The sequence below is a fragment of the Elgaria multicarinata genome, chromosome 7, assembly GCF_023053635.1.
Source record: "Elgaria multicarinata webbii isolate HBS135686 ecotype San Diego chromosome 7, rElgMul1.1.pri, whole genome shotgun sequence".
NCBI classification, from domain to species: domain Eukaryota; kingdom Metazoa; phylum Chordata; class Lepidosauria; order Squamata; family Anguidae; genus Elgaria; species Elgaria multicarinata.
Genome location: NC_086177.1, coordinates 82,524,664 through 82,590,667, shown reverse-complemented (window position 1 = coordinate 82,590,667; position 66,004 = coordinate 82,524,664). Strand labels below are relative to the sequence as shown.

The window sequence follows — 66,004 nt, the reverse complement described above, 5'->3', positions numbered from 1 at the left end:
AGCCTCCCCTCCTCTGCTCCAATGGGGGCCTTAAAGACCCCGATCGGAGGGGAAAGCGTGTCATTCCCCGCCCTGCCCCAGTGCTCCAATTGGGGGCTTTTCTATAATGTCCGAGAATGACACATTTCCCCCTTTAAGGCCCCCATTGGAGCAGTGAGGTGTGTGTGAATGACAAACCTCAAGAAAGCGTGTTATTCTCTCCACCACACTAATGGCAGCCTTAAAAGGGAAAGCATGTCATTTCAGAACATTATAGAATATTACAGAAAAAAATCCCCCGACACCCAGGATATAACAAAAACCAAGACAAATCCAGGAAAATCATGTGTTGGTCACATCTCTGTCATGTTTTTCCCTTACCCTCCTTTCTTCTAAGCTAGAAAACCCAGCTGTTGTAAATTTCCCTCATAGGGGAGATGCTCCAGCCCCTTGATTGTTTTCGTTGCCCTTTTCTGAAATGTTCCAGCTCTACAATATCTTTTTCTTTTTTCTAAGGTCTGAAGGCTGCTATTGACCATTGTGATACTCAGCAAGCAGATGTCTCAACAACTGCTAGCTTTATGATCACACCACCAGCAAGTAGGCAATAAAAGGGAAAATCAGGAGAACATTAAACTGCTGGAACCTCCCTCCTCAGCCCTACTGATACTCCAGGGACAACAGACAGACCTCCCCACAACCCTGGTGCAGTGCAGTGAGGTGGTGGAGGAATGTACACTGTACTCCCTCCCAAATGTTCATGTCCTGTTGTGAGGACAGCAGATGGGAAACACAAGGGTGGGAAGGAGACATAGACGACAAATGACCAGAATGGGCTGCCCAGTATTGATGGGCTACCTGCTTTTCTTTCTTGGCACACTTGCAATGTCTCCTGGTTGCATGCTACATACCAGCACAGGAGATGCTGTCTGAACATGCTCTTGGATTAATTTTCAAAATGGCAAGCAAAAGAAAGGAAGACTTACCAGGAGCGACTGATGAGATATCCTCCACAGTTAGAAGGCCTCCTCCTTGTTTAGAATGTGCTTGCTGCAGCCCAAGGACCAGAATGAAGCAAAGTACAATGCAGCCAGAGAAGCTGAGCAGGAAAACAGCTCCTGGCAAGTGTCCTGTGAGCAGCGGCTTAAGAAGTTAATGAGTGTAAGAGAACTATGAGGCAGTCAAAACAAAGAGGCCAGGGTCAAGGAATGAATGTGTGTTCCTAAAGTCAAAGAACAGCTGGAAGGAGCTTACTGGGCCTGGCGTAGCCATGGGGATGAGACACAGGCCCAGTAGGCCCTTTCCTCCGCCCCGGAATGTCTGCTGGTTATTTTCCCAGCAGTTTTTGCTATCCCTTCCCCCATTTCCACCATCTACCTCATGCATCCTAACTGCTGGTTTTGTAATCAAACCAGCCGTAACCAGGGACAGGAAGAGCAGGTCAAATGATTAATTCCCACAACTCACAATTCTCCCACTTCTCTTGCGGTGCTCCCGGATGAGGCTTTTATTATTTATTTCAGATTTTTTTAAACAACAACAACAACCCCAAAGCTATTCACAAGTTAAAATCCTGATAAAATGCCGTAAAACCAATCAATAAAACAGTAAAGAAACAATAAAATATCTTGTTAAACTAACCTGGGTTACCTGCCAATGCTAACAGTCAGAGAAACACCTAGGCAAATAGTTGTTCCTTAAGTTGTTAGTGGAAGCACTCCATGCTACCTGAGATCATGTGAGGAGATCATTCCACATGGTGGGTGCCACAATGGAAAAGACCCTTATCTGCAACACGATGAGGTGAACATCAGTAGGCTGCAGTACACTAAGTTAGATCTCCTCCTCTGAGTTTAGAGACTGGGGTGGCCTATGTGGAGGGAGGTGGTCTTTTCCTCATTCATGGAATTTCCTATGGGGTTCAGATGTCATTGTCTTCCATTGATAGCCCTCCCATGTTTTCCTACTTCTTCACACAGTGCATAGTTAAACTATGTAATTCACTACCACATGATGTAGTGATGGCCACCAATTCGGATGGCTTTAAAAGAGGATTGGATAAATTCCTCGATGGCTATGTGCTACTTCTAGTATCAGAAACAGTAAGCCTATATACACCAGTTGCTTGGGGAAATGGGTGGGAGGGTGCAGTTGCACCCATGCCCTGCTTGAGGGTCCCTTGTCAATAGCTGGTTGATTCAGCAGGGCTTTCATGTTCTTACTGCTTTCTTATTTTTTCTTAAGGGTCGTCCCTCCTTGATGTGCTTTCGGAGGCAGGCCTTTGGAGAATAATCTGGTCCTCCATCTATGTTAAGGACTTGTAAAATTGTTGTTTGTTTTAAACGATTAATGTTTAAATATTGTATTTTTTTAAAAAAATGTACATTTCTTTTCCTAGGTTTTAAAATGTATATGTTTTAAATTTTGTAAGGCTGCCTTGAGGCCCAGAATAATAATAACAACAACAACAACAACAACAACAACAACAATAATAATAATTTCAGAGGCCCTTATCTGGGTGCCCCCATAGAATGAGGTGAGATGGATGGCTACTATGGAGAGGGCCTCTTCAGTGGTATTTTCCATGCGTGATAACGAACATTTTATTGTTGCACAAATCTGCTTGGACCAAGTGCAACATAGTGTTCAGATTTGTATACACTTGGTAGAAAGACGACGGAGGCTTCTTGGGTTTCTCATTTTACTGAACTGCAGTTAAGGGTGAACACTGCCGCTCACACAGAAACAATGCCACACCCCTCAAACATGGAGGGGTTGTTTTGTTATCAACACCATCAGCTTACATTCATTGGTCCATGTGATTTACCATGTGGTTAGTAATGTTTATATGTGCTTGTTAGTACAATCAAACATTTATTGAGATAGTAAACACGCATGTGCAAAGGCAGCTTATGGGTTAAGTTGGTGAGGTTAGTACTCAGACTGGTCCATTTGATCACTTACGTACGCTTCTTTGTCTTCACACTATGTACTGATTTGTATCAGTACATCACACTATGTACTGATTTGTATCTCTTCTTCATGTGTGCATGCGTGTAACTCTTACATCCCCGTATGTGGAACCTCCCTCTGGGAGGACTTTCTGGGTGGTGTTATTAGTTAGTAGCTTTGATTTCTTGTAACAGTGGAAATCTGTATAACATTATTTTCCCAAGTTTTTTAGTTTTTCAGTTTTAAAAATAGTGTTAGTTCATTTTTAAATCTTTGCACTGCTACTGTCTTTTACACTGGTATTTACTTTGGCTTTACTCTGTTTTAAACTTAAGATTTTATGTTATATTTTGCCATTTGATGGTATTTGATAGTTATGTGGACTGCTCAGATAGCATTGGCTATTGGCAAGTATAGAAATCTAGTAAGTAAATTGATAAAAAATAAATAAATCTTACCACAGAAGACCCATTAAGGAATCACATGTGGAATAGCTGCACAATGCCATTCTCCTAGTATGTTCCATCAAAGTGTGAGGCGAGGGAATGCTCCAGCCTTGCCCCCACCCTGTATCTGTTAGCATGTACTTTTGGAGGGTGATGATCTGAAGAGAGGTCCATGTATCTGGGGAGGGTTTCCATATGATTAAGAACCCTGGAAAATCCATGTTCTGATTCATGTGGAGAGCTTCCATGGATACATCAACCTCTCTTCAGATACTGGGCAGGATCTACACTACTGCTTATAATGGTTTATAATGGTTATGACAACTGTTCAGGCCCAGGACACACTACATATACCGTTTTCATAATGTTTTTAAAGTGTTATATCCGGCTTGGTGTAGATCCTCTTCAGACAATCGCCCTGCACAAGTAGAGGGTGACGGACATGAGGAAGGAGAGGGGTGGTGCTGGAGTGCACCCTCTCCTCACATGTTTGCCCTATTCAGGCAGACATTGTTATCTTTTCGGCACCAGGTCAAGATTTTTCTCTTCTCCCAGGCATTTAGCAATATATAATTAGCCTGGATTTGTTTTTGTATGTTTTTGTGATTTAAAATTGTATGTTTTTGTGATTTAAAATTTTTGTATATTGTTTTTAAGTGTTTTTCTCCTATGTAAACCACCCAGAGAGCCTTAGCTATGGGGCAGTATACAAATATAACAACAACAACAAATAGGGCTTCTGTGTGCATGTGATCACTGTGTATCCAGCTCTTTTATCAAGCCCAGACTTACTAGCTTATGAGTCAAAGCAGAAATGGAGCAGAACATTTCAGGCTGTGGGCAGTATTCAACAGGGCTTTTATACCCTGCCAATTCTCTTGCGCCCCACAGATTCAATTGTGCAAGTGGCGAGGGCCCTAATTCTGTTTCACAAGCAGAACCCACTGCTTGTGCAACAGAGATTTAAAGCATCCCAGAAAAGCCCCCCAAATGAGTGGTGATGCTGGTTTCTGAAGCAACATCTGATGTTCCTTCACAGGGCAGTTCATGTCAGTTGGCCCTGGTGGGAACAGGGGTGAGGAAGTCCAACTAGAAGTGGGTCTTGATGCTCTCTTTGCTTGCTCTTGTCTTTCTTGCTCTTTCTTCCTTTCTACAGGGTAGTTGATGTCCGATAGCCCTAGTAGACACAATTCAACTGCTGCATAAGAACATAAGAAGAGTAACACTGGATCAGACCAAGGGTCCATCTAGTCCAGCACTCTGTTCATACCTAGTCATTGATTAGGTGACTAGGGATGAACTATGACTAGGGATGAACAAACAGGATATGGTGCAACAGCACCCTCCCACCCAATTTCCCGAGCAACTGGTGCACACAGGTTTACTGCTTCAAATACTGGAGATAGCACACAACCGTCAGGGCTAGTAGCCATTGATAGCCTTTGCCTCCAGGAATTTATCCAACCCCCTTTTAAAGCCATCCAAATTGGTGGCCATCACGACATCTTGTGGTAGTGAGTTCCATAATTTAACTATGCACTGTGTGAAGAAGTACTTCTTCTTATTTGTCCTGGATCTCCCACCAATCAGTTTCATGGGATGACCCCAGGTTCTAGTATTTTGAGAGACAGAGAAAAATATCTCCCTATCCACATTCTCCACACCCTGCATAATTTTGTACACCTCTATCATGTCTCCCCTCAGCCTCCTTTTTTCCAAGCTAAACAATCCCAGTTGATGTAACCTTCCCTCATGGGGGAGATGATCTTCCCTCATGGGGGAGATGCATTAGGTTCACTCATTTTAGTTGCCCTTTTCTGCACTTTCCCCAGCTCTATAATATCCTTTTTTAGGTGTGGTGACCAGAACTGTACACAGTATTCTAAATGTGGTGACACTATAGATTTGTATACAGTATGATAGTGGCAGTTTTATTCTCAATTCCTTTTCTTATAATGCCTAACATGGATTTTGCCTTCTTTACAGCATCCACACTCTGGGTGGACATTTTCATTGAGCTGTCCACCACAATCCCAAGATCTCTGTATGTTTATCACGGCTATCACCTTTTCTGTACAGCCTTTTATTCTAAATGTCCAGATCAGACGCTAATTCTGCTGGACTACAAGTTCAGCCACAAAATGACAAAATGTTCACACACGTAAAAAGGGTCAATACTGTTTGCTTTTTAAAAGCAATAGCAGAATAATCATTTGAGAGGGCTCATTGCTGGAATGCTATTTCCAGTTCCGAGAAATACTATTCCTCTTGAATCGCAGTAATAACTATGCTATTTTAAGTCAGCAATAAATGAGAGAATGAAGGAAGACCAAGTGTTGCTATGTAATTAGACCTGTTTCTGCTGGATAAACTGTGCAAGAGTTCAGTTTTGTCAGCTATTCTCACCCTATGCAACCCTGTGCACACAAAAGGTACTTTACTGGGAAGAGAAAGATATCTTGCATCCAGCACCCTGTGGATGCAGCACTTCTATTTTTCTTTTCTTTTTTTTTCTTTTTAATTTTTCATTATTTTATAGTTCTGGTTACATGGGTCAAATAATACACCACATATGTACATTCAGAGATTCGGAGTGTATACATATGCCTGGGTTTAAGTTGTTTAACATTAATTGATTTAATTTAATTCATTTTTATTCAATTCCATTCCATTTAAGGCACCCCAGAACTAAATCTCTTTACCTCTCCACCTATGTTTTCCATAGTTCTATATATGCCAATGGGGGTGGTCTCCCATCTTCTTCTTTATTCACATAGTCAATGAATTTCCTCCATACCCCCTCAAATTTATCTTCTTTGTTGTCTTCATACTTCTCTCAATTTTGCGTCCATTTTTCTAAGAGGGCAGTCTGCCAAACCCTTTGATACCAATCATCAATATGAAGTCCTTTGCCATCCATCCAATGTTTAGCTATCAGCCATCTAGCCGCCAATAATAGGTGGCTTATTCATTCCTTATTTAAGAGCTTAGATGCAGCACTTCTTACTGACTGGACTGGTGAAAGTGTGTGCACACGCACACACACTCAGCAGATAGGGTAGCCACTTACGAATTGCCAAAAAAGAGGAAGTACAACCTCCACCAAACTAAAAAAAAAAGGACAAAAGAAGGCAATTATTTGTATAAAATTTGCATGTCCTACTTTGGATGTCTAGATACAAATTTAGAAATTATTATTATAATTTAAATAAAAATACAGTACATCTCACCATTGTGCAGAAGAAAGTGACCTGTGTGCCCATCTGGTTAGCAGCTGTCCAGGTGCTCACTGCTGGCAGGCAACAGTTCTTATGGCTCTTTATCTTTGAAACAGAATTGGACAGGGCAGCCCTTGAAACAGAGGGTGTTTTCAAATAGAAGATGCCCCTCTGGAAGCCCTTGAAGTAGAGGACTGTCCTCTGGAAGAGAGGACAGGTGACCACTGTACTAACAGATGGTATTGACAGTTTTGTTTTGATTTGATTTGATTTGCTCCCACTCTTTTGGGTTGGGCAGGACGGGAGAGAGGGATCCCAGTTTGGTTTTGTTTATGCAAAGGATAATCAGCAGAGAAGCCAAAACCTGTATCCTACTGATGTCACAAGAGGCTGCAGACCTTTCCCTTCTAATGCTTGGTAATTATTGTACTGTATATCAGGCCTGCAATATTTCTGACTCACCAAGGGTCTGTCTATACGCATTCAAAGCCCTGCAGTGGCTGCAAATCTGCACTGTATACAGTGCAGATTTGCAGCCACTGCGGGGTTTTGAATGCGTATAGACAGACCCTTGGTGAGTCGCTTTTCTGTCCCACAATAGGGACAAGCAGCTTCCTGTTTCTTCACATAGGGAAGAGGAAGCAAACGACGACCATGTGGCCCATCCACTGGGTGTTTTTATCCCACTGCTTTTCCTGCACACAGCAGGGAGTGGCAGCACCTTTCACTACAGCTAAAAAAGTTGCATTTTCCAGGTCTTTTTCTGTGACAGGAAAACAAGCAAAAGGAGCGGGAGGCATGCAGGAGACAGACGGATCGTGAAAAGGACCCGTGAAAATCCGTGAGTCCCCACTAACGAGCGTGCTATAAAATGCTTGTCCAATGATGCTTATAATTAGGTTTGATCAATAAAATTAAAGCACAAAGAGTCTTCCTGTCACACAAGCACCACTGAGAACCTCATGAGTTGAGCCAAGGCAATAATTGTGGGCATAACTCAGCTCTAATCATGTGAAATATTTACTTTTCTGCTCCGGATGGTTTTCCTATGCAACACTTACTGGTTCCAGGAGCAAATGGGAGTTTGTTGTCTCCGCTATCTCACTGCGTCAGTTAATGCTTTTTGACATACGCAGTCATAAAACATTTCACTGCAGCTGATAAGACGTATTATAAATCATGTAGACACCATTTCCAGTATTTTATTGATAAAACTCATATCAGGCCGATTAACGCCAGTGTTGACAAAGGCAACCTGCAAAGATCTCCAGTTGGAAGTAACAGAGGAAACAGCTGCATATCAGATCAGACTATTTGTTCATTTAGCCCAGTATTGTCTGCTTTCTCATCTGCTCCCTGGTCCTTTTTAAACTGGAGATGCCTGGGACTGAACCTGTAGCCCTCTGCATGCGAAGCAGGTGCGCCTCCACTCTATTATCATCCCTCCCCAACTTGCAAATTGTCACAGAATACCAGGAATAGTGGCAGGTGACCACAAGAATCCCCAATGGATTGAAATGTACTGCTTTCAGATGAATCAACTCATTTCCAAACCAGTTTTAGTCCGTACAATTAGACAGAGAGGAATTACATCACAGCCTTTCCCTCCACAGCCCATTCTCTCCCTTAAGCTGTGGTGCTTGTCCCGGACAAGGCAAAGTATACCTAGCCAATTACTTACAAAAGCAGTGGCAAAAGGGTTACTAATTTCTGTTGCAGTTATTCAGAAACTCTGTACTATTTATGCATCTTTTTTTTTCGTACAATGATCCATACCACGTTCTTTCCACAAGGAGGAGCATTTCACTGAGAGAGGGATGCATGACATATCAGCTTTCTTGTGTTCCATTTTTTTAAAAAAAGAAAAGCTCTTCTTTCAAAGGTAAACAGAGTCTTACAGCAATGGAATGGAATTCAACCAGACTCCATTAATATTCTCATAAACAAACCAGGAATCGGAATATAGCTGTTAATGGAGTTTATATTCCTGTTCCATTAACTTTGCTTCATTTCTTCTCAATTTCTTCTAATTTGAAATGTTTGGTTGTTAATTTGAAGTTTTTGTGTGTGTTTTAACTGATTTGATTTAGAATTTGTATGAAAGTGCAATTGTTACAACTTATCCACTTTCTTCAGCAAGACCATTAAGGCTGCAATCCTGTACCCACTTACCTAAGAAAAGTAGACATGCATATGGTAGCACTGTGGATGCCAGCCTATTTTAAGTTTAAAGCTGTTACTGCAAGTAACTAAGGGCTCCTCTAAACGAGAGATTTATTGCATACTGGTAATTGACCACTCATGAAAGTTTGTGGGTATTTACATCATCCTACGCGGTATATGTTGGAATTCCGCCATGTTTTACAGTGGTAACGACAGCATATTCTACCACTAGAAGGTGCTGTCTCAATGGAACTCAACAGAGAAGTATTCCATTCAATCCATACGGTCGCCCCTCTCTGCCTGCGTAATGCATCCCATAACAATCACACCAAAAAGCAGGAAGCACAAATACTCCAGGTAAGCAACATAATACACCTTAAAGTAAAGAATGCACTAAGCCTGAAGAGAGGCATTTTGGCCTTTTAGAGCAGGGGGAAACTGCATCAAAGCCGGGATCCACAAAACAATTGAGTCCTGAAGTTCAGCATCTGTTTTTGAGTAATGGTTTTCATATTATGTATTGGTCAATGTTGGTGTTTCTTAGATATTTATATGAGGTTCTTCAGGGAAAAGATCACTTATATCAGGCGAGCTTCCTTGAAAGACAGCTTACCCACAATTCCTGATCTCTTCTTACATTACAGAGCCACAGAGGAATGGGGGATGTATTCCAAGATGTGTTCCCAATGGTCCAATAGCTCTAGTCATTGCTCCACATGAACCAACCATGTACTTCTGAACATGCTTGATAATCTCTTGCAATGCCCAGAAATGTGGGTGCAGATGGGCAGTGGCTCCCATAGCAGAACAAGTCGAAGCAGAAAGCATTCCACTTCAGGGAGAAGGGCCTGAAAACCACTGCTTTACAGCAATCCCACCAACATGCTAAAGAAGTTAGCCTTGTTCTTTTTTCTCCAAGAAAGTTCTGACTGACAAGAGAGATGGCATATAAAGACAGTTAAGCCACACATATTTTCCATAGTATTTTATATTGTCCTTATTTTCATAGATCCACAAAATACATGTGTATCCATCAATGGAGGAAACTCCAAGGGTGGGGTGTAAAAAATAGTATATAAAACTTTTAAAATGACAAAGATGTCACCTAATACTTTCACTTACCAGAACCCCCCACCCACCGACCCAACTCCGAACTCCAGTCTTGAGCATGCTTCCTCAACTTGGTTCTTTCCAGATGTTTTGGACTTCAGCTTCCATCAGCCCCAGCCAGCATGGGAAATAATCAGGAATACTGTAGTCCACAACATCTGGAAGGCACCAGGCTGGGAAAGGCTATTATAAAGTGACATCTGAGAAACAAGAATCCAACTTTTAAGAAAACACTGCAAGTTCTTTATGCTGGTGTTTATCAATTCAAAGATGTGGGCCTATGCACAAGAGATATATTGGGATACGGCTGAAGTCCCAGCTGTTTATTGTCTTTCAGTTTTTGCACTATAACCCTAGCAACTTCCTCTCCTTGGCTATCAGTAGTATCAAGCAGTTGCCTGACTTTTGAGGTCCTTGTAGGTTTGGTGCTGATAAGTTCATAATCCTCTTTCATGATTAAATCCCGTGAAAGGAGGGCATCCAAAGTCTGGTTAAGACAAGCCTCAGTCATCTGGCTGACGATTTCCTCTCTTTTAGTTTGGATCCACTGGTGGGCTACAGCCACATCCTGTTGTTGCAGGGTCCTCAGTAAAAAATCTAATGAGGAAAAAAAGGAGTTGACATCCTTCTGAAAATATACACAAATATACACAAATCACACTAAAATATTGAGAGAGAACTGTCCATTTGTCTGAATTTCAAAGTACAAGAATTATATATCCCAACTTCATTAAAATAAACTCTACATATAATCATCTTTTATGCTGCAGTAACCTGGGAATAAGCCATACTGAACTCAATGGGCTTACTTCTGAGTAGACATGTATATGATTGCACTGCTTAAGTTTTCTATGCTCAAATTAATAACACTTTCATCTTGATAGCTCACCACTGTTTATTTGCCAGATTCTCAAAGAAACAACAATTCAAAATCTTGGCTGTTCACATAAAATAAAAACATATTTTCCTTCCTTTCATAGCTATATTTCCTCTCTCACACCCCTTCCAACTCTACTATTCTATGATTTTGTCTTTTTACCTTCCCCATTTTGCTTCATTTTCTCTTTTTGTGGAATACATTAGATTTAATATCATAAAGTAACTTTAGAACACTTAATATAATAACCCTCAGCATTGTTGTTTAACAAGACTTGCAGACCAATTATTCTACAGAGACATGTAGCCTAGTCCTATCTACAGTTATTCAGAATATTTAAGTAGGGATAAAAGGCAAGTTTGGAAAGATTCATACTCTGATTTACTCCACCATCTAAAGCATGTGATAGAAATTGTGCCTCATGCATTCACAAGGAAGTATTAACAAGGGAAAGTAGCATAGCTAGAATTTCTTGTCATAAATGACCTCATAAACACATCCACAGGAGCATAATCAAACACGCAACGGAAGTGAATGCTTGTGAATTTGCAAAAGTTGCATCATTACTCTTAACCAGTCCAAAATTTAGATACATGGCACACCATACTGTATTACAATACCTTGCCAATAAATACCTAAACTATCATATGGGTGGGGGTGCAAAGATACCACCTATGTACCTGATTGAGATCCTGAAGGCTGCAGCATGCACGGCATTGAATTTGATGAATTAGAACTATTTGTGGTGGATGAGGAAGAGTTCTGTAGAGATGCAGAACGTTGAATATTTGGAGGCAGCAAGATGCAGCTAACCAGTGAGTGTGGCACACCTGAAGAGTCATCACTACCTTTAATTAGGAAAAAAATGTATTTTAATTTGACTTGAGCAAGAAGAGAAGCAGGATGCAAGAATAAATTTACTGACAAAAAGCTCAAAGTGTTTCAGCCTCTCCCTATTTTTTAAGGCCTTCTTCAGGGGGTAGATAAAGGTCGGCAGAGTTTTCGCAGCAAAAAGATTGTCTCCAGTATTATTCTACAGTTGTATGTCAGGAGAACATTGTCTCCTGTATTATTCTACAGTCACCAGTAGAATAATATAGGAGATAATCTTTTTGCCCAGTCACGGCGGGTCATGCTTTGACTAGCAGGGCTCTGCAAAGTGGTGGTGGAGAAAGCAGAGAGCCCTGCTAGTCAAACTCTCCAGAGACAAGCAAGACTATTCATTTCCCCTGCAAACAGTTGCATGGGCATAGTTTGGCTGCTGATAGCTGTTTCTCAGCTGCAGGGATTCCAGCTAGAAATGGGCAATAAGGAGCCTGCCCACAGCCAATCCCTGTTTATTTTTAGAATGCTGTAAGAACAGAGGGAGAAAGCCAACCAGGTGGGACTGTTCTTTGCCAAGAGGAAAGAGCATTCAACAGCAGCAGGACTAGAGCCAAGCAAGGCCCCACTTTTCTGAACTACCAGGTGTGTGTGTGTGTGTGTGTAGTCTGCCAACGCTGTGGCCTGCACCAGCCATGCACTCAGCATGAATCTAGACCCGTAGTAGACAGGAGCATCAGCCAGAAGGTAAAGATATATATAAAACAGCCCAACACAAGCCTCAATATATAGAGGCTTGTGTTGGGCTCTTTTGTTTGTTTGCTTTTAAGGCTTGGGGTGATCTCTGGGCTCTTTAAAATTTATTTTAAGGCTTTGAGTGGGCTCAGTAATCTTTTTTCTTAAGGCTTCGAGTGGGAACTTATATTTCTTTAAAGGCTTGTGGGGCAGGCTTTGGGCTCTGTAGTATTTCATTTCAGGGCCGGTGTGTGAGCGTGAGTGCCTGTAACCTCGTACTGCCTCTATTTCAGCCTCAGGTTTTCAATCTGTTTCATTCAATTTAAAAGAAGAGTCACCTTCTATGCAATACAAACAGCTAGAATGAAGACCAAACTGGTAGTCTGACAGGACAAACCTGCTGTATCAACATGATCCCTAAGCTTTTTCCGTAAACCTTCCACTCCTTCTTCAACCAGATTGTATCCTTTTATACATTACTTTGTGCACTTGTCCTATAAAGAATAATGAACTAATGTTCTTTCATACTACACTTAGGCCTAATCTACACCAAGCAGGATATTGCACTATGAAAGTGGTATATAAAAGGCAGGAGTCACACTACAGCTTTATGGCTGCATTGAAGTGCACTGACAACTGTTGGTGCCCATTGACACATGCCATATACTGCTTTCATACTGCTATATCCTGCTTGGTGTGGCTCTTGCCTTTTATATACCACTTTCATAGTGCAATATCCTGCTTGGTGTAGATTAGGCCTTGTTAATTCTGTAGACACAGAGACCTATTTATCTTTATATTTTAAAACAAATTTTTGGCACCCATATGCTACCCTGGAGAACAGCCTAAACTGAACACAGAAGATTGTAGGATGCTTGCTTTCCATCAAAGCAAACTGTCATGGATAACGTACTATCAATTCAATCCTTCCTTCTCCCTTCACTATGGTCCAGCCCCTTCTTTTAACATTCATTGAACCAGAAAAGCACCACCTAGCTGCTCCATACTTAAAAGCTGCAACCACATTAATATCCAATTACCATTAATCAAAGCCGTACTAGGTCAAGAGGGCATACCTTCCGAAAGGACGTTGCACTGTTTTGACATATCCTGGAAAACACTTTGTAGACGGGGTCTATCATTTTGGGATGCAGAGTCATGGGATTCCTGGGAGAAACAGAATCACATAGGAATCAGACTGTAAAGTTCACATCACTTTTCTCCTGCACCACCCCAAAGTTTTCCCTCTGCTCTAAGAAGTAGGCAATGGGAACTGTCAGTAGTTATTGTGGGGCATAATGTGTGTGTGTGTGTGTGTGTTGGGGGGGGCGGGGTATTCTTTGCACAGTAAAACTCAGACTTTCAGAATTAATCTTGGGGGGATGGACATAGTTTAGCCCTAAGAAAACTACTGTGCTGGATTATAGGCATCACACACATACACAATCACACCATTCTACTCCACAATGATAGATTGAGAATGGCTGTCCATCTTTCAATTTTTGCTTTGTTTTGCTAGTTGGGCTTTTCAGCCTGTCTAGCAAGGGGCACTTTAGAGGGGGAGGGAAAGAGGCTCAGGATAAATTATATCCTGGCCACTCCAGTCTCCTCCCCTACCTGCTCATGAGAACAATCCCTTTCTTTCTTTTCTGAAGTTAGTTCTCTCCATTCTCTACAAGGGGATGGCGTGTGTGAGTGAGATCTTGCAGATGTGGGGGGTGAGATCTAGATTGCCCAGGGACTATAGGATTGCCCTCTAAGTGATCTTGAGAGAATGTCTTTTAAATATCTCAGCACAATGAAAGAAGAAAATGCATGTGAAATACTTTAGAGGTTTCGAATTGTTATAATGTGATAATAATTCTATTACAACAACAGTAATAGAAAAGGTTGGGTTACCTCCTGTAGACTAGGATGTACTGGTATATTTAGAGATATCGATTCATCACTGGACACATTGCTAGACAAGCGAGCACATCGCCACTCGTACTGAGACTGAAAGAGACATTAGCATGCTTGTATCAATACGTTATAGCTATACCTATAGATATAGATATGAAACTTCCCGCTTCAGTTATGAGGTGATCATGTTCCTTTTTACACGCAGATAATTCCCATTTGTATATTTTCATATTATGTTATAAGGAATACTTACCTTGGCTTTCTTTAACTCTATCACTGCCTGAAGCATAGGTATCTCATCAAAGGTTCTTAGTACAGGTTCTAGCTCTATTAAGCATCCTAAACAAAAGGAATAATAGGACATTCAGTTCTAGAGTATTGGTAGGGTCACTGAACAATGAAATCACCTTTATGAAAAAGAAGGGCATCCTCAAGCAATCCTGTAATCAGGATATATGCCCACCTACCCACCCCCATCCCCAAACCAAACAAACCCTGAACCAGCCAATCCCTTGTAAACATTAGCCGTATCTAGGCCTGGCAGAAATAAAAGATCATGATTCAGTATTAAGGGATTCAAATGCCTAGTCATGCCGATGTGTTCCTTTGGCTTTAGCACAGGTAGTATTGCTACACAATCATCTCCAAAGCTTCTGGACACAGGGCTATACTGAACTTCCCCAAAATTGGTGGTTTACTAACTCAGGGCCAGGTGTGGGTGGGGAATAGCAGGCCCAAAATGTTTTGAGATGGACATGTTTTGGAGGGCGCACTTACCATGGTGGTGGACAGAGCTTGCTGTCCTATTTCTTTAACTGATTAAGAGGTACAAGCTCTGTTGGTCATTTTAGCAGTAGCAGATTAAACCAAGATGAAGTACTGCTGCCATGCTTCTATCTGCTCAAAAGCTTGGCAGTTTTTAAGCAGTTAAAGAGCAGAACAAGAACAGAAGCAGGGAGAACAGGAAGCCCTCTCCAACATAACAAATGTCCCCCTCCAAATATTTCAGGGACTTCACAGAGAGCAAATGTGAAATGGATGCCCAAATTCCACCTCAGCAAATTTAGAGTGGCAAACCTGCAGCGGGTCATTTAAATACAGCTCATCTTGCAACTGGTCAGAACAACCCCAATAGCTCCATATTTTGCCCAGATCTGGAGAGGAAAGCAAGATGGCACTGGGGCCTGCCGTTCCTAACTGGAAATGGGTGGGACTGCTCTGACCAATCAGATTTTAACTGAATATGTTACTCTTACTTGTCCCACCCCTCTTTGGAGTGGAGGTTTCTGCGCCAGTCTCTATCTGAATTTAAACCTTCAAGGTCAGGCTCCATGAGGTCAGTGGCCCTGAGGTAGAAGATAGAGCCTGAAATATTGCACTGTTGACAAGGCAAAGAACAAAAAGCCTAGAATTTATAGCAGCCTTCCTAGTTCCTACTATTCATAGCAGACTTCCCCAGCTTGTTGTTCCACCAGATGTTCTGGGCTACAATTCCCATGACCCCAGCTAGTATTGCCCAATCCTCAGGGATGATGGGAGCTGTAACCCAATATCATCTGGAGAAACCCTGGCCTGGGAATGTTGACTTATAGGCTTCATAAAACTCAGTGACCTGGTTCTCACGTAACACGGAGCCACCATAGGTAAATTTCCCTGCAGGGCTTCTTGTCACGGTGGCCATTTTAAATATTTGGGCATGGTGGGGACACACCATAGCTCTTTGTTATGTGTGAGCCCAGGAAGGGTGGCCCTTTGGGTGGTTTATGGGCTGTTTTACGGTTGACTCAAAGAAACGACAACTTTTCAACTTTTACAAAGACGACTGCAAAATGAAGGGAAGCAGAAGTGGTTAGAAACAGAGGCTGGTTATTTCCACATTTAACAAAAGGCAACAGACAAGACTTTTTCTTGCAAGCACAAATAAGTTCCAATAGAACCATCACTACATATTCTGGAGAAGGGGAGAGGCAAAAATTTTATTTATTTATTTATTAAATTTTTATACCACCCAATAGCCGAAGCTCTCTGGGCGGTTCACAAAAATTAAAACCATAATAAATGATTGCTACTGGAAGCTAAAAAGGTACATATCCTAGTCAAATATTACACAAAGGATAAAAGAAAATTAAAATATAAGGGGTGAAGCAAGACTAGAATAAAAATAAGGGGCTGCCAGCTAAATACTCTTACATTGAGAAATGGGAAAGATTAGATTAACTGCATAAATTAACCTCAGGCCCAAGCGTCAAATCCAGCCTGCCTGGAGTCCCAATCTGGTGCTCTGGGGTTTCTAGACAGCCATGCCTTCTTCCAGAGGCCCCATTCCTGCTCCCTTTCCCACTGATCCTCTGGTGGTGGTTCCTGACAGTGTGTCATTTTTTTCCCATTCTAAAAAAATGTCTCTCCTAAGGCTTATTTACTGGCAGTATGATCTTTAAACTAAAATATGCTGGTACTTTTGGTTCTGACCCTTTTGACTTTGGCCTAGCTCCCTTTTACATTCAGCCTTGCACTCCATAGGAACCTGAGGCCTTTCTACATGAGGCTTTTATTGTGCACTTGTGATTGCTCACACACAGTAGTTTGTGTGTCCGTTATACAACATGTTTATCCTCCAAGGCCTCTCCCATGCTTTGTGACCATTATCACGGTTTTTATCCTAACAAGGAAAGGCTGGTATTTTTCTCAATGGCATTATGGAAGCCTCATGTAATTGCACAATTCTACTATACCACAGCACCACCTAGTGGTTATATAAGCACCATGTACATTGATGGTGCTATATAAATAAATAATAATAATAATAATATAATGGAGTGGACAGAAAGCCAGAGAAAGAAACACCATGCAGGGAAAAATATGTGTGTAAATGGGCCTATCTCAATCCTGCAAAGAATCCAGCAGCAGAAACTTCAGTAAAATCATGGGTTAAAAGCCTCATGTAGAGAAGCCCATGGCCCCTTAGAGCTTCACTGAAAGAAGTTCAACAGCCCTCATTTATACCAGTATTCTTGATAAAGGTTTTTCACACAATATTTTTTTGGTCTGCTGATATTCATATTGAAAACGCTGCAGAGGGTTTTGTCTTAAATATGTTCATCATTTTAACCTGCACTTACCAATGCATTGTGCACCCAGCTCTATAAAACAGAGAAGAAACTGTTTCAGGTTTTAAAAGCTTAGGCAATATACGAGCCTTGCTTATGTTTGAAGTTGGGGCAGGGCAAATCTTGATATTGATCTTTCCAAAAATGTCTTTGATTTCAAAACACTCCAGAATATTAAAAGGAAAAAAAAATCCAGTCATACTTGATTTAGATGCCTGCTTCCTCAAACAATGGGAAGAGTTGCCAAGAGCTTTTAACCTTTAACAGACTACATACTTGCATGTTATAAAAACATCTTCCACCCTAAGCTAAAAAAAGACAGGACCTGAAGGTCATATCTTTGCTGCAATAACTTCAATGCATGACACTGACCTGGTTCATACATAATGGATACTGAATTTTGGGTTGTTATGACATGTAAACTCAGTGGTGCTAAGAAACCATGGTTTGTTAACAATGAACAACCTAGAAAGACAACCCATGGGTGGTTGTTGGATTGTGAATTCTGGGTTGTTTAAATCATGGGTTGATGTGAACCAGAACCGCGGGTTGTTCATGTATTGTATACTCAGGCTACAGAGGCGGCAGGCAAGAGTGGTACAAAAAATAATAACCCCAGCCATCCTATATGCAAGGCATTTGGAATATAGTGGGTGAAGAAAGAGTGAAACAAACAATGTAGAAATTGAAAAAACAAACCATAGTTTATTTGATCATCTGCCAGATAAATCCTGAGTAGGACAACAGAGCATGGGTTAGTGCTATGAGCAAACTAGGGCCCTTTCTACACCTAAGCATTATCCCAGGAAAATGGAGGGATCATCCTGCCTGCACCTGGATCCACTCTGTGTCATTTGCATACACAGGGATGATCCCAGGAAAGAAGGCAGGTGTAGAATCGGCCTAGGTCACTATGTGCAATCTCAAGTTTTAATTCCCCCCTTAATTAAAATAAATGTATGCATTCAAACTCAGGAGTTCTATGCAATATTTGATGTGTCTACAAGTACAGTTCAATATGAAAGCTCTTTTTACAGTTTTAAGTTACACTTACGTACCTTCAAGAATATTTCATTGAGCGCTACTATAGCATAATGCCCAAAAGTTAAACAAGAAACTCCCCAGTTCAAGACCCTGCATCTGTAACAAACACACTGGGTCGTCTTAGGCAAACCAATATGTCATAGCCTGGAGTAAGGAAAGAATAATAGTGACCTTTCTTTCTAATGTGAAATATAGGCATTCAAGATAGGTTTCAAAAGGCCTTGAAACTGGTCTATTAAGCTCTGCCTCAGGAAATATCAAGACAGAATTACTTTTCAACAAATCTATAATTTGCAAGAACAGAAACTGGTAACAAAAAGTGAGATATGAGCAATTCTGGAGAAGAAGAACTGAGTTATTAGCACACAATCATTCTATACTATTCTAATTCTAATTATATAATACTGACACTAATTCTAGTGGTGATAGGGCAGGGCTAAGTTGACTTTTCAATATATAATATGCTAATAAAAGATATGTCATTGACTCTAGATTATAATCTCATTATTACTCACCATTTCCAAAGTATGATTATCAAGTAGAACCAATCTCTGTATTACATCCTAAATCTAAACACCCTAACATCTACTTGGCATAGACTTAATCAAGATTAAGCATTTTGATGCCAAGGCATCTTCCACTCCTCAAATTAGAGATTTTATAGGGAGTTTGTTGTAAGAGGATGCATTTAAAGAGCTTTGAATGCTAAATATAACTGTTAAATACTATTAATAGTAGCAACAATAATAAAAAAACAGTTCTGTCCCAGTCCTGTGTATGATGGAGGAGACTTGCAAAAAGGTCCTTTGCCTGCACCTTTACAAATTTTCTCTATCTTTCTTTTTCTTGCTCCATTTCTGTCTTTTCCCTTTCCCCAGCAGCTGTCTTGCTTTCCCATCTGTAAAATGGGTATAACAGTGATCATCTCCTCATTCAAGTGTTAGGATACATAAGGAGGACAAGTGCTTAATTTAGTGAAGCCCTAGTTAATAGAACTTTCCATCTACAAGTACAGGAACAGCATAGGTCTATTCACGAAATGGGAATTAATTCCAGAACTGTAATATATAGATTAGGTCTGGTCAACCAATGCTTGATATGCTTCCAGAATTGCCCTTTAGGTTGAACAATTTACTAAGCACACTGCGGATGTACAACTTCCACACATTTCAATTGAGATCACATGGGGGCCCATAGGTATGCTTTGAACAGAACGAGACAGATAGACATTATGCACAGTAAAGGCTGGTGGCTCCGATGTCAGTGGGATGATGAATCCACTCCAGGTTACAGTCAGAACCAGTCAGAACTCTAAAGGAGCTACCCAAGCTGCTTTGCATCTTAGCCTTGCACTTTAGATAGCACCTTTAGAGTTCTGACTGGCTCTGATTAAAACCCGGAGCGGATCTACTCGCCCCACTGACATCAGCGCCACCACCCTCCACTGATTAGGCAGCAGCAGAGTTTAGAGATGCATGCCAAGCTCCCTAGCCTGCCAAATTGGAAACTCACTTGAAAAAAGCGGCCTTTCGTTTGGATTTTGTGCCCAGCCAGATCCCATTAATGACAGCATCAACCGTCGGTAAGGAATATCAAGTGACAAATATTCTTCGCTTGTGTCCGGGCGCTTTCCTTGTGACACGCTATACATAATCTGCAAGGGGTTTATAACATCTGTCAAAGTAGATATTATGCACTTATTAGAAATACATGTACTTCATATACGGTAGTGAAAAACACAGGTGAACATAATACTTGGCATTTTAGATTACATTATGGGTGCTTCCAGATGGCTAGCCTCTAGCACTACCGACCAAAAGGCATTGTGCTGCTGTTCTGACTTTCCTTCGTAATAACAGATTTTGTGTGGTAAGAAAAAAGATGGAAGAAGCAGTGGGAACCACGGGAAGGTTACAAATGGAAGACGTCATCGATTCCATGTTTGAGGCAGGGCGATTGCATGATAAAATGCACATCTGGAAACACCCTCTACTGCTAGCAAAGCTCTTCTTTGCTAATCTGATAAAACACACCACCTCCCCTACCTCCTAAGCTTTCATAGCATTATTTATTTCAGTGAAAAACAAAAGGGGGAAAGAATAGCCATTAAAAAAGAAAAAGAAAAAAGAAGAAGTTATGTTTTGCATTTTCCAACTTTCTATAAGTGCTGCATGCTAGCCCGGTCCCACAGATGCTCCTAAATAGAATTCTACAGTGACACTAAAGAAAAGACTCTGACCTTCAAATGGCTGTTTTCTTGACATCACTTCCCACATAATAATGGCATAACTGTTCAAAGCAAAAAGACACATTAATGTAAATCAGTTCCATATTTTCTGTCAAAATAACTTCCACAAAACGCAAATAAATCAACCATTTTTATTTTGAATGAAATTCTACCTCTCTGATCACCAAGGAGCACATTAGTACAAATAATCAAGGGCAGTATCTGTTCTAATACTGGTTGGCTCAAGTGCGTCTGGCACATTAACAAGGGAACCATACTGCTGGTAGCGGAGAGATCCTAAGATGGATGATCACCTTTACCCAAAGCCCATGTCACATTTATGGACGTAAGAACTTAAGAAGAGCTATGCTAGATTAGACCAAGGCCTTAGCTAGACCTACCTCTTATCCCACAATGGAGGAGGGAAGATCTCGTGTTGTGTTTAATGCGAGATCCCTCCTCCGTTTACACGTGAGGTGCGATGATCTCAGGAGAGGCGTCACGTCCGCCATTTTTTAAAAAGAGAACGGAGCACACGAACGCTCATGCGCAAAAGGTAGGGTTTTTTTTTTTAAAAATTAATTTCCCCGCTCCCCCCACCCTACCCCCGATGGGCGCAGCGGTCCCGTGTGCGGCTCCCAGCTCCGTGCGAGGAATTGCGCAGAGCCGGGCCAACCTGCAGCACCGGGCCACACGTTCCTCGGTCTCGGGCTCAGCCCAGGACCGCAGAAAAAACGGGGCCAAAGTGGAGGGTGAGATCCTAGAGCAAGGGAGGGATCATCCTTCCCTGATCCCAGGATCCCCTGTGCCTCATGTGGACTCACAGGGACGATCCTGGGGTTCGCCCTGGGATAAAGCCCCATCTAGCTATGGCCCAAGTCTCCATCTAGCCCAGCATTTTGAACACGTAGAGCAGTCTTGCTGCTAGAAATCAATTGCAGTGGCAAGATGCAAAAACTATCATTTCTTTGAATTTGTTAATAGCCTTTCAATGCTGGCGGAGGAGATATTCAAGATGATACACAATGGACTAAAAATGCCAAAATAATCGTATGATTTAAAAATTGTGTAAAATTAATCTCCATACTGGCACACATATGCTGGCTTTATCTTTCACACAGAGGTCAAAAGTAATTCCATGCAAATTTGAGACTGATGGGGTTAGAGCTTATAGCCTCAAATTCCAATCTATCCAGTACACTATATTTATAATGCCCAATAAAGAAGGATTAAATCAAATACATAACACATGAGTGTGTCCATTCTTAACACAATAAATTAATATAAATACCTATATATATCATGCTTCATGCTTGCACATGTTTTTTGGTTGCAATCGTAATCTTCAGGCGGCATGTAGATAATGGTTCCTCCTTCAGGCATTGATTTCTCACCTCGAGATAATGACATGGATACCATGCGCCATTTTGACAAGCCAAAATCTGCAATCTGGAAGGGATGGGTGGGTTGGAAACTCAGGTCAGTCTTACGATATTGGTAGAGCCCATCATGTCTGTTCAGATACACTGGGTTGGATCAAAGGGTTTTGATGCATGAACCAAAGGAGCTTCTGCTCACAGAAGGGATCCTTCCACAAGCAGAAGCTTCTTTCATTCTTGAACAAACACTTTGGCTCCAAGTCATTCTTTCAAAACAAAGAAAGATCTGCTGGAGGAAGGGGAGAAGGAGGACCAAAAAAGCAAAACAAAGCAAACAAATAAGTATTTGAGAGAGGCAAATCCTTGGTGTTCACTTTTTAAAAAATGCTGGCTGTGGCAAGCTGGAACTTGTAGGACTTTTTTTCCTGTCCAGATATGCATAGGATTGTGCCCTAGATTTTTCAGTGTTTTTCCCCTATAACCTTGAGGACTAGCAGGTACAAAGTAGTGGGGGTCGGATGGAGTGTGTGGGGGGGGAAGGATATTCACTTAGAATTAAGGAACAGGGTGTGCCTGAACACATGCTCATCCTTAGTACCAGAATTGAGCTGGTAGTCCTTTGACACACAAATCCACTCTTGATTTTCCACCTATGTTTTTTTTCCCAATTCAGCAGTCTAATTCAGGCAACGAACTCCACAATTTTTTAATTTTTACTGTTGTTAAACAACAGGGAGTCAGAAACACTTGCTAATTTATTTGAAATCATCCGAATATCTATCAATACATCCCCATCAACCTTCTGCCCAGCTCTGCTCTAGAGATAGACAGATGGGTCTGAGCTTCACTTGTTGCACACACTGAACAATACAAAACACTCCAAATCAAACAAGACCTCATGACACATTCCTAGGAAGGAGACATGCTATTGGGATTATCACAGGTCATGAGCATTGCTAAGCCGTTCTTGGTTCCTCCTGCCACTGCCCAAGAAATTTCTTCATTTCCCTCTTTACCCTGAACTATATCATCATGCTTTTATACAACTAGCTTAAAGCTCAAAACATAAATTCTGTAAGGCTAGGTAGCAAATCATTGAAGCTTCTGTAGTGAATCATAGTATCAGCTCCAAAAAACGGTTTTATTGTTTATTCCATCCATCTGAAATGACAACTGTAAGCTACAATGAATTCTACATTTCTGCAGGTATATATAATGGACAAACCCTATCCCAAGTGCTACAGAATTCTTTTTTTAAAAGGATAAAACCTGGTCTCAAACAACCATGTTTCAACGATATTAAACCGCCAAGCTGTTAGTATCAGCTAACCATTCTCAAAGAGGAGGATTAAAAAGTTACAGTTTCAAGTTGTCCAATGCCTTTCGACAAACAGCAAATAATGAAATTACAAAAGTAAACAAACACCAATTTCAATTTGTTGATTTAGAAGGCCTGATGAAATCACTCAGCCCTATCAGAAATTTCCTCCTCCCCCGTCTAGTTAGTTTTGGATTGTTGGCAACACAACTGCTTATTTGTTATTGGGGATTTTCCAACATTAAAACATTTAAAACATTTAAAATGACAATTTTAAAAGTCCTTGGCACAGACGGAAGTCCAGATTATTCGCCAAAAGTCTGCCAGAACAAAAAAGTTTTTGCCTGCAGTCCAATTTGCAAGTCCAATTTGCTTGTTTGCAAGTCCAATTTGACCCTTTTAGCTCTCTTCAGAGGCTACGGAGCACTGAGCAGTCAAACTTAGCTTGCAAACAAGCTAAGTCTGACCCTTTTAGCGCTCTGTAGCAATCAAAGAGCATTTCTCCCAATTTTTATGCCACTGCCCAAGAATATCAATGAAGCAAGATCACGTGCATGTGTCCCTGCATTAATCAGGGGACACATGCTTCATTTTCATGTTCTAACATGCAAATTATCACGAAAAGATGATTGATCACTAGCTTAGGGCATGTCTACACCATGCCTTATCCCAGGAATCGCCCCGGGATCATCCCTGTGCGTCCACATGATGCACAGGGGATCCTGGGGGCAGGGAGGGATGATTCCTCCATTTCCCCAGGATAACCGGGATGGCTTTTACTCCAGTTTTTCCTGTCTTGGGATTGTCCTGAGACCACGGGACGTGTGGGCAGCCGTCCTGGTTTCGTCTTGGATCCTTGGGAGTAAATGCGAGGAGCCAGGAACCAGGCACAGGGCATGGAACTCTTCAAGCACTCCGTGCCCATCGAGGGTGGGGAGGGGAATGGGGTCGGGGCTTTTTTCTTTTTTAAAACTTACTTTTGCGCTGGAGTGCATGTGTGCTCCAGGTCTTTTTCTTTAAAAAGAAAAATGGCAGGCGCAATGTCCTCCTTCCTCCCAGGACGTCGTGCACCCCTTGTGAACACAGGGGGAGGATCTCGCGATCAGCATATCGGGAGATCCTCCCCCCTCCGCCGGGAGGTGTAGACATGCCTTAAGTGTTACGCTACTGGATACGCCAGTTTTAAGCTTCCTTTCTATGTTTTTCTTTAATTTGCAATACTTCTGTGGCACAACTACAAGGTGGCAAGTTTTAAAAGCACTTAGGAATGTCCTCATGCATATATGCTCCCACTTTTGTAAAACTCTTACTCAGCAAGTGGCTCAATTAACTTACGTGTGCATCCCCACTCTACGTTTTACACCACTTTCTCACTTCCCTTTTAAAATACATATTTAGGGCAAAGGAACATGTTCTGCATACTAATAAAAATTTAACGCAGAACTCAACTCCACCCACCAAAGTTCAAACTTAACAAAATAAACTAATAACATTTCTTCTAAAAAGTAACCTTCTTCTAAAAAGGTTGGGTTATTTTTTTAGAAGAACCGCATTATAGATTACTGCTTAACATATGGTCAAATCAAATAACCTTTATAAATTCTTAGACAAATTGGTGCTTCCAGTGAAAAAGGAATAGTGAACAAGCTTTCTTGTTCATAGTGGCAATGTTGTGATTACAGGGTGCCCCCCCCCCCATTTTTCATAAAAACATACCAAATAGGTTTCTAGTCCTTGGGGGTAGAAATAGGAGAATGTAGAGTTCTTAGTGAAATCTCAGGAGGGGTTTAGAGATTGGGCTCAGCAATAGGCAGAGAAGGGCAGAGCTCCATTCTCCCTCCTGTTTGCCTGTATGTATTTTTCAATTCTCATTTCCCTTGCATGCAACCCCTACTCCTTTTCTGCAAAATTCCATACCCAGACATTTCAGCTCATACAATGCGGTGGAGCGCAGGTGCCCCAAAGTAAGGGCACATCCCTACCTTAACATGAAAATCACTGTCAAGTAAAATATTCTGGGTCTTCAAATCATGGTGTAGGAGTGGAGGACTCATGTTGTGAAGATAGTTTACTCCCAAGGCAATTTCATAGAGAATTCGAAACCTCAGTGACCAAGCAAGGTCAGGATATACATTTTTCTATTTAAAAAAAAAGAGAGAAGGAAAAGGTGTTTCACACATACGGTCGCATAATTTGTGTATTTGAATTTATAACCAAAGCAATATAGGGCTGCAAAACTAAAACCACTCTATATTCCGCCCCAGCCTCTGTCCATGGGGTGTTCCAATATGTGTGTATGTGTGCGTGCATGCGTGTTTTGCACGCAGGCTCCAAGTTGCATGCCCCTACTTTAGAAGCAAGCTCCCTTCCACATATACACACACACACATTTAGGGAGGAATGGGATCACCCCCACTAGCCTTGCCCCCAAATTACCCACTTTCAGTGTAGGCCCCTTTCACTGGCCACAGGAGGAACGTGGTCTTACTCCTCCCTCATATATTCTGGGAAGTAGGCCAAGGATTTGTCTGACCAGCCCTTAAGAACAACTTCCCATTTATTTCCCCACCCTCTCTGAAAATGTTTCATTTTAAACTTAACATTGCCCATGAGCTCAAGAGCCATGCTACTAGCCCCGTTTATACTTACGCCATGTAAAAGTTCGCTCAATGACCCATTTGGCATATATTCCGTGACTATGCCCAGAAATTCAGGTTCATTGCAAATTCCCAGAATTGGCAGAATATAACTGAACCTTGCCTGGTGTAAAATTCCAGCTTCTTTTAAAAGATTGTCTCTCTCACTACAAGAACAGAAAACAAAATAAAACCTGCTTTACTGCTACTTCACTGGAACCTAGAGATATGTACGTTAAATTCTTAAACTTCATTACTGCTGTAAGAAATGTAAACTCTCAATGTAAGTGTAAAATTAACACACACACACCTTGAAAAGCGTACACTTTAAGTCACATATAATGCTAAACCATGGTGTGATTTGTTGAAATCTGAACCCATCACCACAAACAAACTAGATATAAACCACAAACAGATTTTGCTTCATGCAGTGGTAGAGCAAGGCATCAATAGCAGATCTTGAGAGCCAGTGTGGTGTAGTGGTTATAGTGTTGGACTGGGACTTGGGAGAACCAGGTTCTAGTCCCCACTCAGCCATGGTTTGGGCCAGTCACTGACTCTCAGCCTAACCTACCTCACAGGGTTGTTGTGAGGATAAATGGAGAGGAGAAGTATCATGCAAGCCACCTTGGGTTCCTTTCAAGAGAAAAAAAAGGATGGGATAGAAATGTTATTAATAATATAAATCTTTAAAAACAGTAAGATTCCCATGGAAAGAAAGACCCCAGTAGATTTGCTGGCCCAGAAAGTGACTATTTGAAACTCAGGAACTGGGGGAGTTATTGTTCTTGACCTTGCACGAAGTCAGGGACTAACAGCCCAATACTACACATATCTATTTGGAAGCAAGTCCCAAATTTCTTCTTAGTAGGCATGCATAGGATTTCACTGAAAGAGTGAGGCAGGGTTCTGGTGTCCAGAAACTGTGGCTTGGCTACCAAGGCCAGGCCAGGCCAGTGGAGGCTGGTGGCTCTGATGTCAGAGGAGCACTGACACTCTGGCTTTCAATCAAAACAAGCCAGAACTCTGACATCAAATTCACCAGCTTCCACTGGGCCAGCCAACATTTGTGGATCACTGACTGCATCAATAGAAAAATCTGAAAGTGGGAATGATTTTCATCTCCCTCTCAAAAAGAAGAAAATGTTAGAGCATACTCACAAAATGGTTTAAGTATTTTCTGAAACTTTATGATAGATTATTTCATTTTAATACTCAATGGTATCCAGAATCTGTCTAACTGACACAGTTTTGGATGAGAAGGTTAGCAGTGGCAACAATTTGAGGTCAATGGACAAGACCCTGGTGAACGCCTCTTAAAAGAAAGCGGTGGGAAATTCCATTCCCCCTTCACACACTTGAATTAGGGCTAATAACCAGGCCTATATCCCTACGGTTCCAAAATGTAAGCTGAATTTAATGCATTGTAATAAAGAGTGCCAAGGGCTTGCTACATTACTGAGTGAAAACCTTCAGCAGGAAGTAATACATTGTCCTGAATAAACGTTCCAAAATTGGAGAAAGTCCATTGAGAGATACAATAATTGAGTTTCATCATCCTTCACACACCTTTTCTGTTTGCAATTTAGACTGTTTCACCTGTATGAATGCAGGATAATCTGATCATATGAACTTGAAAGGCAGGCAGTTTGTAAAGCAGTAACAACTACCAACACCAATTACTGCTGAACGCAAAATCTATGACTGAGTTGGTTTGTTCTATTTCGCAGGATTTCAGTTCTGAGGATAAAGGTCAAACAACATGCTATGTTAATTACATAGTGTGTAGGTGAGCCTTATCGTTCTTTTTACACTAGAGGAAATGCATGCAGCCCTGACAACCATGCGCCGGGAAGAATTAAACCTCCCCTCCACTGTTCGCTTCCCCGAATCCTTCCTCCCTGTGCTGGGGCTAGGTTTTTCTTTTTTCTTTTTTAAAATCTCCATTGATGCCAACTGAACATCCTGCAAATGGGGAAAGTATTTGGGGAAGCAATTTAATCTACCCTACCCATTGTGTGGTCCCGATCCAAATTGGGGCTGCATGTACTTACTCTAGAGCAGCCTTCCTCAGCCTGGGGCGCTCCAGATGTGTTGGACTACAACTCCCAGAATGCCCCAGCCAGCTCTGCTGGCTGGGGCATTCTGGGAGATGCAGTCCAACACATCTGGAGTGCCCCAGGTTGAGGAAGGCTGCTCTAGAGTAAAAAAGATAGATAAGGCTCAGCTACCTGCAATGTAATTAACATCACACTCAGTTCAGGGCCGGTCCTGCCATGAAGCAGGGTGCGTCAGGCGTCATAATGGGAAGAGTGATGAACTGCACTGTCCCCACCCCATTTCAGGAGGGCCTGCCATCGCTGCCCCATCTCCTCCAGTGGGTGTCAGCTGCTCTCCTGTTGTGGTTTTTCCCAGCTGGGCTCACTATTTATTTATTTATTTATTATTAATTTAATTGTTAAAACATTGGTATCACACCCTATATCAATAGGATCTCAGGGTTGCATACAGAAAAAATTATACAAATAATATAAAACATACACAACTAAAAACAAAGTAAACCATTAATCAAGCTAAAACCAGTATAGAATTTAAAAGCAGTAAAAACCAATTAAAACAGTTAATGTGCAAACTTGGTGAATTTAGCCATCAAAGGTTTTGTTAAATACCATGTCTTTACTTGGTGCTGAAATGAAGTCAGCGCTGGCACCAGTTGGGCCTCCAGGGAGAGGGCATTCCACAGCCAGGGTGCCACAACAGAGAACGCCATGTCCCACCATAGCGTCTGTCTCACATATATAGGGATAGGTGCTTCCTCAAGTATCGAGGTCCCAAGCCATTTAGGGCTCTAGACATCATTAACAACATCTTGAATTCCAGCTAGGCAAACAGTGCAATTCCTTTAAGACCGGTGTTATATGATCTTTATGGGATGTACCTGTGAGCAATCTAACTGCTGCATCTTGCACTAGCTGCAACTTCCGAGTCGTCTTCAAGTGCATCCCCACGTAGAGTGCATTGCAGTAGTCTACCAGTGCATGGACTACCATGGCTATGTTATCCCTGTCCAGGAAAGGCAGTAGCTCGCGGATCAGCTGAAGCTGACCCCAAGTACTCCAGGCCACGGAGTCCACCTTGGCCTCCAATGACAAGGATGGATCTAGGAGTACCAAGCTATGTGCCTGCTCCTTCAGAGGGAGTGCAACCCCATCCAGAACAGGTCGCTTACCCAATTCCTGGACTTGGGAACCATCTATCCACAGAGCTTCCGTCTTTGGTTAATTATCCCTCATCCAGCCCATTACAGCCTCCAGGTGCTGGTCCAGCACCTTCACTGCCCCAGCTGACTCCGACAAGGAGAAGTAGAGCTGAGTATCATCCACATACTGATGGCACCCACAGCACCCTAGAGCAGCAGCCTGCCCTTTGTTTGCTTTGTCATGTGAAGCGTTGGAAGCAGCGGTTGTAGGGGGTCTTACGAGAGCTCGGGAGATCTGGATGAGCCCTTGCAAGACCCCCACAACTGTTTCTTTTGGCCGTGTGGCTCTCCATGACACAAGGCAAAGAGAAGGTGGGCAGCACTGTCAAAGGTAAGGGGTGGGGCACAGGATGGGAGCTGTAGTCCAAAACATGTGGAGACTGCCAGGGTGGGGAAGGCTGCTATAAGCTGTAAGGTTTGAGCAGGCCAACCTACTCTTTCCTCTCTCTCCCACCTTCCGACCAAGATTTCTGTTTTCTATGAGCAAATTCCATAATTCCTGGAAGCCACTGGGCATGCTCAGTCCTTGTGGGGCTATTTCTTTTTTGAGGGGGCGGGCTAACCCACCCAACCCAAATATTTCTACATACCATGGGATTAATCTGAGCAGGCTGATACCTCCCTTTTATTTATCACTGGCTCCAGATGAACACAGTCCTACAGCAGGGGAGCCCTGAGTCAGAGGAAGTGACCATTTCATCAGCTCTCTGCCTTACTTGGTTTAGGTGGGTCTAGAAAGTTTTCACTTTCAGTGCTTTTCAAAATAGCACAGCCTTCTTCGTGTGCCCTCTCATTAATTCTTACAACAATGCTGTAATGTATGCTATAGTTGTCATCAGAAAACAGATGATGGGCTGAGACCAAAAACCACCCAGGGTATTCATGACTCAACTTAAGATCCAAAGCTGGTTTTCCCCCAACCCACAGTGCCATGAACTTAGCAACTGGAAAATGTTTGTTCATTAGGATGTTGCAAAAAAGCAGATGCATGACTAACATATCCAGTGCTCACATTTCAATGCCACGGCTGAAGGAAGGCTCATGTTTCTCCGTTGGGGAAAGTTAAGTTAGCTGCACTCATTCCAGGTGCCCATTAGGCAAATGACCGGAGTTTCCCTTTTACAGCAGAGGCGCAATAACCGGATGCACGAGTCACCCATGTTGCTGCCTTAACACTTCTCCATAATGACCAGCGTTATTTTCAGAAATTAGCTTTGGTTAACTGTTCAGCAGGGGGCCCTGCTAAATTTTGTTAGTTTAAAAAAAAAAAAAAAAAAAAACCCTTTTACAACTTGCCAGGAACCTATGAGCCAGAGCGCTCTAGCATCTGTAGCATGATATGTGTGACATCAAGGAATGCTTAATCCTAAATGACTAATATCAGGGAGTGCTTATGTGTGTCTATAATGCAAGTACAAAACCTACAGTGGCAAGAATGCACACCCCATTCCTCTCCCATGGTCTATCCTGCATTATGGCTGGGAGTTGCAGGACTTTTTTCTGTCTAAACATGCATAGGATTGCGCCCTAAAATACATAAGCAAGCTACCAAGCATCATATTCCATGCAGTGTGACTATTCTTTCTTCACTGTGCTAGCTCATGACATCCCCTTCCCTCCTGGCCCTGGCCAAACACCTGCAAGTCTTAGATTCTTTCCTTCTGCTGCTTGGCAACTACTAACAAGCTCCTCGCTGTTGGGTTTGGCTCCATTCCCATTTTAACAAACAAAACATCCTCGATGGCAAAATGCCATTACTTGGGTGAATTATCTACTCAAGAATGGGTTTATTTTGATTAAGGAGACTAGATTTAGATCAAGTTTCTCACTTGGGAGCACCATATATATTTTCTAAACAACTGTGCATACTAAACTGTTCCCAGAGCCATATTAGTAGCAGCAAACACAATAAGAGTCTTATTGCACCTTAGACTAACAATTTTATTATGGCATAAGCTTTCGTGGACTAGAGTCCACTCCATCAGATGCATGAAATGTTATCCTGCACACACACACACACGGTTGGTGACACGGCAAAGGAGACAGTAAAGTTGGAGGGAAAAGAAATGCAGAAAGTACAGACAGTGACAATTACCTGATTAAAAGTTGGCATACACAAAACAGTTGATGGTGATAGCACATATATTCTGGCATTGGTAACCTAATTAACACATGTAGTGTGACTTAGGAGGGAGGAAACCTTTATCCTGATTTAGGCCACAGGAGACATTATTGAATTGAAATTCAGCAGTTTCACATTGTAATTTACTAACTAGTTCAACTCTAACTGAGCAGAGCATTTATACTATCTAGGAAGGGATGCTTCTTTCTAAAGTTGCTTTCTGGTAAACTTCCTATATTACATAAATCTTCCTATATTACATAACTGTCATGCCTTCCCTCAATTTTGTCTCCAACCTAGAAACATGAGCGAACTTCTAATCCAAAACCTTTGCTCACTGTAGCCCATCTATATGTACTTGTGTCTCTGCCTGCTTAGAGGGCCATTTTTTATATATAGAAATGTCAGGTATAAATCTGTCAATAAGGGCAACTTGGAGCCCAATACCTTCCAGAAACATAGGCTGGTTACTTGGAGTTTATTGTCATTAGATGAAAATGAATTTTTTTCATTTGTTAATGTAGAGCAAACACTTATAATTCAAGAGCAATTTACAGAACTCCAGTAGTTAAGGGGTATAAAAGACCCCTTAAGAAAATATTCCAACATGGGACACTCCTATTCAGGTTTTCAGCCTGTCAAGATACTCCATTCCAGTTCCCCATCCCGGAGTTTCCGTACCCCCCCCACCAATGCTCACTCAGCATTCTGTGCCAACTGAGCACGCTCAGCACTCCATCCTCGTTGGACTGATTTGGCTGTCTTCTATTTTTTTTTTTTTTTTTGTACTTCTGCAAACTTTGTGATGCTATTTCGGCTACATAAGAATCCACACTCAGAGAATGAGACCATTATTAGCATATGTAAGATCATCCACAGTACATGATCCTCAGGAAGGCATTTCCTGGAGCCAGGGCCTGTATCGCCAGACTGTGGCTACTTAAAAACACATCATAACAACAACACAGCTTGTGACCTATTATGTCAGGCTTCCCCAACCTGATGTCCTCTAGATGACTACAACTCCCAGCACTCCTGACCTGACCAGCGATCATTCTGGCTGGGGCTAATGGGACTTGAAATCCAAAACATCTACAGGGCACTAGGGGAAAAGCTGCATTATGCCATCTTTACAATACTTGACCTTCAATACTTTACAATACTTGACCCCCCATCCCCACATGTGCTCATTTACTTGCACAGAATGTTCTTATTTATTTGAAAGATTTCAACCCATTTCCTAAAAAAAAAAAAGTTCAAAGACGACTAACAAATTCAAGCTTAACAAAAAATAAATAAATTAGCAAACCACAGGAGCAGATCAAAATATTGTCCACAAAAACACATAAAGCAAAACAACTTTATTTTATTTTTAAATATAGCCTTTATCTTGCTATATTTCACAGAAGGCTGCCAATTCAATATTAAGGGATTAGAATTACGGGTTTAAAACACGTGCATTTAGACTTCAATTTAAACCAGAATGCTCACAAATATATATTTTTCAACTCAATCTAAAATGTTATAAATTTAAATTTTAAAAAGTCTTAATCATTCAATTTAATTGTTTAAAAACCCATTTAAAATAGAAAGAACATTTCTATATCTACTTCAGTATCTCTTGCGGCAAATAAAGCACTGGAAAGTATCTGACAGCCTAATCCCAATCATTATCCATGGTGCCACCACAGTTAAAACAAAATCTTGCAAGGCAAGTCCATACTCACCACACCCAGCTAGTATTTTCCATTATATAGTCCAAGGCTTAACTGGGCTCTTAGGATGCTACAAGGGGACTCCACTACCTCCTCAAGATCTTAATAATAATCTTCAAGAGCTGCATGATAGCCCCTGCTCAGAAGAGCTGGGTCACAGCAAGGGCAGGGAGCAAGTATCAGACAGCAGTATCAATTGCTGTTTCTTGCCAGTGGTGGAGTGGTAGGACCAGATCCCACTGTAAGCTCCAGAGAATCAATCCTTTCCTTGTACGACAAGCCAGTGATGTACACTGCCCTTTTCAAAGAACAGGTATGACAGGTCATTGCCCCAAGGGTCTTAACAATCTGAGAGTAGATGCAAGAGGAACACCAGCAGAAAGGCGGAAAATGGAGGCGGGGTAAACTGGGGAAGAATATGCAATTACTTCAATTACATGTGCTTACACTTTGTTATAGGAGGCAGAGGTCAGCAACTTGTGGCCTACAACTCCCATCTGCCATAGCCAACATAGCTAATGGTGAAGGATGGTGGTGACCATATGAAAAGGAGGACAGGGCTCCTGCATCTTTAACAGTTGTAGAGAAAAGGGAATTTCAGCAGGTGTCCTTTGTATGCAGGCAGCACCTTATGAAATTCCCTCTTCATCACAACAGTGACAGCTGCAGGAGCCCTGCCTAGCGTGACCAGATACAAAAGAGAGCAGGGCTCCTACAGTTTTCACCAATGGAGCCCTGCTTTCTTTTGTATCTGGTCACACTAGGCAGGGCTCCTGCAGTTTTCAGTGTTGGAGCCCTGTAGGAGCCCTGCTCTCTTTTGTGTCTGGTCACACTAGGCAGGGCTCCTGCAGTTTTCACTGTTGTGATGAAGAGGGAATTTCACCAGGTGCTGAATGCATACAAAGGACACCTGCTGAAATTCCCTTTTCTCTACAACTGTTAAAGATGCAGGAGCCCTGTCCTCCTTCTGGAGGGCGAGAAATTGTCCACCCCTGCAGTAGAGCATGGGATTTAAGGGGTTGTTTGTTTTATTTATTATTACATTTACATCCTGACTTCTTTTCCTCTTGCAAGGAACCCAAAGCAGTTTACATGGTCCTCCTACTCCCAGTTTTATCCATGCAACAATCCTGTCATGTAGGTTAGGCTGAGAGTCTGTGACTGGCCCAAAGTCACCCAATGAGCTTCATGGCCATGTGGGGACTAGAACCTGGACCTCCTGAGCACCAGTCCAACATTTTAACCACATTGGCTCTCAACAGCTTGTTCCAACGTCTTGATGGGAAAGGTGTGTTTTAAGGCGGGATATGAAGACGTAAGGAAGATGTTCTCATGGATGTATTCTGAGAGGCAGTTCCAGGTAGAAGGAGCAGCATAGGGTATAGCCTTTTGGGGAAGCAGTAGACTTTTGGATGGTGTCCACTTGAGAGGACAGGGCTCTTGTGGGTGCACAGAAGAGGGAATCTAAGAAGATGTAGCTGTTTTTCACCGCTGTATCACAATTATTGAAAACTACTCTGCATAATTATTTAAGGCACAAGAATTCTGCCTTCCTTTGCATCTGCTCATGATAGCCAGAAGTGGTTTTACAACTGCCCCTGAGTTAGACTGCACTTCCCCAAATTATGGTTTTATTTTTACTGTGTTTGCAGACGTCTAGAGGCCCAGTATGTGGTTTCTAAATGTGTATGTTGCATTATATTAACAATTTAAGAAGTAATCTAGCTAGATGGGTGACCAAACATTCCACAATGTAGAGAATAAAATTCTGGCATAAATGCACCTGCTGATTAATCAGGGGCTTATAAATGTATATAAAAGCTGCAGACAGCAAGTACCATCTTAAAAGACAACTAAGAGTCTTGTGATACCTTAAAGACTAACACATTTATTCTGGCATAAATTTACTTATGCCACAACAAATGTGTTGACCTTTAAGGTACCACATGACTCTTGTTTGTTTTTCTGCAACAGACTCACAGCTATCCCTCTGGAAATCATCTTAAAAGAGGCATTTTTCTTCTTCTCTCACACACTAGGAAGGAATGCCTCTCAGATGATACCTGCTAGAACAATGTGTAATTTAAAAATACTTCTTGCTTCAGAAATATTTTCACTCATGTGCAAATTTAATTGAGAAATTAACCACATGATTGATTCAAATATCCTTAATCAGATTGCAGTCCTAATATTTGCTCAGCGTATAATAAAAAAAAGACATGTAATTGATTGTTCCGAGTATTCATTTCACCCTTATATGCACCCATAACCTGTGCTACTTTAATTGGACTACTGGATAGCTAGCAGTTCAGAACCAGACAGCGGCATGATTCTCATTTTACTCTGAAACTCATATGACTAAGTAGGCTTATTAAGTTGAATGGAATCACTTGGCATGATTAAGGTAGGAACCAGAAAAGTCATGTAAGGATACAAGTATCAGTGCTCAGTTTCTCATCAACACTAAGGTGGACCAATTGAGATTAAAATTTAATACAGGATATGTTGACAGAAGTCTTAGTTCAGCAACACCTAGTTCATTAAGATAGCTTGTTTATAAGTTTGCCATTCAGAATCAATTGTTTAGATTTCCCCTGGTTTCCACCACAAACCTAGAAATTTGTGGACCATTGTATCAAACGCAGTCTCACTTTGGGCTCGTCCTTGAGCGCAGACTCCTTGCAATTGCTCATAATAAACTTTCATTACAGAAGGAGATGCTGTCTTGAGAATCTTTGACCCCCACCAAACGATCCTAACTAAGTGCCTTGTTTCCCAAGACCTCCCGCCTTCTTGGGAGAAAACAACAAGGTCTGCTAAGTAATCCAAAAAGCTTTATTCAAGCAATAAACATCTCTTCCCACCTGAAGGGAGTCTAATCTCTAGGAACTTTCCTCTAAGCAAAACTGTGAAAACTAAGAGACCATTGTCCTTTCAAGAAAAATGGAAAGCCTTTCCCCCAAACCTATTAACTTCAGAGAGACTGGTTGTGATGCAGCTTCTGACGAGATGCCAGCTGGGCCGACTTTCTCTCACCTTCCCTTAGCTCCGCCTGTTCTAGTCTGCCTCATACTCTAGGATCAGCTAACCTCTCCGTGCCCTCCCCCTCAGAAGAATACTGGCTTCCCATTGTGTGTTGTTTACGCTTGAGGAGATAAGCTCTGGAGAAGGTTCATTCCCAGCTGGTGAAGAGCCCGTGGGGGCTGTCTCCCCCACTGGTATAATCTGGCATGTTTCTGGCACTGTCTCTTCTACTTCAGAGTCTGAGTCTGATTGATCACCTGAAACACCTTCCCCAAACCCAAGGGGAGCAGGGCTAGACATGACACCAAGGGGGAATGGAGTTCCAAATTCCTCCACATTACTAACTCCCAAGTGTTAAATAGCAGCAACAATCAGAGTGCCCCCCCCAATCCCGCCTCATTTCCAAATTAGGCTGCTAAAATGGAAATAAGCTGGGGGTGAAAACCAGAAGTGGAATTTTGTATGATAGCTCAGTTCTGGTACTGAAAACAAAATTCCTGGGCTGAGTGTATGCTCACAGGGAAACTTTACTATTCTGCATCTGGCTCCACTTGATGGAGCTCAGGCATTTAAGGAAGAAACCAAGTAGATCCCACAGATCTTAAGTCCGCCTGGCCCTGTACTAGAGTATATACTGTAGCATCCTAACCACAGCCTGCTTGGAAGAAGGCCCCCCACTGACTTTAATGGGTTTTTTAGTCAAGTAAGGGTGTAACTCCATGCATGTTTGGAAAGGAAAAACTCCCAGCATTTCTAGCCAGCCATGCTGTCTGACGAATGCTGGGAGTTGTGACTCCAACCCTACACAAGTTTACTCAAAAGTAAATACTGCTGCCTTCAACAGGGCACACTCCTGGAAGCTCCAACCATATATGCACTTACATGAAAGTAAATTCCATTGAAAAGCGTAACGTCTGAGTAAACACTGATAGGAATGTTCTCTGTGTTGCACAATTTTGTTTCAAAATTTAGGTAGTAATACTGTACCTGCTTACCTGGGAGTAAGCTCTACTGAACTGAATGAGACTTACTTCTGAGTTTACACGGTTAATCGCTCCTTTCCTTTTACAGCCTTCCCCTACCTGGTGCCCTCCAGATCTGTTGGACTACAACTCCCAGAATTCTCAGCCAGCCATGTTGACTTAGGAGTTGTAGTCCAACAGATCTGGAGAGCAGGGGGCTGAGGGGGAAGCTGCCCGAAAGGTTTTGGGAGAGCAGGCATGAAGGAATAACTTTTTAAAACAATCTCTGAAAAACAGATTTAAAATCCAGTCCAACATAAACCAAGAAGAAGGTTATGACTCCAAAAGAAACCCTGCGGATTTGTTTTTCATTCCTACTCGAACCGCTGGGGGGAAAGGTAGTATTCACAAGGCCTGCAGTGAGAGAGGGGGCGTGGCTCTTTTTGTAAAAAATAAATAAAAAATGAGTATGAGGATCAGGACCCTAGCTTGGGGGGTATTAGGGCCACTGCACCTAAACAACGAGGTAGCTGGTAGGCAGATATAAAGTAGTATCTGCACCTACTGTATAGTAAAAAGCAGCAGCAACAACGTAGCTAGTAGACACAGCTGTAAAGTAGTATCTGTTTTGGCCCCTAGGCTGGGGAGTCCTGGGTTCAAATCCCTATGCAGCCATTGTGTTCTGAGTTAAAAAGGAAGGGGTGGGAAGCCCGTACTTATCACCCTTTGGAGAAAGACAAAAACGCAATAAAGTGTCCAGATTTCAGAGCTGCAAAAGAAAAGAAAAGCCCTCCGCGCAGAAAGCCTCCCCCCCCCACCACCTGTTTACCTGTCTAGCAGGGGGCCCTGCAGACACTTGACAGCCACTGGGATCCGCCAGTCGGCGTGACGCGCCGAGGACACGGTGCCATAGGCGCCCCGGCTGATGAAGCGGAGGTCCGGGAGCTTGTTGGAGGAGATGGTGGGGAGCGTGTAGCTTAAGTCGCAGGGCGAGTCGCTCGGGCCGCAGGTGCCTCCGCCGTTGGTCCTCATGCCGGCGTCAGCAGCCATCAAGCCGCGGCAGCTCTCCGGCCTGGGCGAAGAAGGGCGCGCCCGCTGGCAGTCCCCGGGTGCGCCCGGTGGAAGACAGCAGCCCCCCTCCTTTGGCGGCGGAGCGTTCTCCCTCTCCGCCTGGGCAAAGGGCGCGCAAACCCCCGTCCCCGGTGTCGGCGGAGGCGCCTTTCTTTAGCGCGGCAGCTCTAGCGACCCCCAAGACTCACGGGCGACTCTGCCAAGAGCTGTTGTCTCCCTTTGCATCACATCGCCCTCTTCTCCCAGCGACTCTGAGTCATCGTAGTTTCTTTCTCCCTCTCGGTGTCCTACTCAGCGGCGGCTCTTGCAAATTCTACAGCGTCCAACCCTCCCTCGGCGTGAAGCTCTAACTTCTACGGGGATCAACTTCTCTTTCCGCTGCACCCACCTCTGAGCGGCGCCCTCTTTCTCGCGCTCATCGCCTATTCCTCTTTGACCGCCTCCCTCTCCCCAGGCCCAGCCCGTCCCAGTCCAGACAAAGCACCTGCTGGCGTCCGAACCAGTTTTCCTCGCGCGCTTCGGCCAAAAGTTCCAAATTCTCCTCCTTCCGATCTTCCGTTTCAAGGAGTTAAGAAGACGCCCGGCCAGTTTCGATTTGGGGTGGGGCCCAACTCAGGGATCGCCACCCCGGCCGCCGAGAACAATCCATTGGCACAAGCACAGGAAGTTCATTACCATGTCTACATACATTTTTAACCCCCCCAGCTCCGAACTCGTTCGCTCTGTTTAAGGAAGGAAGAATATTAGAAAGTGATGGAAAATGCACGCAAAAAATAAACGAATGTCACGACCGATCGATCCCTCGGGGCGGCTAGCCACGCGCGTCAACGGAATGGCAACAGGGGCAGTGACAAAGAGCCCCGGACGGCCGCGCCTTAGCGCGGGGAATAACAATCGTCTCCAAACTCTCTCCTCCCAGCCTGCTACCGAAGTGGAGAGGCAGAGGTGATGGCTCCGCTCCAGAAGACTCCGCCTCCTTGTGCCGGGAAAGCAGCAGCTGTGCCGTCCGGAAAGTCTGGCTCATCCCATGAGGTGGATGGAGGCCTGCACGTGGGCAGAAAGCGAACATCTCCCTTTTTTTGCTTTGTAGTTCCGAATTGGGAATCATACGCGAGGACGCCCTTCTACCCCGCCTGGTTTAAGTCGGAGTAACTCACTTAAGTAAGAGCCCCACGGAGTTCAATGGGATTTATTCCCAGCTTGATTAGACTGCGGTTTAAAGACGGCTGCCCAATCCCGTTACATTTAGCAGGAATTACTTCTACCTGTATAAGATGGGGCTGCAGAACTAGCAGGGCCTTCTCGGTGGCTGCTCCAAGGCTCTGGAACTCCCTTCCCAGGGAGGCTGGGCTGGCTCCCTCTGTGCTACAGTTTCAGAGGCAGGCAAAAACGGTTTTGTTTCAGCAGGCTTTTGGAACTATACTAGGGTGACCATATGAAAAGGAAGAAAGGGCTCCTGTATCTTTAACAGTTGCATAGAAAAAGGAATTTCAGCAGGTGGCATTTGTATATATGGAGAACCTGGTGAAATTCCCTCTTCATCACAACAGATCACTCCTTTTTAACCTGTTACAGTTTTTAACATGTTTTTAATTTTACTGTAGGTTTACTTCTATTTTAACTTCTGTAATTTATATTTATATGTTTTAATTGTACATGTTTTAATCTTGTAAACCGCCTTGAGTCCCAGTACTGGGGGAAAAGGCAGGATATTAATAATAATACTAATAGTAATAATAAGTGTCTACTTAAGAATAAGCCCCTTGAGTTCAAAGCGACTCATTCCAGTTATATTCCAAAATCAATGACCAGGCAATACCTTTATTAGGATCAATGATATTTGCACAAAATTTTGGGCAAGCTTCAGAGATCTCCAGATCTGTTCACCAGGCAAGATGTTACAGAACACACATGGGAGTGGGGGGGAGAAGAGGAGAGAAAAAAGAGTGATTTGATATTGAAGTCATGAAGTCTGCAAGGTCAGTTTTAAGAGTAGACATGCATAATATTGGTCTGCAAAACTAGCAACTAAAAGTGCAATCCTATAAAAGTGTCTACTCAGAAATACGCCCCATTATGTTCAATGTAACTTGCCCCCAGGTTAAGACTCCATACGAGTGTAACCTACTTTTTATGAAGTAAACGAGACACACTTCTGCCTCGAGGTTTATTTTTAAGTTTAAAAACAAAGCGCCTCTTCACAACTCCTGAGATTTAGCTGTAATTCAAAACGAGGGAAAGAGCCAAACACCACTGTGAATAGAGTTTTTGTTCCTTAGTTGTGACTGGTTTTCATCACGTGCGCATACAAGTTAGGGAGGAAATCAAGGCAGGCTTCCGGATTACACGCCCTAGTCAGACTCAGCTTTCTGGGGTAGGAAAGGGGGCGGGAGTAGCAATCTGCTCTGTTTCTCTTATTAAGATAAGGAAAAATAGGCCTTTTAAAAACGCTGTGCTTTTTACAGCCCCCTTCCGCCCCCTGGAGTAACACCCCAATCTTCAATATGGGATACTCATATTGAAAATATTATTCTTGCCTTCCTAGTGTGGGAAGCATTTACAGGGCATTAAAAAAAAGTTTAAAATTAAAATAAAAATGCTTTCCCCGCACAGAGCTATTTGGCGTAGATCTTAATGGGTGTTTCCGGACAGACAGTTCCTAGCATTACCAGCCAAAAGGCATGGCACAGATATTCTATCCGTGGGTGTGGGTGTGAGATAAGAAAACAAAGTGGGAAAGTGTTGGGAAAACGCAGGAGAGTTACCAATGGGAGACATCATCATCTGGGCCCCTTCTGAAAATGAGGCAGGGTGATTGCACAATAAAAGTCCCCCTGAAAGGATTGTATTATGCTGTGGTTCTTTGACACAGCAGCTAAGATCTGTATATTCTCTGTGTGTGTGTGTGTGTGTGTGTGTGTGTGTGTGTGTGTGAGAGAGAGAGAGAGAGAGAGAGAGAGAGAGAGAGAGAGGAAGATTAGCTACACAAACATCTGTTGTACTTATGTCCTGCATGTCGGTTTCCCGTGGTCACTGCGTGAACAGAATGCTGGATGAGATGGACTCTGGATCTGATCCAGCAGGGCCCTTCTTATGTTTTTATGTCATCAAAAATTCAAGGCAGATACTGGTCTGAGTCTCTTAAGTATATGGCCACAGTCATAACATTCCCTTACTTGTGATCACAAACACTGATAAGACAAGGAACTTCGTAAGAGCAGTCAGCAGAATATGCTTACAACCCGTTTCAGATCTTCATGTTGAACACGCAAAGGCCTCTAGCTCGTAGGGATGTTGGAACAGATTCCAATGAGTTCAGATCTGCCATAGATCAACAATGGATTCAAACGAATTCAGATTTCTATGAATCTGACCTGTGGATTCCTCATTCTTGCAGACCGGTTTTCTACTTTTTGTGGGGGAGGGATTTATGCCAATTTGATTAATGAATGTGCAAGTGCACATTAGTGGTAATGCATGTTTATGCTAATGCGTATTAGCACAAGTAGGACAAAATTCTGTTCAAACAAATCTGATTCCATCAAGGTGCAGAGAACAAAAGATGACAGACAATCTGTAGGGCCATCTTCATGGTGCCAAGTTGGCACTGTGTCTAGCCAAAACCCTGCGCTTTTGCTCCTGCATGGTTGCGCAGATATTCCCCACACCAAGGAGTAAGCGTGGGGTTGACAGCAGTCATCCACCCCTCCCTCTCCCTCCCTGAGACTAGGGTGAGGAGGAGGAGATGGTGGTGACAGCAGCTTGGGGGGAGAAAATAAACAGCGTAGGGTGTTCAAGCGCCCATTCCGCTTGTTGGACTGCCCCCTGCCCGGGTGGATAGTGACCAATTAGGGGTCTTCATCTACACCCTGGGAGCGGCTCCAGAACAAGGACAGATTGGCAGAAGAGCCAGGCTGCCCTTGCTCTGGCTGGAAAAGTTGGGGTAAGTCCCTGACTTTTTAAGCCACACATCTTTGGCTCTTTGCCCCATGGTTGCTTTGAATCTGCGGCTGCGTGATCTAATTGAAGCCGTGCAGATTTGGAGCCACCCGGGGGCAAAGAAGACGTCAAGACAGTCCCTGAGAAACACAGACAGAACCAAATCCATACATTTAACCAAATCCATACATCCCAACTAGAAGCAATTCCACATGCGGGAGACACGTGCAAGACTTGCATGCATACCAACACTCCCTCCTAGGTTTTAGCTCTTGTGTGTTGCAGACAAACACATGCTGTGGTTTTGAACACTCTGCTTCCATTCAGGCAGCCCTGGGCTTCTTAAGCAGCACTGTTCTACCACTTCCTTCTGTCCATAGCAAATTTGTATGATGCCAGGCAGATGGGGCATCAGAGCTGGTAGGGCAGGGCTCCTTCTTTTTGTTAGCAGAACTCAGGCTACAGGTCACTGACCTGAGGCTAAAGGGTTAACAAACACCTACAGGGTGGGAGGGGATTGCTACAATGCTTGTCTTGCTACTTCCTGTCTCCTCCCTCCTCCCTCCTTCTTCCTTCTTGCTGTTTTACCCACTTGCATGGTGTGCTGACCACGATGGGGGAACCAAGCCATCCCATCGTAGGATATGTTAAATGTTGCTAAGTAAAGTTTTCTTTCAAACCACCTAGAGTGTTTCGATTGTCTGTACGCGTGGCTACTCACAGGGAGCTGATTCGGTCGACAACACTTTTTGCTGCCCCATGCTCTGTTCCCAAACCAGCCTGGGTCAGCAGAGCTGACAGAGTTGCCTGTAAAATTTTGTCTAGTGGCTCTTGTGGTGACATCTTCTCAACTGAAATGTGACTCAGTCCTAGAGCCACACAAACCACAATGGCAACTGCTTTTCCAACATTTTACTACTCTGGTGTAACAGAGTTTGTACTTTGGGCTTAGCCTACATTTCTTAATAGTTCATTATTATTATTGTGATTTTAACAAAGTAAAACAGAAAACAAATCATGAAAACAAAAATGAAAAAAGAACCAAAACATACATGCATAGAAATATCAATATTCCATGAAGAAAAACATTCTTAAAAAAAAAGGGTGGGGGAGATTATGGGTAAGTTTCAAGAAAAGCAAACCAAATATCCAGTTATTTATCTATTTGCGAGTGGCACCTATAGACCACCCATTCAAACGTTGATAGCATTGTTAGCTCCTCAGTCCATTGCATTATGGGAGGTGAACGTTTATCCTTCCCACGTTGTTTTATCAGTCTTTTGGCTGTCATAAGGGCTTTATAATATAACAGGAGCTATTATTAAAGAGGCACAGGGGTGACCTTTATTTAAGGATAGTCACCAAAAAAAAAAAAAAAGTTCTGCCATAATAAGCTTCGAAATTATACTGCTCATTAAAAAAAGGCATCTGTTGTGCTAATAACCTAAAACCTAGCATCCAACCTAAAACCTAGTTTCCAAACATCAAACCTAAACATCTAGCATCCTATAACCCAGCATTTGGCTATACTACTAAAAATAAAGAATGCAGCAAACAAAACAAATGTCATATTTGAAAATGCATTTATTGTTAGGACTCAGGGAGACCATCATTTGTTAGGCTAGTGGCTTGCAAATAGTTCAGGATGGGGAGGGGGAGGGCGTGTTGATGTTTCATCGGTGGGAGCTAATGACAGACATTCTCCTAATAGCTGGGCATCTCTGTCTAGCTTTTTGAATGTAATACCTATAACACTTCAGGAATAACGGGCTCAAGTTAAAGGAAGCCAGATTCCAACTGGACATCAGGAAAAACTTCTTGACTGTTAGAGCAGTGCGACAATGGAATCAGTTACCTAGGGAGGTTGTGGGCTCTCCCACACTAGAGGCCTTCAAGAGGCAGCTGGACATCCATCTGTCAGGGATGCTTTAGGGTGGATTCCTGCATTGAGCAGGGGGTTGGACTCGATGGCCTTGTAGGCCCCTTCCAACTCTGCTATTCTATGATTCTATAACCTTCCAGCTATAGAGAGGGTTCAGTGGTGTGTTGATAAATATTGCAGTGACAGTGCTTATAGCCACGCCTCCAAAATTCAGGTAGCTGTGTTGCTCCATCTCAACAAACTGGTTCTAGCAGTTTACATCTCCATCAGGAGCAGGGCTTTTTTTTTTTTTAACAGGGAAAGGGGGAGAGTAAAGCTAATAGGTCTTAATTGCCCATTCCAGACCAAGCAACCCAAAATACTTTGCATTACAACAGGCAACAATATATTGTTCCTGGGAAATTCATTTCTCCCTAGTGAGGATTGCAGCCAAACTCAGAAGGAGCAGGGAAGTTTGAGGAAGGACTGCGATTGCCCTCAGCATCCCTGCTAAAATGCAGTGTGCTAAAATCAGTGTGTCAGTGTGAGCCCTGTCTCCTCTACACCCCTGGGAGAAAGGAGATAAATGGTTTGGAGCCAGTTCTTCAGTTTGAACTTGAGAATAAGCTGGGAGTTTTTTGCTGGAAATGTGGTTTAGGGTTAGAGTCTTTAGACTCTGAGCTTCTCTAAACAAGTGATTTATAGCACGCTCGTGATTCATGGAAGTTTGCAGGTTCATTACATGATGTCATCAGCATCCAGGGACCCTCCTGTGCTATCCCCTGGAAACTGTGGGTTTAAAAAAAGCCTAGAGTTAATGTGGGAACATCCGGGAAATTGCACCATCTCCCAGTGTGTAATCTCGGTAGTAGTGCTATAACTACACCACTAGATGGTGCCATCTCATTAAAGTGGATGGAGCACATGGAGCAAGCTAAGAGAGGAAGTATTCTGTTTCAAACCACGTGGCTGCTTGTAGACTAGCGCCAATCGTATCTCAGAAAGAAAGCAGATGCAGAAAGCCACATTAAGCTGGTGTATTTTTAAAAAATAGAGAGAGAAGAACTAAGAGAAAGAAGCGGGGGAAGAAAAGGGGTGATAGAGGGAGAAAAGAGAAAGTAGGGAAGAGAGAGCAAGAGAGTGCATGGGGAGAAAATGAGAGAGAGAGAGAGAGAGAGAGAGAGAGAGAGAGAGAGGTGGAGATAGACAGTGCTGATTTGGCCCTGCCAATATTTGGCTTTGGCCATTCCTACCACAGGCATGCTTCCCAATAAGATTACACATGAGTGAATGCAGTCCTTGGGATAAAATATGTTCCCCAGCCCTTCCTTAGAGAAACTGTATAATTGCTCCCTGCAAATGTGGTGTAGTGTTTGTGCCTACCTTGCCTGCTGAAGAACGGCATGTGTGTCCACTATGGCTTGCTAGTATATTTGTAAATGAAGCAGCTGAGCATGTGAGGTAGGTTTTGCTCCCCTTCCCCACACACTTAGAAGTCAGTACCACCCCCACTTTATAGCTAGCCAGGCAACCTATGTCCGAACACGGGTACAATTAAGAAATTTTAGTCTCTGGACCTGATGGTCTTTCAGGCTCCCCTCTCTTTAGATGGCAATGTGTATTCCTTCATTTACTTCAAGAGGTGGTAAACCAGCCCCGCTGCAACTGGGGTCCCTCCTGCTCATTCTGCCAAGTGGGGCCTTGGATGTCTGCCCAGCATGTTTTGTCTTGATGGCACCACTGTTAATAAATGCCTACACGTCTGGTTTCACCTTCAGAGGCAAACCTGGTTATGTTGCTATCAGGGTCATTGCTATATGACCCTGATAGCAACTATTTGAAGCTCTACAAATGCCAAGAGTGTGGAAAGAGCTTTTCTCAGAAGGCAAACCTTAATCGACATCAAAGAATTCACACAAGCAAGAAGCCATAAAAGTGCTCAGAGTTTGCTGGTTTTAAATTTTGTACATCTGTTTTTAATTTTCATTGTTTTTAACTGTTGTAAACCTCCAGAGAGCTTCGGCTATGGGGCAGTATATAAATGTAATAAATAAATAAAATAAATATATCTGGCCCTCAGGGGCCCAAAGTCCCGAGTTTATTTCCTAGGGCCCAGATTTACTCCACACCAAAAGAGTCAACAGACGGGCATTTTGTCGCATGCTTGTTACTGGCCACTCACGTTGTTTTTTTTTTTGCAGGTCCTTTGGATGCTGCCATCTCCCTCTCCTGCGTCTCCCTCGCCTTCTGGTCTTCTTTCCACAACAAAATAAGACCCTGGCAAATCTGATTTTCTTTTTGGAAGTGAAACGTGCTGCCATTTCCTGCTGTGTGCAGGAAAAGTAGCGTGATAAAACTGTTCACTGAATGGGCCACGTGGTCATTGTTTACTTCCTCTTTCCCATGTGACGAAAGAAGAAGTATCATGTGACAGAAGTATGTGTGGGGGGAAGCGATGGTAAGGAAACATGGTTCCCCTCCCCCCGCCTGATGAGGCTCTAAGTATCCATTGGTGTCAAGGGAAGTCCCCCCCACTCAGATTAATTATCATGCAGGGGGCATTTTTCAAGGGGGATTGCGGCTGGGGAAGGAAAAGTTATTTCTCTCCCTCCTACATGCTGGAATGTCTCACCCCTCATGGCAATTATGCTTAAGGGAAAAAAATCCCATTGGTTTGGAAAGATCTGGGTCAGGGTGCAAATTAAATAAAGAATTTATCTTATTTGAGATGATTGGGATGAGAAATCAATTGGCTGGCTTTATCACTTGTGAAATTTAACTAAATCTTGGTAATTATTTATATATTTGCATATGCAGAAATAAATTAGCATATGCACATTTTATACAGATTTGTGTCTTAGGGGGCCTCCGCCCAGAATCTTTTAAGTGCTTAGCAACACCCCAGGTTCCTATGCAAATGTGTGAAGCAGCCCTTAAACTACTCCAGTAGTTTTTCTACTACACCTAAAAGCATAGTGATTACTATACACCACAGGTGAACAACCCATGGACTGTACATCACATGTAGCCCTTGATCACTGCCCGTGTAGCCCACGAAACCCTGGGCAGCTGGGTGATGGGGAACAGATAGCTGTATATCTTCATCAGGATCACTGGGGATGGACACATTTGTATGTATGTGTGTGTGAATGGATGAGTGTATATGTGCATGTTGTCATGAGAAGACCATGTGTGTATGTATGTATGCATAAGAGAGGCGGAAGGGTGTGTGTGTGCATGCGTGTGGCCCTGCCTGTCCTGGTACTACCCACTGTCACACTACCAATGACACCAGTGCAGCCCTAGAATGATTCCCCACTCACCAGTGTAGACCTCTACATGAAAAAGGTTTTAGTTTCCCAAACCATGACACTTCGAGAAGACCGATGTAATCCACAGGTTTTTAAAGAAATTGCTAGAATTACAATTGCAAAAAGAGGAATATCAGAATGAATCCCACTATGGTCTCAAGAAGACCCAGCATAATAGTTACCGTCAGCTGCAACTGGAGGAATTCGGGGGTGGGTAGAGAGGAGAGAATCGTGAGTCACCATAGGTCAGAGTGTTAGTGCAGAATAAGATTAAAAGTGAAGTGACTTCTGCAACGAAGTGTCTTCTGAGCAATCCTGTTCCATGTTTCAGCCAGCCATACTCTCTTCCAGGAATTTCTATTCCATTTCCCTCTCCCCTAATTTTCCACCACCCCACCCCTAACAACATTCTGTGACCATTAACCATGCTCAAGCCATATTAATCAGCCTCCCCCTTACCCTTAGAGATTTATCTAAAGTTTTATTTATTTATTCTACTTCTGCAAACTTTGACAACAACAACCCCCCAAATTTGATGCTATTTCCCTCTTTGCATGGATGGTTCCATTTTGGCTACCTATGGATCCCCACTAGGAGAACAGAGTTTGCCATTCACTAGCAATTACTGAACTTCTAGAATTTATGCCATATACTGGGCACTTTGACCTGACATACAGAGAGAAACACATTACTGATAATGTCAAAGAATTAGTAGAATAGAGGGGATTCCCCAGGCACGAGAGGCTAGCTGCAATACTTCACACAGGGAAATTCCAAAACAATTCCCACAGCTAATTTGGGAAAGTCCACTGTCCTAGTTGGTGTTCTATTTGGCATCCTCCCAGTCAACTGGAGAGGCAACAGAAGTGTTACAGCCAGGCTGTGGTTATAAGCCATCTGGAATAAACTGATCTTTTAAAATTGATGCCATGTTTTTGTTGTTTATAAAGTAAAAGGGTCTGGATGAAAGTCAAAACTCCTGCCAGTCCTGCAAGAATTTCATAATCGTATTAATTTGATATAGGATGCAGCGTTATGGGACATGTATCCATTGCTAGTATTAACAGATGATATTTCAAGATTCTCGTGGTTTGGTCACATATTTCGAGGCCAGGCAGAAACATGGGGAAATCCCCTTGCTACCCCTCCTCTCCAGCTTAGCAAGTTTTCAACAGGAAGGAGGAAATGGTTTGGTAACCAAGGGACTTTAAGGAAGCACTGCACAAACAGATTCTGTGAACTTATCAGGTTGGACAGAAAAGAGCTCTGTGCTGTGACATGGGGAACTCTGTGTCATTTTGTTTAATTTAATTCTATACTGTCCAATAGCCAAAACTCTTTGGGCAGTTAATAACATGTACTATAGAAAATACAACATAATAAAAGCATCATATAGAACGCTGAAGATAATTTAAAATAATTTAAACAGCCAGGAAACAGTTATAATAGAAAACTGGGATGCGATAAAACAACTGACATTAAGAGCTCCATCACACCAGCATTTTAATGCACTCTTGACATGCCTGGTGTCCAGTTTTGCAGTGCGGCACTCACATGATGTCATACCCATCCTGCTGTGATCACACCATTTCCCCCTCCTCTTCTGTTTTATTTTTGAAGGGGAAAGTCCGGTTCTTTTCTCCATGCACAAAAGCATCGCTCTTCCTTTCCTGTGTAATTTCCTTTTCCATGCTATTTTGGATTGTCCTGATTTTTCTGCTGGGGGTGTGTCTGTGGAAGGGTGTGTGTGTAAGACAGTGTCGCTGATGAAAGCAGAGGGCAAGCTGGTTCTCCAGCGGGCCATTTCAATTTCCTTTCCTCATCATTCTCCTTGGGGATGCCTACTGGATCATTGGTATGGAGTTTGCTGAGTCGGTCCATCATACTTCCAGTCCTCCAGCTCAGTTTATAAGGATCCTAGAGAAAGCATTGTGTGTTCTTTCTCTCCCCCTGCCCCATATCCTAAGTTTGACATTGAAACAATACTTCATTGAAACAAGGATAGATAGACCAGTCCGTGGACATGCAAGGGTTTGACTTGCATTCCATTGCATTTGCGCAGAAATATTTATTTATTTAAAACTTTTGTAGCCCGCCCTATATCACTAGGATCTCAGGGCGGTGTACAGATAAAATAGAAAAATAAAACATGGGAAAATAAGAATTAGGATGGGGGAAGGAACCCACATCCCACACTCATCTCAAAGTCCCTTCCAGCCACAAAAACCAATTGCAAGGAACTGCAAGGAGAAAGAGAAGGGAGGAGACATGGCATTATGTTAGAGATGTGAGCCTCCACAGGTGAAAGGATGCATGCGCTGAAATAGCGCTGAAATCAGGCAGCAACACACACACACGTGAAAGTGATTAGTGCTTGACACACTGTTGAAATGGAGGCAGATAGTGTGGGGACATATTGTACTTGTTCTATCACACTTAGAAACCCATGACAATGGAAGTAAGTAATGTCAGAATTGCACCCAATTCAGGTTCCCTTAAACAACTGATCCTATTTAATAAGCCAAGATAGGATACACATGACCTTGACTTGGCAAGACAGTGCTTTAAACTTTACAAATGCAGCCCCAGCACAGAATGCTGAAAACTACAGTATTAGAAACTGCAGACCTGCAATCTAAAAAACTTTGCACTACAGTACCTCCTTGGCAGCTCGTTATCTTTTTCCAGGTTAGATTTCCTTGTGCCCATATTATCGTAGTTTGTGTTAAGTATAAGATATGTTTTCTGTAAGATATAAATTCCACTGTTTGCATTTGTTAAAGAAAAGGCACTTGCTATCTTTAGTGTGTGAAGCAATGATGTTAAAACAAACAAACCTGACTTTTAAACTGTAATATCTGTTCATTATGAATAACAAGCTATAATACCTACCCTGTAGGACTGACAAAGTATAAAGGCTGGAAATTTTCCATGCAGTTTTCTGATAACAACTTTTATATACAAGAATAGTTGTGATTCACAAAACAATTTTTCAAAGAATGTAACTTAGTTTCTGGGTGTTTTTCCTCTTTTCTATTTTAACTTGTTTATTCTGAATTGTTATAGCTCCTGATGAAGGACTCTCAGTCTGAAACGTTGAGCACCTTTGGATACAAATATTTCTCTCTCTCTCTCTCTGAATTCTCTTAGCACCAGAGCTTGTCTCGTTTGCGCCCACGCTATTTGGTGCATTTCCCCCCTCACAGACACACTAGTTATATAACCTAGTAGCAGGACTAGGAAAGACCCCAGCTTGTCTTGGGCAGCTGCTACCAGCCAAAGGTAGACAATTCAGAGCTGGAACTAGGAATGGGAGAATCGATGAACCTTGTTGAGGGTCTTCAAGCTCCACCTTGAAGTGATTTGTCTAATCCCTGTTCTTGAATGAGAACCGTTGTTGTTTAAAAAGGAAAATGGTGCATGTGGGTGCTCATTTTTTAAAGCATCCACCCAAAGGCATATTTCCCAACACTCATTGATTAAAGCAATAAGATGTGCCTTATTTTAAAAAATAAACATTTTTTAAGTGTGCATCTTTCTAATGAATGCATTTTTCACATGCAATCACAAGAGTGGGATTGTGTGGACTCTGCCTGAAAAATGGTCTCCTGCTCGGGGGGTGCAAATGGGGTGAAATTCTGTTCAAATATGAATCAAAACAAAATTCTTATACATCCCTATCTAGAGTGACGGCACTGCATTGAGCTAAAATCTCCATGTCTGATAAGGTATCTCCAGTTGTGAGTATTCTATTGCTTAAGCCTGCTTTTATCAATATAACAGTGGCTTAAGGATGCCATCCTATGCATGCTTAGTCCTAGAACTCGCAGCATGCCCCAACTAGGATTGCACTTTAAGTGGCCAAGTACTGCCACCAGTATTCAATCAAATGAAGTATCAGAAACCTAAAGTTTTCCTTTGGCTCACCGGGAATTATTTTTGAAAGGAGGCTTTGATTACCTAAGAGACATACTCATTGATATCAATCAGTAGGATTACATTTTCTCTTAAAAGGATTAAGGTTAAATTGGAAGTATGTCTTTATAAGGCAAATTAAAGTGCTGTAGAAGGCTTTTCTAATGGAGAAGAGTAGCATTATTTATCCAAAGAATCATGAAGTTAATAGCAGGCAGCCATTAGAACCAGGAATCATTCATAGATCCATTCCTTGGGCACACAGCCTGCTGCAACCGCCTTCCTTCCACTTTCCCTTTTGTCCCGGTATTATTATTATTATTATTATTATTATTATTATTATTATTATTATTATTTATTTATATAGCACCATCAATGTACATGGTGCTGTACAGAGTAAAACAGTAAATAGCAAGACCCTGCCGCATAGGCTTACAATCTAATAAAATCATAGTAAAACAATAAGGAGGGGAAGAGAATGCAAACAGGTACAGGGTAGCGTAAGCAGGCACAGGGTAGGGTAAAACTAACAGTAGAAAGTAACAGTAGAAGTCTGCACAACATCAAGTTTTAAAAGCTTTAGGAAAAAGAAAAGTTTTTAGTTGAGCTTTAAAAGCTGCGGTTGAACTTGTAGTTCTCAAATGTTCTGGAAGAGCGTTCCCGGCGTAAGGGGCAGCAGACGAAAATGGACAAAGCCGAGCAAGGGAAGTAGAGGCCCTTGGGCAGGCGAGAAACATGGCATCAGAGGAGCGAAGAGCACGAGCGGGGCAATAGAGTCAGTCAAGAAGGCTAGCTTAAAATAAATGGTGCATTCTAGCCCAGGGATGTGGCAACAAGTGACCATGGGCCATATAGGGGAGGCTCCAACTTTTGGGGGAGCGTGTGCCTTGTTTGGAAGTGGAATCATGCTCCAGGGAGCACAATTTTGCTTTCAAACAAAGCGTGTGCACCCCATGCACTTTGTTTTGAAGCAAAATTGCCACCTCACCTGCCATCGCAGACATACAAATGAGGTAGCAGGATGCAGGTTGTAGCCCATGGTGGGACCTGATAAGGCGATTCAGCCCCCTGCTCCCCCCCCATTGGACATTGCCCACACCTGTTCTAGCCAATGCACCTTTAATGTATACTGTATTTCTTCAATTCTAAGACACACTTTCCCCCATATAAATATCTCTAAAAACAGAATCACGGGTGCGTTTATTATTTCTTAGAATCAAAGCTTTTTTTCTGTTGGTGGTATTGAAATTAGTGTGCATCTTACAATCGATGGCGTCTTAGAATTGAAGAAATACAGTAATAGTTACAAGAAAAGGTTGATCCTTATGTCCATGTGTGAGAACATAAGAAGAGCCATGCTGGATCAGGCCAAGGGTTCATCTAGTCCAGCATTCTGTTCACACAGTGGCCAACCAGCAGCCCACACAGAGCCCACAAGCCAGACACGGGTGCAACAGAGCACTCCCACCCATGTTCCCCAGCAACTAGTGTACATGCACATACTGCCCCTGATACTAGAGGCAGTATAGAGGCCTCAGGACTAGTAGCCATTGATAGCCTTCTCTTCCAAGAATTTGTCTAACCCCATTTTAAAGCATCCAAATTGGGGGGCATCACTATGTCTTGTGGTAGCAAATTCCACAGTTTAATTATGCACTGTGTTATATGCAAAAGCATCACAAGGTGCACACTTGCCGAAAAGTGAAATGTACCTGTATTTGTGTGCCCTTTACTCCCAGGAATGAGATCATAGATTGAGTTTGTGTATTGCAATTATTATTTTTTGCATGTTTTGGTTGCCATCTTGTGGTGAAACGCTAGTATGATATTTTTAATGATTTGGGCAGCCCTCCAAACACACCTGATAGCAGACATGCGAAACACTTAATTGTTTGGTTGGGGAAAGAATTTTTTTAAAAAACATGTTGATTTTTTTTTTTAAAAAAATGGTGCATTAGAAGTTGCTTCATCCTGTGGTTTGTGCTTATGACAAGTTGTGCTGAAAGGATTTCATTTATATTCATTCCAGATTTCTCCTTTAAATTCCTGCTTGATTAAGGGTGTTCTGTATACTGGACTCTACAGATGCAGTCATCTCCAATGGCAAGAGTGTTGTATGATCCACTTTGTAGAAAGCTAAGGGGAGGCCTGATAGAGGTAGGGTGACCATAATTGTGAAACCAAAAAGGAGGACACCCAGTGGGGGTGGGGGTGGAATTGCTTTCTGGGGCCTCCTGAAAGCATATCATCCCCACCACCACCACCACCATAAAGGCCTCGATCGGAGTGGAGGATGGGAAAGTGTGTCATTCCCTGCCTGCCCCCCATTGCTCAGTGCAGGGGTGGTAGGAAAGCATGTTTTCTGGGACCTCCAGAAAGTGCATCATTAGCATGGCGAGGGGGAATGACATTCTTTCCGGAGCCTCAATCAGAGGGTAAAGTGTGTTATTCTTCCCCCAGTGCTCCAGTTGGGGGCTTTTCTGTAATGTATGGGAATGACACACTTTAAAGTCCCCATTGGAGCAGTGGGGGGGGGGGGCTGACACTCCTCCAGAAAGCACACCAATCACCCCGCCACACTAATGGTGGCCTTAACAGGGAAAGCATGTCATTCCAGTACATTATAGAAAATTACAGAAAATCCCCCAACACCCAGGATACAACCAAAACCAGGACAAATCTGGGCAAATCCTGACAGTTGGGCAAATCTCCCTATATAGAGGTGTACAAAATTATTCATGGTGTGGAGACTATGGATAGGGAGACATTTTTCTCCCTCTCCCATAACACTAGAACAGTCTGTTGTCCCATAAAGCTGATTGGTGGGAGATTCAGGATGGATAAAAAGAAGCAGTTATTCACACAGCACATAGTTAAATGGAGTACACAGTCATTCCACACAAAACTACACTTCCGATTTCTCCAGAATTCCTTCATTTTGGCAGTATAATTTAGGATGGGGAAGAATCATTTGCTGCTATTGTGAAACACTTGGGAATCAGAAATGCTTGTGGTTAACTGATCCTTGCTGGAGAGAAATTGGAGGGTTGCTACATCATTTAAAGAATCTATCGACAACAGTGAGCAGGGAATGGTGAGCACACAATAAATGCCTCATATAGAAAAGCCTGTTATTGGGCACTCCATGACTAGTGTGGTCATCTAGCTATATAGATATAGGGCCTGTTCAGAAGACACCTTAAACCCTGCTGGTTGAGGCTTTTGGTTAAGCAGCAGCGTTTCAAGTGTCTTGTGTGATGTGTTTTGCTAAACCCTGGTCGCTTTCTAACCCCAGTTAGACCATCTGCAGCAGGGCTAGCAGCTCTAACCATGGCTTAACGTGCTGTGTGTGACAGCACAGCTTGTGGTTAGTGCTAACCCCAGAGAACCACAGTTTCAGTAACCATGGAGCCTGAAGTGTTCTGAACAGTAGTTATCGATACATATCACCATGGAGACTACCATTTTTTACTTCAAAAATGACTTGAGCCTTTTTGATTTTTAAATAACCTTTTCCTTGCTTAGTATCCCTTCCCCCACAAAAGCTATTTGCTTTCTTTCACCTGCATTTTAGTGTACCCCTCCCCCTTACACTCCTATACATGGGGCTACCTCTGTGCCTTGTCTGGAAACTTCAATTAGTCCAAAATATGGCAGCCAGGCTGTTCACTGGTACACCTAGGGGTGACCACATAACACCAGTTTTAAAATCTCTTCACTGGCTGCCAATTAGTTTCCAGGCAAAGTACAAAGTGTTGGTTATTCCCTTTAAAGCCCTACATGGTTTGGGTCCAGGCTACCTGTGGGATCGCCTATTCCCGTACAATCCGCCTCGCATACTCAGATCCTCAGGGAAGAATCCACTTCAGCTAGCAAAAACTAGATTAACAACTGTTACCCAGAGGACCTTTTCTTCTGCTGCTCCCAGACTGTGGAATGGCCTGCCGGAGGAGATTTGTCAACTTGACAGTCTTTTAGAATTTAAAAAAGCAATAAAGACTGATCTATTCCGGCAGGCCTATCCAGTGAAATTTTAGAATGTTTTCAGGATGTTTTAAAGATGTTTTAATCATTTATGGTATGTTTTAATCCATTTTAATGTGTTTTTATATCATGTTTTTATACTGTTTGTTTTATACTTTGAATTGTTTTAGTTTTTGTGAACCACCCAGGGAGATTCGGCTATTGGGTGGCATAAAAATGCAATAAATAATACTAATAATAGTAATAATAATATAAGGACTACAGCAAAGCGATTGACTCTCCCACTGTTGTTCATCCATTCGTTATGTGAAGAATGAATGTTATACTGTTGCTTTTGAAATATAACTTGGAGAACAGTTGTACAAAAGCTAAAATGTAGGCGGTGTGTGTGCACATTCACTGATTCCCTGGACTAACCTTTGAAGAGTAGAGAGAGAGAACTGTTGCCTGCACTATGCCTGGCCACTTGATGTCACTGTAGTCACAAATTCTCCGATCTTGTGGAAAAAATAATAATGGAAATTTATCTCTCATTTACGATGCCCCTTTATTAATAAGAACATGAATGCAACATTATCAGTTAGTCTTATCTCTATTCATAACTATTTTAAGAATAAATTGGCCTTGTTTAAAGCAATTCTCATCACATCTTTACTTTTGAAAATGGTTCAAGTGCTTGTTGAACCTAGCGATTCTTGCTTGCCGTTTTTAATTCATTCATCTTCCTTAACTGTTTTTTTTAAAAAAATAAAACATCAATTATTGTTACAGTTATTAAAATGCTGAGAGTTGCTTCCAAAGTTTATTTTATGACAAATTGTAAGAGCCTGGCCAAGTTAGTGTCACTTTGGAATGGTTAGATGATGGATGTCAGTTTCATATTAGCTCTATTCAGGCATTCAAATCACTCAACCATTGAGGAAGAATGGGGGGAATGAGCATGTTCACTCTGCACTCCTCCATCTCATTCCTTGGGCATGTCTACACCATAGGTTGTAGAGGGAGGGAGGGGAAGGATCACAGACTTACCAGCTTCCATGATACTCCCCCAGCATCTAGACGGCCGTGTGATGTCCCGGAAGGATGCCATGGGTGGTATTTTTAAAAAACAACGCAGAGAAGCACACTTGTGCTCCAACACAAAAGTAAGGTGTTTTTTTTAAAACAACACCTGACCCCGCTTCCCACCCCCACTTCCAATGGGCATGGACTGCCACCATGCAGCTCCATGCCCATTTCAAGTGCCCCGCTACTCGTGGGGAGGATGGGACCACCTGGGAGCAGCGGCCACTCAGCCCATGCTCCATGGGATGGTTCTGGGACTGTGGAAAAGTTGACTGAATCAATATGCTTTGATACACTGCCCCACTGACATTGGAGCAACCAGCCTCCATTGACTTCCAGATTCCATCCTCAGCATCTCAAGTTAAAGGATTCATGGGGATAAGTCAATCAAAGGCTAATAGTACTGATGGCTATATATCATGTCCAGTATCAGAGTATGTCTCTGAATGCCAGTTGCAGGGGAACACAAGTGTGAGGGTGCTATTGCGCTCATGTCTTGCTCATGGGTTTGCCTTTGGGGTGTCTGGGGTGCCCTTGTGGTCACAGTATGCTGGACTAGATAGGGCTTTAGTCTGATCCAGGATAACTCTTCTTATGTTCTGAGGACATATTGTAGAGGCTGGTGACTCTGCTGTCAGTGAGGTAGTGAATCTGCCCCACTGACATTGGAGCCACGAGCCTCCACTGAGTGGCAGGACTCGAAAAGGACTTCTGCCTGAAACCTTGAAGAGGAACAGTCAAAAGAGATAGTATTGTGCTAGGTCAGGGATGGGGAACCTCTGACTGCAGGCCACATTTGGTCCACTAGGCAGGCCCATTTGGCCTCTGGTAAAGCCCCTCCCATATGCCCCTCCTCTTCTCTAAAGCCCCACACACTCAGAAGGGAGAGAGAGAGGGTGGGAGTATAACAGAATAGCCCTCTGTCAGAGGAGGGAAGGGGACCAAGCATATGGGGAACGTGACAGAGGAGTGAAGTTGGCACCCTTGGTGGACTTGAGTTTGCCCAGACTTTTCCTAGCTGGTTTTTGGAATTAGGGAAAATTGGGAAATTAGCTCAGTATTTTTGATATATGTCTGTTGGGGGTTAGGGTTAACCCTAACCCTTTCCATTCGTTATGCTTAAGAGTTGTTTTGCCTAGGCAGCAACCAGAAGAAATTTTGAGTTCTAATATACCTTTTAAATGGGTATTTGTGGAATTATTACTCTGTCAACCACTGCTGGTTCGAATGGCTGATTATTCATATTGCACCTTACATTGTCTGGCCATGCACAATGCATGCAAGATCATTATAATGCATGTTGCCATTGTGTAAATGCTGATTTAGCTTTGGTTTGCAGCAGGGGATTTTGTTCTTGTTGTTGCTTCCACATGCACAATACTCCATGCCTTTCGGGCAGTCAAGTAACAAATAAGTTACTGACATAATGCGCATGCAAGCAACTTTGTATAAGTCAGGTTCTCCATGTGATTTATTATAGCACTACTTTTTCAGCTGTGAGATAGATATTTTATGTATGTTTTAAAATTCAGTTTAAATTATATAACAGTATCATTCTTTGAGCACTAGAATGTCTATGCTTGGAAGCCATAAATTAGCCAAGATTTGTACAACTTTGGTTTTTCTCCCCTTCGCTGTCCAAGGTTTCAGTAAAATATGAGAACCTCCAACACATATGGCCAGATAAAAAAGAGGACATGGCTCCTGCACCTTTGATGAAGAGGTAATTTTGAGTGGGTGCAGCATGCATACAAATGACACCTGGTGAAATTCCCTCTTCATCACAAATGTTAAAGATACAGGAGCTCTGTCCTCCTTTCCATACGGTCACCCTATACAACCAGTGCTTCTGTACATGAGCAATTTATTGCACACTCAAGACTGGTCACTCACAGACATTTGTGGGTCCTTTACATGATGCTGTCAACCTCCAGGACTTCTCCTGTGCCTTTGCATGGGAGAAGGTGGTCTTTCAGGTAGCCTGGTCCTAAGCTGTATAGGTCTTAACCATTTTGAGTTCTGCCCAATGCAGCTGTTGTAACAAGGGAGTCATGTGCTTCCTGTAACTGGCCAGAGTCGACAGTCTGGCCACAGTATTCCAGACTAGCTGAAGTTTTTGAACAGTTTTTTGAACAATTTATCCCACAGAGAGGGGATAAAAGGGAGAGTCCAACTGCTCCTTGTAAATCAATAGGGGTTGGCAACAGGTTATTTTGGAGGGTAGTGGGGGAAGTCTGAACTCTGTGGACCAGCCAACTGAATTACCCAGTAACTCCTAGGAGGCAGGGCCTTGTAAGAGACCCCTAGATATGACTTATTTATTTATTTATTTATTTACAGCACACATAAGTTGTTCTACACCCAAAAAAGATTCCCAAGTGGTGAGCAGTAAAGAAAATAATGATAATACAAAACAAAAATGATTTTTAAAAAATCAATTTATACCAATAAAACCGTGGGTGGTCATTGAGGAAAAAAATCTTTAAATAAAAATGCCTTTAGCAGATGTTGAAAACAAAGCAACATTGGCCCATTTACCAAGAAGTTACATGACTTAAAACAGATTGATTATTATAGCCTTCTCCAACCCATCATAGACCAGGTGTGTTCTGCTGCAGCTCCTATCGCACTCATGTTCGGGTTGTGGGTTTCCCATCGACATCTGGTTGGCCACTGTGTGAACAGAATGGTGAACTAGATGGACATTTGGTCTGATCCAGGATAGCACCTCTTATATTCTTATGATTGGGTGGTTGGGTAAAAGGGGGTGTGGCCAGAGGAAGGGAGAATGGCCATCTGGGGGATCCCAGGCTGGCCACATTTGGCCCCTGGGCCTGAGGTTCTACACCCCTGCTGTACCTGGACAGGTATGCTCTTTTAAAATTCCAATGAATGTGTAGAGGATGGAGACAGGATTGGGGTGCATGCATATTTGGGCAGGACCAGCAAGCATGGCCCCATTCCCCTCTCCATATGTTAGCTATACATGTGTATGAGGGGCATCTGAATAGCCCTAATTGTAGCCTTTCTCCCTTTGAAAAAAAGAGTATCTTCCAATATTGCCACATAGCTGAAGGAATTCCTTTGTGTGGTGAAATCCCCATCTTTGTTTTCAGGAGTTTTTCTACATGAGGCTCTTAATTCGCTGTATCTACTTCAGTTTCATCGCAGAAGTGAGATCTGAGCCCCACATGACGAGTGTTTCCTTTCCTATGTTTCCACTACATAACCTCTAGGTGGCAGTGTGGTATAATGGGATAATGCAAATACACAAAGGAGAAAATTAGTTTCTTCTGCTTACAGAAAAAACAAAACAACTCATTCTCCCTGTTCTAAAAAAACTCACCAAAAGTGCTAATTAGACACAGACACAAAACCGGAGAGCCACAACACCATTTCAAGAACATGAGTAGGGGGTGATAAGCGCACAATAAATGCCTCATGTAGAAAAGCTCCAAGAGAAGCAAAAGTATATTCTCATATTGACACCGAGAACAAAGGCAAACAGCAGCAGTGTCCCAACCCGCTCCACAGGGACATAATCCTTGTACAGGAGGTATACCATATATGTTATTGTGAGGTATGAACCAGTTCTGTAAAAGAGTGTTGCTGTATCTTTAAGGGATAGCTTCCTGTCTGGGTCTGGTAGGGTGACGATCTGGCCTAGTTTACCGAGGACAGTCCTCTATTTGAAGACCTGTCCAGTCCCTGAAGAAAGAAGAGCAGAGGTCTTGAAGTTGCCCATCTCCAGTTAACTCCTGGGCAGTATACTGAAGTCACCATCTTCCCTACTCAGGATTGGGACCATGATGCATAAGCAGGGATTTTAAAAAAATCTTTCCCCTCTACATCATGGTCCTAATGAAAATCTTTCCCCACCCTCACCACAGTTGGAAGCTCTTTTTAGAGCAGTAGCTTAAGGCAATACGATTATCTGAAAGACTGTATTCTCCCTTACGAGCCTGCCCGTCCTTTGAGATAGTCAGGGGAGGCCCTTCTCTCAGTCCCACCACCACCACAGGCATGCCTGGAGGGAACATGGGAGAAGGCCTTCTTGGTGGAACTTCTCTGGAACTCACTTCCCAGGGAAGCTAGACTGGCTCCCTCCCTAGTGTGTTTGCAGAGGCAGACTAAAACCGTTTTGTTCCAGTTGGCCTTTGGGGAGTAGTCTGGACCTCTGTTAATGTACTGTTTATATATTGGATTTTTTTTTAAAAAAATCATATTTTAAATGTTTTTAAATGTTTTAATATCGTAGCTTGTTTAATTATTGTTTTATTTTTTATATATCTCTGTTTGTTTTAACTGTACATGTTTTAATTTGTAAAGTCACCTTGAGTCCCAGTTTTTTGGGGAAAGGTGGGATATAAATACTATTAATATTAATATTTTTCTTTGTTTTTCAGCATGCACTCGAATGGCAACAAAGAGTTTTGTGTCACAAACGTTTATGTCATGATAAATGTGTTAATCTTTAAGGTGTCACAAGACTTTCTTCTTTTAGCGGCAACAAGCTGACAATGCTACTGTTTTGGAAAATGTTCCAGTGGGCATAGAGGGATCCAAAATGGTCTTTGTTACTTACACACTGCATTGAAGGACTTGCACCGTTGCAGACTTGCTACAAAGGTTTTTTTTTATTTTAAATTATTATTTTTTGGACGAAAGCCTTTGCCATGCTTTGAAAGCAGATCTGAATACACAGGATAATTCAATTTTATTATTGTCTTTAATTGCTTTTTGAAAATGGAATACTACATGTACGCTTCCTTTGGAACTGACCATTCTATTGATTCAACACAATATAAATTCTATCCCTGGACATTTTTTAATAGATACTATTTTACAAAACTGTTTATAGACATACTTCAATGCATTGTCTTGAATTACAATGCAATTTTAAAAGTTGAAATTCCTCACGAGAGTCCATTTTTAAGGTTTAATGCTTTTTCTTTTTATGGGATCAGCTGCACATATGGCCCATGTTGTTTCTCTTAATTATTATTTTAATAGGCTGTATTGATATTTGCATTATTTGTATGGATCTTCACGCAAAGATCTTCATGCCCCTGAAAAGCAGAACCAGCTCATGTTGTTCTTGTTATTCCAGTTTGAGTCATGCCATAGCTGAAGATTTCAGAGTGACATACATACTAAAATAAAAATAAATAAATAAAATACATTAACATGTAAAAGCAACAATAATTCAAAATAGGTTTAAAAAGAGAGATGAATATCAAAGCAGCTAAAATAAAGAAGAAAATGATGTTTTTAAAATGCAGCTTTAAATATATCATTAAAAATAAAACAAGCAGGAGTTTTAAAAAAAACATTTTAATGGCTTGGCACCAAAATGTCAATAAAGAAGGCAAGAGGTGGATTTCACAATTTGGAGGACATCACAGAAAATGCACAGGACAACTGCATTTCTTATGAGTAGTTCTTGTTTTTGAGTAGTTCTTATCAGCAGTTCTTATTTTGTTTGTTGTTTCTGGCTGCTTCTGAGATAGCTATTCTGTATTTCCCCCTTAGACATATTCATTCATTTTCCTTGGATATATTAAATTATATCTAACTGATGAGGGACATTTTCTGTTGGCTGGCTAGCTAGCTCTGTTGGTCAGGAGATGGTGCCAAGACTGTGGGATTGAAATCCATATTGACCAGGTGGAGTGGACAAAAGCCTTAGGATGCTCCTTCCTTTGGCGGTGGACAGGGGTGGAAGAGACCTCATAGCTCAGTGGTAGAACACATGCTTTGTGTGTAAAACAATCTTCCTCAATGTGATGCCCTCCAGATGTTTCAGACTTGCATCAGTCCCAGCCAGAAAGGCCAAAGAGTAGAAGAACCCAATTACAATCCTTAGCTTCTCCAGTTAAAGAGATCAGGTGATAGATGATGGGAAAGACCCAAGACTCGCTGAGAAGACTCAGAGCAGACAACCCTAGGCTAAATGGACAAATAGAAAGCAGCTTTCTGTATTCCAGTTAACTGAATTGGCACAAATGTTGATGAGTAAAATTCCTATTGGAAGCAAGTAGGAACATAACATAAGAAAAGCCCTTCTGGATCAGACCAAGGGTCCATCTAGTCCGGCACAATGGTCATCCAGTTGCCCACAGGAAACCCACAAGCAGGACATGAGTTCAACATCACATACACCCCACACTCATGTTCCCCAGCAAGTACTTCATGAGTATACTGCCTTTGATAGTGAAGTTAGCATATATATAACCATTGATAGCCTTATCCTCCATGAATTTGTCCAATGCCCTTTGAAAGCCATCCAAAGTGGTGGCCTTGTCGAAGTGAATTCTGTAGTTTGCACTTGAGACAGCAATACAATAATTTATACATCTTTAAATTAATTTACACAGCCTCAGAAAACATGGTAACATTGGGCATCTAGCCTCCTGAAGCCAGATACTACTTGGAGGAATGCTATCTGGTGCTGGGGAAACAAATCACAGCACTTTGAGTATCAGGCTTCTGATGAAGTCCGAGAGTATTTATAGCAGCTCCTAGCACACTGAAAATTACCGTGGCAGCAGTTCTGTCCTTAAGGAGCTGAAAATTATGGAGATTATAAATATTCTGTGGAGTAAGATTATCTGAGCTGAAACCTAAATGCCTACAGAAGGAGGTCAGTCCGATTTGAACAGATGCTAGTCTGACAGCTAATGCAGCAGGAGGCATTGTTAAATCAGCCATAGACTACTTGTGAATCTCAAAGTTTGAGAGGCCTTGTTTCAGCTATCACATTAAAATGTGTTTTTCAACTCCCCTACCCTTAATAGGAGCAATGGTCAAGTTGATGTATGAACTTCAAGTTTCAAATTTGGTCATAAAAGTCATGTAACAAACTAGATGTCTGGGCAAAAGAACATGCAAGGAGTAAAGGACAAACAAGGGGGCAGGGACAAAGAGCAAGGCAGAATTCAGGCCTGAAGAATGACCAAGACTGCAGGAAGTTCACACTGGAAATCAGGAACTTGTTGCTCAAGCAAGGCTCAACTGCAACAGGAAGCTCTCTTATATCCCTTCCTGTCCAAGCAGAATTCGCTAAGTGCACGATTAGACAGTACAATCTAAGTGCACAATGCATGCAGTCTGGGGCATGCTGGGAGTTGTAGGACTTTTTCCTGTCTAAACATGCATAGGATTGTGCCTTAAGAAACTGCTGCCTACAGTTCAGTGGTTCACCACATGGGGCAGCTGCACACAGATCCAGCAACTCCTGACATTTTGAGTTTCTCTACATTTAACCACCCCCACCCCACCCCGCTACCTTCTGCTTCTGTTTTTGTCCTGAGATCGCGGCCACGTGGTTTGAATAGAATGCTTCCTTGAGTTTGAACTTCCTTTCAAATCAATGAAACATTGCCATCTAGTGGTGGAATTATAGTGCAACAGCAGCAGTACATGGGCAATTTGCCAGATTAAATTTCTTAAAGCTGATTTTATCTGTGTTTTCTGACAGCGGGATAAGGGTGGGAGATGTCCTGCCTAACAACGATGTCACAAAATTGACCTGGAAACTTCCATGAGTTGCCAATCATGAGCCTGCTATCAATCACTCATTTAGAGGCAGCCTTTGTCTGCTGCGTTTTGCAATACGTTTTTGTTTTTTAAAAATTAACTACCTTGACTTGAGCTCTCCAAAGTGGCGCCCATAGATAACAATGTGCTTGTTCTACCATTCTTGGCACTCACTGTGCTGATTTTTATTTTATTTCTTAAGATTCTATTTAAAAATAAACCTATTAGGAAGCTGGCATGCTGCAAAGTGAACGTATGCTCTCCAGCACCATTTTTATTGGGGTTCAGTAGATAGGCGGGCAACTTCAGCCAGTGGAACGCTTGGGAGGGTGAGAAGGTGGGTGGGTGGAGGGGTTGAGCAAATGGGGGGGCAGTTTAAGCAGGCAAGCGGGGGCCTTTGGTGGCATGGCCCAGCAGCAGCAGGAGGAGCCAATTGGCAGCACTATGCTGGTGGCCCACTACAGTCTGGCACCAGTCCTGCTTGTGATGGTTTTATTTATTCATTTATTTATTACATTTTTATACTGGCCATCAGCCGAAGCTCTCTGGGCAGTGTACAATCAAAAACTTTAAAATTTAACAGGTATAGATAAATTTAAAACATTAAAAGTTAAAAAGGCAATATAAAAACCAGCTAAGTTAAAATCCAGGGAAAGCCTGTGTGAAAAGGTATGTTGTTGTTATTATTATTATTATTATTATTATTATTATTATTTATTTATATAGCACCATCAGTGTACATGGTGCTGTACAGACTAAAACAGTAAATAGCAAGACCCTGCCGCATAGGCTTACATTCTAATAAAATCATAGTAAAGCAATAAGGAGGGGAAGAGAATGCAAACAGGCACTGGGTAGGGTAAACAGGCACAGGGTAGGGTAAAATTAACAGTATAGAGTCCAAACAACATCAGGTTTTAAAAGCTTTAGGAAAAAGAAAAGTTTTTAGCTGAGCTTTAAAAGCTGCGATTGAACTTGTGGATCTCAGATGTTCTGGAAGAGCGTTCCAGGCGTAAGAGGCAGCAGAAGAAAATGGACGAAGCCGAGCAAGGGAAGTAGAGACCCTTGGGCAGGTGAGAAACATGGCATCAGAGGAACGAAGAGCATGAGCGGGGCAATTGTGTGAGATGAGAGAGGAGAGATAGGAAGGAGCTAGACCGTGAAACGCTTTGAAGGTCAACAGAAGAAGTTTATATTGGATTCTGAAGTGAATTGGAAGCCAATGAAGAGATTTCAGAAGTGGAGTAACATGATCAGAGCGGCGAGCCAAGAAGATGATCTTAGCGGCAGAGTGGTGGACCGAGACCAACGGACTGAAGTGAGAAGAAGGAAGGCCAGTGAGAAGAAGGTTGCAGTAGTCCAACCGAGAAATAACCAGCGCATGAACAAGCGTCTTGGCAGAAGAGACAGACAGAAATGATCGAATCCTTGCAATATTATACAGGAAAAAACGACAGGATTTAGCTACTGCCTCAATATGATATCATGGCCTTTCACACTCTTTTTATGAGACAGATTTCATTCAAAAAAAATTATTTGGATTTGTAAATCCTTCCTGCATTAGGATGGAACATATAAACAATTTATTTGTAATTATTCTCTCTTTCAAAAATCCAATAATCAATCAATTCATCTACCCATTAGAAGCTTCTTTTACCCAATTACATTCCTATGTATATTTTGTTAAAGCTGAGGCACCTTATTAACTTTCACATAGTTAATTCATTGTTCATGTGTTCAGGAGATGTTTAAAATATGTTTTCTGCCTCCTGAACTGCACGAGGGAGGGTCCTCCAGAGGGTGGGTGCCACCACAGAGGAGGCCAGCCACTGAGGTTCTTCATGGCGGCACTCCGTTCATTTTGGAATGGCCAGTAGGGCCTCCTCTGAGGATCGTAGTTGTCGTCCGGGTGCATATAAAGGGAAGACGTTTAAAAGATGTTTAGGTAAAATGATCCCATGTTCAATTGGTTAGATCCTTTCTATTTTTGAGGTTTGTCTATCCCTTCACAACGGCCATCCTAATTGTCCCTAAAGTCCCTCACTCATACCTCGCTATGCTACTGCATCATCCCTTGTATTCTACCATAATTAAATTACCAAATTCACAATATAGCATGCAACCAAGGAATGCTGTAAAACAAAATAACCTTGCAACAAGATCTGGTTTCAATTAGAATGCCATTGTTTCCTTTGAAAAAACAAGGTTATTTGGAAAAATAGGAGATGTGCTTTTTTGAGCCATTGTCAGATTTTAGTTGTAGCTTTTTGTTGTTGCTGCTGCTGCAATGTTACATTTCCTTGCACAGTGATTTACAGTACT

The 66,004-nt window shown here is 42.4% G+C and overlaps 1 protein-coding gene across 1 annotated transcript; it reads right to left on the bottom strand.

Annotated features, from left to right (window-relative positions):
- Nucleotides 1-9,078: 9,078 nt before the first annotated feature.
- On the bottom strand, nucleotides 9,079-38,087 carry RIPK2 (receptor interacting serine/threonine kinase 2). Its single transcript, XM_063130917.1, has 11 exons — nucleotides 37,827-38,087; nucleotides 25,929-26,082; nucleotides 25,262-25,417; nucleotides 21,874-22,031; nucleotides 20,595-20,644; nucleotides 19,868-20,029; nucleotides 14,458-14,543; nucleotides 14,202-14,297; nucleotides 13,379-13,469; nucleotides 11,426-11,593; nucleotides 9,079-10,465 (listed from the first exon to the last, which is right to left on the bottom strand). Exons 1-11 carry the CDS (start codon nucleotides 38,045-38,047, stop codon nucleotides 10,128-10,130), a joined length of 1,680 nt encoding a protein of 559 aa, XP_062986987.1. The 5' UTR covers nucleotides 38,048-38,087; the 3' UTR covers nucleotides 9,079-10,127.
- Between the last annotated feature and the right edge of the window lie 27,917 nt (nucleotides 38,088-66,004).

Coding starts and splice junctions, on each gene's coding strand:
- RIPK2 (XM_063130917.1), bottom strand. CDS start 38,047: ATGGCTGCTGACGCCGGCATGAGGACCAACGGCGGAGGCACCTGCGGC. Junction 20,030..20,594: donor AAGAAAACAGCCATTTGAAG/GTCAGAGTCTTT, acceptor CTACTTTGACAG/ATGTTATAAACCCCTTGCAG. Junction 13,470..14,201: donor TACATCCTAGTCTACAGGAG/GTAACCCAACCT, acceptor TGTTTCTCCCAG/GAATCCCATGACTCTGCATC.